The 67,249-nt window shown below is 38.4% G+C and overlaps 1 protein-coding gene across 2 annotated transcripts; it reads right to left on the bottom strand.

Moving 5' to 3' along the window:
• Positions 1-26,575: 26,575 nt before the first annotated feature.
• Positions 26,576-64,656, bottom strand: kcnj5 (potassium inwardly rectifying channel subfamily J member 5). Of its 2 annotated transcripts, none has more exons than XM_057348550.1 (4): positions 64,516-64,656; positions 46,426-46,508; positions 40,845-41,721; positions 26,576-28,534 (listed from the first exon to the last, which is right to left on the bottom strand). In XM_057348550.1, the coding sequence occupies exons 2-4, from the start codon at positions 46,486-46,488 to the stop codon at positions 28,188-28,190; spliced, it is 1,287 nt and encodes a 428-aa protein (XP_057204533.1). In that variant the 5' UTR covers positions 46,489-46,508; positions 64,516-64,656; the 3' UTR covers positions 26,576-28,187. The 2 variants fall into 2 exon arrangements, with proteins under 2 accessions (XP_057204533.1, XP_057204534.1); XM_057348551.1 differs by having other exon boundaries at positions 40,845-41,718.
• Positions 64,657-67,249: the final 2,593 nt, after the last annotated feature.

Below are 67,249 nucleotides of genomic sequence, written 5' to 3'. Positions count from 1 at the left end.
GTTGTAGTATATTAAAATAAAAGGTGTTTGAAAAAAGTAAAAAAAGTGTGTAAGATGCGATTTTATGTTTCAAACTGAAATGACGCCAGAAAAAAAAGTTAAGGATTGCAACTTAAATTACAAAAAAATACTGATCAAATGTATTAATACAAGTAGGCTTGTAGTAGTATTTAAGGGCAATAAGAATATTTAGAGAGGACGTAGGCTACTGTAAAAGACTGATATTGCTTTTATACCTTATATGTGTCTTTAAACAATATGTGAATGTCTATTTAGAAAAGACAACGTCATTTGGTCACACTGACTTCACATTCATTTTCTGTGTAGCCGGAAACTGCAGCTGTAATTTCTCTCTATATGGATAGTCGACCACGTGTAAAGCAGCTAGTTTATAGCGAAACAAAGTTGTGTGCGTGCGTCACTGCCATCTTCACAGGCTGGACGTTTGTGAACAGTGGCGGTTTCATTACCCCTACAGAATCAGCGCGCGAGCTAAATGATTTGTTTTGTCATACCGGATAGGTCATCCTAGCTTCTGTTATGCAACACGGTGTGTTACGCAATCGAAGAAGACGTGTTTACATGACAACCTAAAACTAGGTCGGTGCAAGTTGTCAATGGGACTCCGTGTTCACATACGTCTGTAGGTGTAGGCCTATAGGTGCGCGTATACATTTCGTGTGCGTACTGTATGCCAAAGATTCAATACACGGATTGCTGGCTTCTGCAGAAAACCCCCTTCTATCAATGTCTGTCTTTCATCAATAATGCACGAATGTGAGAGATCATTGTTAAATCAGGGGAAGTGTAGTTAATAGTCAATATTTTAACTGTACAGTATGTCGCAGTTTTGCTGGATCATCATGATTCACACGTGTTATTTTTGACTCAGATGCAGAAGATTTCTGTGCGGTGGATTCAACAGCAGCTCTCTGCCTTCTTTACACAGCTGAACTTTAAAATCTGAATCTGATCAAAATCAAATCTGTCCAAACACTATTTTGCCCTTTAATTCTTTGATAACTTGCAAAGAGCTCTTGAATTCTTAAGCCATCCTTTGTATGCAAAGACATTGTTGAGCAGAAATAATGAAATGTCATGCTGAGATCAGATCACCCACACTCTTGAGCTAATCCTGAAACGCTCTTTCCTTTCTCTCTGTGATGAACCTTCCCACCGACTGCAGATATTCTGCAGGGAAGATCACAGAGTTTGAACTTTTGGTGAAGAGGTAAATGAAAGTCAATGCTTCGTGTTGACATACTGCTCCTGATATCAGCCAGACCTATTTTTGATGTTGCATGTTATCATTAAAATGGAGATTCATGAGAGATTATAAAAAAACAGAGAACGTCAAAGTTCCTACCTTAAGGATTCACAGACAGTTTAACTAACACTAGTAGCAAACTAGCTGAGACCACTTACAGAACCTTTTCTAGCAACACGCCTATGTCAGCACGCTTATCTTGTCCTAAATACATTGTGTACATTGTTCATTATGACACGTCTCATGCTGGTAGGTTTGCACAGGGCTTTCCCTGCTCCACAGACTACATGATTACAGTCAGACACACTGTGTCCATGTGTCAGCATTCAACAATGTCCTCAGATGGTGGTGTTCTGTTAGGTCTGTTTATCTCAGACCTCAATCGCATATCTCAGTCATGCAGGCTGCACGGGTGTCCACAACAAACAGATTTTGAAATCGCTGCTTTGATTAGAGCAAGCGGGCCCCTCCCACTTGATGACACGTCTCCTCTCAGCCCCTCATTGGTTTGTTTGTCATTATTTAGTGTGACTTCACTGGCTGTGCTGAGACGCAGAACCCAGCCTTTCAGATGGATTGCCCTCATGTCTTTGTTCAGTACACGGCATTTAAATGACAATCCACAATTACAAAGAATCGCCACTGTCCACACGCAGACAAACATAAACACACGTATTTCTTGTGCTTACTGGACATTATGTGCTACGGGGCGTTATTGTGCATTAAAATTCAAACCTCATCATGTTTTGTAGGTAGTATTTATTTTGAATGTATTTACATATTAAAATAACATATTGTCATTTCTCCATTCAAGTTTTGAAATTGTAATAACCTTTATGTTGTTTTTATGTTTCCAGTTTGGGGCGTTTGATCTGGAACCTGGCAAGTTTTCTCCCTTAGTTTGTGAATATATGAACACGACAACCGCCATCAGGGCAGAAAAAATAGTTCTGAGATTGACTGAACGAGGTGGTCTCGCCCCCCTTGTAAATCAACTCTGAAGTGTATTTCTTAAGGTTTGAAAGCAATCCGACCCAAAAGACCAATGCACCAGTTTGTATGATGGTTAATGATGTACAGTACATTGGGTGAAAAACAGCAGTGTGTGTTTTGAAAATATGGTCAAACAAACATATTTCATTGCATCAGTCCAAAACACATCATATTGCAGACGTTTACACAGTATTTAGTGCACATGTCTCAAAGATCAGTGAAACAATGCAACGCTCAAAATGATGAAACAATATCACAACAGCCACAAAAAAGTAACATTACAAGTTCAAAAATAAAAATTCTGTCATATTTACTCACCCAGAAGTTATTCCAAAGCTATATACATTTCGTATGGTGCTGAACACAAAGAAAGATGTTTGGAAGAATGTTTGTTACCAAACAGTTATGGGGCACTATGACTACTATAAAGAAAGAAAAACTACTATGGTAGTCAATGGTGCCCCAGAACTGATGGTCCGTTTTGAAATGTAACCATGTGAAAGCGAACAGAACCATTAAAAAAAATTCAACATTGTAACAATTTTGATTCCAAAATGATTCCAGATTCCGATGTTTCTGCACATAAATTCGTCAAATGTCCTTCATACTGTAAATGTGTTTGTAGTGGTATTCTTAAAATGCAGTTTTTCACGTATACACTTTAGTAGTAACTCCACCCTACCGTCAAATTGACCCCAAACAGAAACAACTACACTATTTTGCATAAAAGCCACATTTATCTAAAGTGCATGCCTGCTTTGTAGTCCAACAAAGTAGTGAAGTCTCAATAATATCTGCTTTGCTTTTCAGGTCAGGGGGGCATATTAAAAAGGTAGAGGCAGAGGATACATAAGGAAGTCAGAGATGTAAATACAGTTGGTTCTCTTCAGCGTGTGATCTGTAACAGGTACCTTGAAGCTCCTTGTGTGTGGCCAAACACGGTAGCCTCATCAAGAAATATTTACAGTAAATGGATTGGTGCTGATGATGCCAAGCTCGCTGTGAAGCGTCTCTGTCATGGCACTGCCAATGCTTTGCTGCAATGCTGCACTTGTGACTGCGTGTACCGCGAGCGAACAGCGGGTCACGGGTTATCCCATAACAAGACAGATGTCCTATTGCAAAACACATGCTGCAAGTGCACATGAGTTCAATGAATATGTAATTAAGAGAGTTTCGTAAGATCATTGTGCTAACACAAATGCACTAAAAAAGTACCATAGTATTACTGTGTCTTTATTAGACAGCACCATTGTAATACTACAGTGTACTCTGAAGCACCTTGGAGTACCTTTGGTAGATTATCATGGTATTACCATTTGAAACTGTTACTGTTTATAATATTCCTGTATTGTTATGATGTGACTTTTGGATAAAAACGTATGGCAAAGGCGTAAATCATACTTTATGCAAGGGTTGTTTGTTGATCTTGTTTTAATGAGTACATTGGTAATGCAAAGCTCTTTTTAGCTTTCTGACAGGTATAATTTTACAGGTCGTGTTGTCATTTCAGCATTGTGATTCTGCCTAGATGGTCCATGTGATTGAGTTGATAAATGCTTATGCATTTTCTGGATCACTGAATGTTCCCACAAAGTCTTTGTGCCAATGTGATTTTAGAGTGAATTATGATTTCTTCATTGGTTCGCATTGAACCAGATCTAAGCGTGATGGATAGGTCAGATTTAAAGTATAAGAGAGAAGGTTTCAGAACCTGTATCTAAATATAGTGTGACAAGTCACTGTCTGTTTTTTGGTTGGGACAATTTACTGGAGATATAATAATATAACTACATGTTCAGAGGTGTATAAAGACCTTACATAATGAAGCGTTATGTTTTTATTACCTTAGAATGAGTTATTTCTATCTACATACACCGCGGGTCCCCTTACATGGAATTCACCATGTTGTTTCTACAGTAGCCCTAAACGGACAAACTGCTCTACAGAGCATGTTTCGTTTGTCCTGTGTCAGCCACCGTAGTGCTTCGATGGTTGCAGTTCACAAAGATCGAAGCTCGAAAAGGACTTTTGCATGAGTGCATCAACTTTTTCTGTGTTGCATATTCTACCAAAATTTGACTGGTTTAACAAAGAAAAAATAGAATTGGATTTTATCTGAGAAACAGGTCGCTGTCAGTAAACCAAGACTTCTGTCAGAACTCAATGTAGGTGAACTGAAAAATAACTTTACAGATCTCAGTTTCTCGTAATGTACTTCATAGTGTTGGACTCAACTAGAACAAAAGAAAAAATGAGCAAAAGTCACAGAGGACATAATGTGTACTCGGTAGGACATGACATTACATTTAATATTGAACCAAATACAGAAACTTCAGTGATGGCCTATCTGTCTGTCTATCTACAGCATCCATCCCTTTCGATAAAGATTCAGTAATTCATTTACTTTGGGATTGGAGTTCCAGGAATAAGAGCCCAGGAGGTTTGCTGGATAGCAGAGAGGACAGTGAGAGCATCAGGGCCTCTCAGGGCATGAAGATGACCCTGGGGAGAAGATACACAGAGAAACAGCTGCATTTACAGCCCCTAAGCTCCTGGTCTAATTTACACACAAATATATAGACAGACGCTCACTGTCCAACACACAAGTGCCATCTATTATGAAAATCCACCTCTCACTAAGAGATTCCAGGATATTGATTTAGAAAGATCAACATCCTTTTGAATTCCACTCCATTGTAACCGAGCAGACACGGCTGCAGGCCTTATCCATTCTGCAAGGCTGAATAATAAATGACGTATGTGATATTTTCTAGGTGTTCAGGAAGGGAATGCAAATGAAGGCTTGTGAACTCATATAGCATTTGGTATAGATTCTGTTGCTAGTATGGATGTACCAGAATAATACAAGCCTGTGGCTTACTGTCTATGTTGACCTCGCTGTTTGATGCATCAGTACAAATATTGGATTTTCTCAAAGCTGTTCCTTACTGAAACTTTGTCTACGGTCTGAAGTATTTGACTTTCAGCTACATGTATTCCACCTACTTGTTTTATAGTTCTCTGTAACCGTTTTCTTTTTAGAGGAGAAATGTAGAGATTTTAGCGGCATCTAGTGGTGAGGTTGCAAATTGCAACCAACGGCTCACTCCACCCCTCCCTTTCGAAGCACTACGGTAGCTGACACAGGGCTAAGATGTCGTCACGTCTTCACTTCTTTGCCGAAGTAGATAACATATTTACGAAATACGCTCTGCAGAGCAGTCTGTTCGTTTAGGGCTACTGTAGAAACAACATGGTGAATTCCATGTAAGGGGACCCGCGGTGTATGTACGTAGATAGAAATAGCTCATTCTAATGTAATAAAAACATAACACTTCATTATGTAAGGTCTGTATACAACTCCGAAAACATAGTTATGTATATTATATTTAATTTCTGTCAATCCTCCTAAATATAACACACAGCACCTTTAAATAGTTCTGTGACAAGTTTGAAAATAAACCATGTGAAGAAACTTGATCTGCATGCAGAACGGTGTTAATTTTAAATCACATCCTGTTATTGATGAAAGTGATGAAAAAGTTGTGTATTTCATGACTGATACACAACATATTCTGCCGAGTGTTAGAAAAGTGAATTATTGGACAGGAAGAGAAATGGAACATATGACTGTGGAAAACAGAATATTGTGAATCTGCAGAATATTCAGACCCGGCTGGCAGAGAGGGATAGTCCCGCCTGTGACAACTTAATTCCCCAGCCGCAGACGCAGGCCAGGTTTTTCAACATAACGCTGACGCATTTTTTGGTTTCTTCCCTTTTAAGATGCCGTCTTTGCATGTGAAATGAGATACAGTGCTTTGCTACAGTACTTACAGATTTGCATATACAGTTTGTACTGCCCCATCCTTCCGTCTATTTTTTAAAGTTAGCATTACATTGTGGTAGGTTCTCAGAGATTGGACCATTGTTGTGGTATAATGTAATGAGAATGCAGCAACGACACACAGATTCCTTTTGGAGGCTGTCTCCACTTATCATTTGAAAACAAGAAAACTATAACAATCTAAACTTGAATAAAAAATTATGAAAGATTTACAAGAGTTAAGGATGAAAAAAGGTTGAAAAGATGTGATTATTTACAATATGTAGCTCTTTCCCAACACCACAGACACAGGTAGTTCTTTCGAACGGGCGTTTATTCCTTTCCTTTGTAGCGTCTTTTCGTTATGCATTTACGCCGTAAGAACTGCAATGAACACATAAATGCATCTGCCGATAGTACAACATCATACAACAGACAAAATACAAAATGACACATTGAGCATGTTGAATATACATAACAAATACCTCGTTGGCTGCTTGTTGTGAAAGAGAACTTTAGTCTGTTGTTTAGGTAGCAATAATAATCTTATACCGTCAATATTAGCAGAGCCTTACGAGGCATCCGCTCTTCCTCAGTCCATAGCGCCAACTCTAAAGTTCGTCACTTCCGCTCAATGCGACACACTGTCGCGTCATGCATTTAAAGTAAACAACATAACAAACATGTGGTTTTAACATATTAATATTCGTATCATGAATGCATTAAATGAAATAGACAAATCATTAACAATTAATTATTAAACAAATCATATAATTATTAAACAGATTACACAGCAGCACTTACACAATATATGGGTGGAAATCAAAAGAAAAGACAAAAGTATGGGAATATTTACAAGAGCTAAACATAAAGGACATAAACAGCACAGGATATAATAAACAAAAACTATTCAGTCGGTTGCCACGGGACTGCTCCCTCTGAAAAGTGAACCATGAAGCTGTCCCTGACACGGATGGCCTCTCTGGCAGAATTATTGGCTGTAACCCGACCGAGACTCAGCAGCGAGTCCTCTGCACCTTGCACCGCCCCCCTTACAGCAGGTGCCTCTGCAGATCTCCTCATAAAGTTGTGGAGGACACACGTAATCTTCACACACCTCTCCACAACATCAGGCTGAACCTCTATGAGGCGGCGATACATCCTCCACTGTGAGGACAGGATCCCGAAGGCGTTCTCCACCACCAGCCGGGCTCTGGAGAGATGGTAATTAAAGACCCGTCTTTGGCCAGAGTCCCACCATCGCTCGTCCGCCCATATCCCCCGACATCAATCATCCGGAAGCAATACATTGCATCCACAACAGCAAGGAGAACTAAGGAAAAAGTTCCCTTGTAGTTGTGGAACTGGGATCCGGTGCTCCACAGCAGAGCGGGAAGTTCCACCTCTCCTCGAAACCCTCTGCAATGGACCTCCATTCATCTGTGGAGGGCACAGCCATGAACTCCTCCACTATGCAGTCCCAGATTGCAGTCACCACGTCTGGGACAACCTTGCAGAAGATGGTCCGGAAGGAGTCTCCAGTGGCAAGATATCTGAAAGAGAGAGAAAATAAAATAAACATTGTTATAAATGCAGATTGCAATTCCATATTAGCAAATATAAATTTAGAATACTGGTGTTTGTGACATCTTAATTTCTCTTCAGTCTTTTACAGTTAAACAACAACAAGCTTGAAAAAATGCCCTTAATACTTTACCTTTATTTAGCATTTGCTCTGATTTGCTTGCTACATAGCAAAAACAGACTATTATTCAATATTATAATAGCAGTTACCTGCACAATTCAAAACCCACTTTGACTGTTGTAGACGAAAATTAATTACCATTTCATTAAAGTGCTGTATTGATAACTGTGTGTTCAGAAGAGTGAGAAGACTATACTGTATGTCTGTGGAGGTTCTCAGTCATTAATTACTTGTAATCACACAGAATATTAAATTATTTACTGACTGGAGACAGATGGATAGGCACTCTGCAGGTGGAATAGAGCACCTGTAGTTGGTGTACTGGAGGGAAATCCTCCCACCAACACGGGACAACAGTTCATCAAACTGGGACCGGCTCAGTCGGAAGTACCACTGATAGCGGCCATCATCCAGGCGCAGCACCTGTAGGAGTTGGTGAAACTCACCAAGCTGGGTGCGCCTCCGAAGGATCTGATGGACCCAGACACAGCGCTGAACGAGTCTACACGAATGAGTCTTTTTCAGCCTTCCATAGCACATAAAGCGCAGCTATCCTCTCAACAAAATCCATGTCAGCCATTTCACAACAAGACTGGAGCCGTCTGGCAGAAGCCCCTCCCATGACGCGAATTCGCGTCTGTTGTGAAGTGAATTTCACCCGCGAATGAAGCGAGTAAACTCAAAATATTCAAGCGTCCAACTATGCGCGATTCAAAGTTGCGTCTGGTGTGAACTATCTATTAGTAATCTAATGAATGGGAAACACACATCCCTTCACGATCATGTTCAGGGCAGGGGTAGTAGCCTATGATCACGCTCTAATGAAGGGAAAAACGGGGAGTTAAATTTCCCTTATTGTAATCCGTCAAAATGATGGACGGCCTTCAGATTTTTGTGTCACTGGTAAAAAAATCCTCCAATTAATTTTCGGTTAACGCGACCTCTGCGTCAATGTCCTCCGGTTCAAAGACATGATAGCACAGAGCTGATCATTTATGCTGTAGGGACACAAATAAAAGCTTATTGTATTGTTTTGTATTTTCTTAAATAAATGGCATGGCCTAGTCATTGTGCCAGTAAACACTTTTTGCAGTTCACTAAGTTGAAAGCAGTCAAAAACAGCACGCACTCTCAGTGTTACCGGTAAAATGGTTCTAATTAAGCAACCTGCTCTGAGTGGGATTCGAACCCTAAAAACAGGCAGTTAGTCCAGAATGGGTAGCAGGCACTTTAAACACAAGGCCACAATCTCAAATAAGTTATGGGTGTATTTCTTGAAGTTGTGGGGTAAAGTTTCTCTGCACAGACCACACTAGCTGGTCTCCATTACACATGCATAATTAATGTGTTAAGATTATCAATCATAGTTAATCATAATTGCGTCATCATGCAAGAAGCTGTTCACATGTCACGATTTTGTGCTCTCGTCTGGCGCCTCTCTGGTGATTTTGCACCCTAGGCCAGTGTTTCCCAACCCTGGTCCTCGGGGCACACCTTCCAGAATGTTTTAGTTCTCTCCCTATATGAAACACCTGATTGATGAGTTGAATCAGGTGTTTTATATAGGGAGAGATCTAAAACATTCTGGAAAGTGTGCCCCGAGGACCAGGGTTGGGAAACACTGCCCTAGGCAACTGCCTATGTCGCCTATGCCACGGGCTGGCCCTGCATCCGGGAAATATGTCAGTAAATTTGAGTAAAATCACAGGCTTCATTTATCCCGTGCGAATGCGCCACATGAAATACAGATGTGGGGAGGTAATTTATAAATCACACGAGGTCCCCAGATAAAGGATTAAAACCGAGCGTTTGTCAAGCTGGCCTCAAAACCCGGATAGAAAATAGCCTATTACTTATTGATTTTGATGTTTTTGAATGTAAAAACCACGCAAATGTCATAAGTAGACCTCATACAGCAGTATAAAACAATATACAACCCCAGTTCATGACACCTTTAAATACTAAATCTTACTAATCTTAGTCATTTTGTCTGCCTAGCTAGCTGTAGCTGTAGTAAACTTGCTGTGTATGCTTGAACTGGACTAGTAGCTGTTTGTTAACAAAGGACTATTGCACATCTTGCACTGCTTTTAAGTTAACTGTTGTTTGTTAAGTAGCTGTTGTTAGCATCTAGCCATCTAGCTTGAGTCACTTTTCACCTAGCACTTTTAGTCACTTTGAAGCCTTGAGCTGTTAATTGAGTAAGTGGGCTCAGCTGTGAAGCAATAACTGACCCATTAAGCAATCAGAGAGCCTGTATTATATTAGCACTGATTTCTGATGCGGTAGCGGAAGCGGCAGCCCTCCTCGTGTGAAGACGTGCAACTCTACCTGCGCGACTCTAAGGGCGTTTTCACACCTGTGTATCGATTGCTTTGTTCCGAAACCGGGGGTTAAATCGTTACAATATTGAAATTTATTTTAGTTTGGTTCGCATTCACAAGGCAATATTTCCAAACGGACCAAACTTTGTTAATAAAAGTCACGTGCGAGAAAACTCTCCTTCGATTGGTCAGAGTGCATCTGTTTATTTTTCGGCCTGTAACGCGAGTGATAATGAGCGTCAGCTGCGCGTTGTCACGCGTATCTCACGGCGGAGCTCAGGAAGCATAAAAGGAGGAGAAGGATGAGAGAGAACCAGGCCTGGATTTTATGTTATGTTTTATTGTGTTTGTGTGGCCGGCAGTCGACTGTGAGGGAGCTGTCAGCACTTTACTTTCGTTTTGTTGTTTGTTTATTTTATTAAAAGTTTGGTTAAACGTTCGCCGGTTCCCGCCTCCTTCCTTCCTTACTTTGAACATTGTTACAGGGAGCCATTAGCAAAACAATCCCTTTTGCGTCACGCAACTTTATATAATAATTACCCATCATACATTGTGATACAGTCTGGTTCGTTGGTCCGTTGGGTCGGATGGCTTTCACACGTCTAGCGAACCGCTCCAGAGTTCGTTTGCAATCGGGCCGAGACCACCTTGTTCAGGCGGTCTCGGAGCGATTGTTTTGGGGCGGATCCTAGCGCGATTGCCGTGTTCACATATGCCTAAACGAAACGAACCAAGACAGAAAACGCACCAGGTTCCGAAACAAACCCTTATGTGTGAAAACGCCCTAAGACAGACGAGATAAAGACCTGCGACTCTACTTGCGTGACTCTAAGACCAACGAGGTAAAGACCTACGACTCTACCTGCGCAACTCCACCGGCAGACTAGCCCTCCACAGTCTGCTTGTCTGGCTGTAGGGCTCTGGAACTGCCAGTCATCTGTCAACAAGGCAGACTTCATCCCGGCCTTCACCAGTCAGTCTAATCTCAATGTTCTGGCACTGATTGAAACATGGATCTGTAAAGAGAACACTGCTACTCCATCGGCCCTCTTCAACAACTTCAACCCACACTCCTCGTCCTTCTGGGTGAGGAGAGGGAATAGGTTTGCTTGTTTCCAACACCTGGAAATTCACTCCTCTGTCTTTTCCTTGCAGCAACTCCTCATTCGAATACCATACAATCACCATCACTTATCCATCAAAAATACTGTACATTGTGTTGTCATCTATTGCCCTCCAGGTCATCTGGGAAACTTCTTAGAAGAGCTTGACATGCTGCTGTCCTCTATCCCTGAAGACGGCACTCCACTGGTAATGCAAGGTGACTTCAACATCCACCTAGACAAACAACAAGCAGCCGACTTCTTAGCTCTCCTCTCCTCGTTTGACCTTCACAGGGCCAACACGCCTCCCACCCACAGATGAGGACAACAGCTAGATCTTGTTCTGACTCGTAACTGCACCGCTAATAATATTCTATTTACATGTAGAATATTATGCATGTCTCTGACCATTTCTTTATAAAGTTCACTGTAACACTCCCTGTAATCTCACGTCCACCCCTAACCCTGTTTCTTTCCGTCGTAATCTTCGTTCCCTCTCTCCCACTTGCTTTTCGTCGATGGTGTCTTCCTCCCTACCCACCACAACCCTTTACTCATCTCTCAACGTTGAGGAAGCTACTGATAAGCTCTGTACAACCTTAACATCCTGTCTTGACAGTGTCTGCCCCCTTATCTCTAGGCCTGCACGTGCTACACCCTCTTTCCCCTAGCTTTCTGAGACTCTTTGCGACCATCGGACCAAGGAAGTGGTGCAAGTCTAGAGACCCTGCTGATCTCTCCAAGTATCAACATCTTCTTAAAACTTTCGCTACTGATTTATCTGCAGCCAAAACCAAGTACTTTCTAAACAAAATCCAAACTGCATCTAACCCGCGTCAACTTTTCTCAACCTTCTCCTCTCTTGTCTGTCCCCCTCAACCTCCCGCCAATACCTCGCTGACTGCTGATGACTTTGCCAACTACTTCACTGATAAAGTGGAGACCATCAGAAGGCAATTCTCTGCTCAACGCATCCCTGATCTCTCTCTTACCCCTTGCTATCCTCAACTCCCTTCTTTCTCTCCCCTCTTGGAGACTGATGTCTCCAAAATTCTCCTTTCCACCCGGCCTACTACCTGTCCCCTCAACCCGATCCCTTCCCACCTCCTACAGGCTATCTCTACTGCCTCAACTCGCACACATTATAAACACCTCCATCACCACTGGCACTGTCCCCACCTCATTTAAACAAGCCCTGGTAACACCTTTACTCAAGAAACCAACACTCGACCTCTCAGTGGTCAACAACTACAGACCAATCTCACTCCTGCCTTTCCTTTCCAAGGCCCTCGAAAGGGTAGTATTTAACCAACTCTCTGCCTATCTCTCACAGCACGACCTTCTGGACAGTCAGCAATCAGGCTTCAAGAAAGGACATTCTAAAGAGACCGCTCTCCTGTAGGTCGTCGAAAACCTACGACAGGCAAGGGTTAAATCCTTGTCATCTGTTCTTATTCTGCTTGATCTCTCTGCTGCTTTTGACACTGTAAACCACCAGATCCTGCTGTCCACTCTCTCCAAACTGGGCATCTCTGGAACTGCACTCAACCGGTTTAACTCTAATCTCACAGGCAAATCCTTTGAGGTATCCTGGACAGGTGAGACATCCAGATCTCACCAGCTGACAACTGGCGTTCCTCAGGGATCAGTTCTTGCTCCTCTCCTCTTTTCTATATATACCACCTCCTTGGGTCCAATTATTAAGGCACATGGGTTCTCGTACCATTTTTATGCAGATGACACACAGCTTTATTTCTCTTTTTAAACAAAATGACCCCACCATCTCTGCCCGTGTCTCTGCTTGCCTTCTGGACATCTCTTCTTGGATGAAAGAGCATCACCTACAACTCAACCTCTCCACGACAGAACTCCTGGTTATATTCTGTCTTCCGAGTTCTGACCTTGCGTTTGAATAGAGTGTGAGGGAGAGAGACAGTTCAGAAACCGACGTGTTTGACTTCATTAAGCGCTGTGCAGAAGCGTTAATGTTCCGTGAGAGCGTTTTAAAAGCATATGGAGCAGTCTGTCCCGCGATGCTTTTATGCCATTCGGTCTGCGCAACACCGGATGAAGTCAAACACACTTTAGTTTGGAGACAGAGGGAGTTCACGAGCTCTCTGCTCTTTCCTGCACTTATCACAAGCGCGTCATTCACCACTCATAAATCAGATTAAATTTTTAAATCTTTCGTGGGTCAAAAATTAGTTTTACGCACTCGCACCAATGCGACCCTGTGAAATTTTACCTCGCACGTTATAAAAAACGATTGCATTTGCGACCATTTTGGTCGCAGTCTAGAGCCCTGGATTGAATTCATTTGTAGCCAATTGGATGTCATCTTTAGTTGTTTCAAATGTTTTATTAAAAACATTGAAATTATTCGTTTTTTAGTTCTTCAGAATTGAATAAATTTGTTGGTGCTGTCTGGAGCCCATCTGTATGATCTGAACATAATTCACATGTATTACTGAAAAATATTTTACAAACACCAGTGAAAATCATTCATATGCATGCTAAAAAGCCTCTTATAAACACTAGTGCACTACTGAGGCAACATAATTCAGGTATAGTTGATAAAAGATTTCAGTGCAGTTGATGAGAGCTTATTTCACTTGAAAAGGAAGCTGCACCCGCACTTCCGTTTAATTTGATTTGATCCCAGGCAAACCTTTGTAATACATCTGTTGTTGTGTTGCAAAATGTAGTTTTAAGAGTTCGTTAAAGCACAATGTGGTTGTTTAAACTGACAATCTGAGGTCGAATTATAAAGGCGTGACTGTTTAAAAATGTGTTCCGTCGTTTTCGGAGGTGCAAAGTTCGGGCTGTCAGTGGCCACGAGTCACGGCCCGGTGAGAACAGTGATATCTGGCAGCACATGTAATTTGTCACTGGTTGTGATGTTTCGACAGATTACTACATATATATCTTTCGTTTTATGTGTAACAGTGTCTTTTTAGCATGCATATGAATGAATTTCATTAAGTTCGATAGATGTTTATATTTCACTGGTGTTTGTAAGAGGTTTTTCAGTAATACATATGAATGAATTTCATTAAGTTCGATATATGTTTTTATTTCACTAGTGTTTGTAAGAGGTTTTTCTGTAATACATATGAATGAATTTCACTAAGTTCAATAGATGTTTTTATTTCACTAGTGTTTGTAAGAGGTTTTTCAGTAATACATATGAATGGATTTCATTAAGTTTCATAAATGTTTATATTTCACTAGTGTTTGAGGTTTTTCAGTAATACATATTTATGAATTTCATTAAGTTCGATAGATGTTTTTATTTCACAAGTGTTTGTAAAAGGTTGTTTTCAGTTGGCAGGGAGAGTTTTGCGCGCTGCTTATGCGCGCCAGGCGCCTCGCGTTTCTGCCGCCTGCAGCGCCTCGCGTTTTAGGCGGAGCGCTCTGAGCGCCCGAAGTTGAAAAAAGTCAACTCTGAGCAGAAAATCGCTTGACGTCGTTGTGCTTTTTTCCATTGTCCAATCGAATGAGTGGAGAGGCGGGCCTTCCGATACGGTGACGGAACTTTACAGTTGATTGAAACGTCCGGAGACTGCAATGTTGAAGGAGAAACTTGTGCTGGCTGATACTGGTTAACCGAGAAAGGTCCGAGCAAACGCCCTCTGCTTGTACCTTTTTAAAGTTTCTGATAATAAGACAGTTAACAGGAACTAGAGCGCTCGTGCTATAATCCTTGACTGACAGGACAGCTGTTTCGGTGATTATCTACCAACATAAATAAACGCTGCGCGCTGCTCTTTTCAAAGAGTCACCAAAAGAGCAGCGCGGCGCGCCTCGCGTTTTCGAACATGAAAAGCGCGTTCTGTCTGATCGCACCCTAACCGTGCTGTACTGCCCTTTCAGGTTGTTTTTCATGGGAGAGAGGGTTTTGCTTACCTCCACATGACCGACAACGCACAACAATGTTCTTGCCTTTGACAGAAATAAACTCAAAATAATGATTGTTTTCCAGCTACAGAACGCATACCATACGGCTCTCTCTCCATGCTGAGTTTGTTTTCGCTGGTAGTACCAAAGAGTGTGTTGTGATAGGGAGATGTATGGGTCTGTAATACTTACAATTGGAGCATAAAGGCTAACATCGATCAGGAGAGGCACCTCAGCCAATCATATCCGGTGTCTAGTCTCCTTGCAGAGACTTCTTTTTTCTTTGCATCTTCCTCTAGTTAGCAGATAGCTTGGTTTTAATCTTTTAATTCTTGGTGAGCTTTTGTGAGTTCAGTGATGGAGGTTGGAGTTGATGTTTAATATCTTGTATGTAAGTGTTCGTGTTGTTTATGAGAGTTTGATTTGGACGTGTTCTTTAAATTCGGTCCAGTATAAATAAAGTCCAGTTCTTCTAGGCTAAAGTGTCTCTCAGTCGGTGATCAGAATGGGAAGCATAATGTGGGAAAATCCCTTCGTTGCCTTGCAGAAGGAAAGTGCCTTTAGTGTAGTAGGTTATGGTAAGAACGGGGTTGTCTGTGTCCAGCATTTCATCTTCACATGTTATTAATCTTCCACCTCTGCCAATTCCTTCTTTACAAATATGTGTGTATTCTTCACAAATTGCAGATTTCCATGCATTAATCCGAGCAATGTAGAAGTTATTTTTTATTTTTTTCCCATTGAATTGAATGTAGTCCGCATAGAGAACACCAGGATTTTCTCTGAGAGTTTTGTCTTTGTGCTTTTTTTCTGGCCTGCACACTTTTACAGTTCTCTGGGTAACACACTGTACTCTGACTGCCAGGGTTGCCATGGTGACCAGACTGCTGCTGCTTTTAGCTGTTAGCTTGTAATGATGGATTTAATCTAATATACAGTTTGTGTTAATGTTCTAAGCCAAATAGAGCTCAATGTACTGTTCAGAAGTCGAAGATCAACAATTGTGTGATTGTGTGATGATTTTTAGCTGTAGTTCCTTGAAAAAATCCATAATATAATCCTTTAGTGTTTTGGAGGGAAATATTCAGATAGCCGACTGCTAATCCACAGATTCTGGTCTTCTTTTCTTGTATCAAAAAAGTATTTTCTTTAAGTAAGTCTTTACATGAATCCAAGTTGTTTCTTACTTGTTTTTCCTTGTTTGCTGTTGTTATCTCTCATTTTGTCTTACTTTTTGGCGTAATCTTTCATAGTTTTTTCAGGAGCTTTTTTTCTGACAGTGACTGATCTCTCTCTCTCTCTCTCTCTCTCTCTCTCTCTCTCTCTCTCTCTTATCTCAGTCTTATCTCAGTCTTGTCTTGGCTTTGTGTCTCGTGTGGGTGTGTGTTTGTTTTGTCGAAGACGTGGAGTGCTGTTTTGACAGCTCTACACGTGTCCGGTGTCTGCGTCACTCGCCCCGCCCCCGTGTCCCCTCACCGGGTTTCCATCACCTCATCACCCTCACTCCTGTAGCTCGTTCCCCATCAGTAGTCTCCCCTGGTTCCTCATTATGTTTCACCTGTAATTCATTCCCGTCTTTAGGTCCCCTCTATTTAATCCCTTTTGTCCTCTTGCCAAAGACAAGTCAGACCGTTGTTCATTGTTCATGTCCCTGGTCGTTCCTAGTCTGGTTATCCTAGTCGTTATCATAGATAGTTATTGTTATAGTCTTGATTTATTTTTTTTATTTTTTTCCTCTTAGTGCGGACTTTGTTGCCCTTAGTTGCTCTCTTGGACATTCCCCTTGTTTTAGTCTCCAGTGCCTACACCCGTTGCTCTCAAGTTTTCTGTTCACTTCCCCCTTAGTTCTCGTTGGCGTCCCGGACCTCCCAGGTCTTCTCACCCCGGCATCTCTTCTCCTGCGGTCGCCCGATCTCGTATCAGGTCGGCCGGCGGGTCGAGGCTTCTCCCCGCTGTACGCGTTCCCTTCGTGGGTCAGGAACTCCCAGACTGTGTCTACTGCCTCTCCCCGCGGACTCGAGGGCCATACTGGTCCGGATCTCACAAGGTGATTTGGCTCTTTTGTAAGTCCCGGTGGGTTGAGTCCCCCTCCCCCCCGGGCTTACGAGGTTCCTGTGTTCGAGGCCGCTGTCACCTGGTGGAATTACTGGACTCTGTTTGTAAATAAAGATCTCTCTTTGTACCCGCATCTGAGTCTCCGCATCCTCTGTTCCTCCCGCAGTCATGACACTCTCTCTCTCCCTGTGTAAAACTGACAGCAACTGAAAATGCACTAAAATTGTTGGGTATATGAGGTCAAGTAAGGGCAATTTTGTGGTAGGTTTGCGACTACGTAGATATTTAATTTTAAAATATGTTCTTGCCTTAACTTGTCAAGCAAAAACGCTAAATAAATAATATAGAATTGATTAACCTCGAACTCTTAGAAAACTATAGTCTCAATATCACATGAAACTTTTTCTGAAAGGGACAGTTCACCCAAAAATGAAAATTCTGTTTTCAGTTACTCACCCTCGAGTTGTTTCAAATCTGTATACATTTCTATGTTCCGATAAACAGAGACATTTGGAAGAATGCTTGTAACCAAACAGTTATTGGCCGCCATTGACTACCATAGTAGGAAAAATGACAATGGTAAGTGTCTCATAACTATTGTTTTTCCTACTATGGTAGTCAATAGTGGCCATGAACTGTTACATGCATTCTTCCAAATATCTTTCTCTGTGTTCATCAGATTTTTATTTTTTGTTTTTGTTGTTGTTTGTACTTAATTGTCTCTAAATGTCTTTCAGTGTATGTAACTGAATCTTGGGATTGGAGCAGCAGATGCTGGAGACAAATTAATGTGTTCAGAATAAACAGTCCCAAGGCATTGTTCTTATGCCACAACAGAGTCATTTTTGGGTGAACTAATTCTTTAACAATCCTAGGAACATCTTGTGTGTTTAGTATTTTTGTAAGCACAAAGCAAATTGGGGAATGCATCAGATCTGCGCAGAGTGTCAGCTCTTAAAAGGGCCGCATTCTTAAACTTGCTGCTGTGACTCCTGTCAATAATGATAATCTAAGAACAAAAGAAAAGAAGAAATGAATGTGTTTTTTGTAGCTTTCATGAGTATTCTTCTGTATTTAATTTTGAATTTAGCAGTAAAGACTGTAAAATGTTTGAGAACTTCATTCAATTTCTATATATTTTCTACCTGTTAGACAGTGAGTAAATCTAAAGCGTTTGAGACTATTATTTTGTTTGATTTAATTTGTCATACAGATGTGACAAATAAAGGGGGGGGGGGGGTTGTGGTGTCCTTCTTCAGTTTCAGCACATGCCCCTCAAAAGTTCTGTGCACGGGCCTGGTCAAAGGTTCAAGTATCTTATTTGCTATGTGTAAAAGTCCTTCACCATACAACACACATGTTATTGTAACAAGCCCACTACCATCAAATATGATTATGCATTCAATTGTAAGACTCGAGTATTGTATAATTGACCTTTATTATACAATTGAAATGGGTAAAAGGTTCATCATATGGCCAGGGGCACAACTGCACATTTTCTGAGGGCTATGCGAAATCAGTTTTGACAACTTTTTTCGATTAATTGGATAAAAGGCTAAACAATTTTTAGCTTGATCTTTTGCTTTAACAATCGAGTTGTAGAGATGTGCTGGTGAGGAAATGTTCCCAGTGAATAATAAACTTATTAATCGGGGTAACCGATTTCCGAATTACACTTTACACGGCTGAGTCGGGCCGAGTACCAAAACAACCTTGTAGCCAATCAGCAGTAAGGTGCACAGGACGGACATTAGCCGAGCAGAGCGCTGACGACAGTGAAAGATGGGGGTAGGGGTGTGTTTGTTTTGTTGATTTGAACATCAACAACGGCTAAGAGAACGTAGCTTCTCTTTAGCGGAAAGGTGCAGTCTACCCAGCTGCATGGGATCCGATTCGTCCGGGGAGCCTGGCATTCTAAGAGAGGGGAAACCTGCAGTCTGCATGAGATCTTGATGAAGCCTTGATTCGGCGATGCAAGTCCATTCTTGCGTCAAGTCGGATGGCTATATCAATGAGGTCGTCGAGTTTGTCAGGGGAATCTCGAGCATAAATTTTATCTTTGAAGTCACTTGCCAGACCCTCTAGGAAGCATGCCACAAGTGCTTCGGGATTCCAGTGGCAGGTGGCTGCTAAGGTGTAAAGCAAGACAGCCAAACACACTTGCAACAGAAAGGAGAGCAGAGGGGAATATAAAGGGAAGGAAATAATGAGGGAAAAGGGAACAGGTGCGCGAGAGAGCGTAATGGGTGAGTGAGAGCAGCTGTGTGAGAACGCACATGGAAGTTACAACCACCCCAAAACAAAAGAAAAAGAGAGAGACTGAGCTAGGATCAAACCCGAGTCCTGACACAAAGAGCAATTTTTCCAGTTTTGGTTAATTCATTTTTGCAAAAGAGCCATTGCAAAACTACTATTGTATATATACAGTATATATATATATATATATTACATAATATATATATATATATATATATATATATTAGTGCTGTCAATCGATTAAAAAAATTAATCGGATTAATCACACATTTTTCTGTGATTAATCACGATTAATCGCACAAACAATTATATTTTAAAATATACTTTTACATTTTAATAATTTCACATTTAATCTTCAAATTGATGTAGAAACAACATATTTCTTTAACAGCATCATTTTATGAAAGCTAACATTTTGATATTAGTATTGTAACTGATGTCTCTATTAAATTGATTATTTTAACATATTAATTATAGCCATTCAACAGTATAATTGAGAGCTTCATGTAGGAAATATAAGAAATTGAAGGACACTTTACAGTCTTTAATGCTAAATTATAAATTAAATGCAGAAGAATTCTCATTAAAGCTACAAAATCACATTGATTTCTTCTTTTATTTTGTTCTTTGATTAACATTAGTGACAGGAGTCACAGCAGCACGTTTAAAGAACGTGGCCCCTTTAAGAGCTGTCTCATACGCAGATCTGACCGTCACCGCACTCCCATTTTCACAACTCTTTGCATTCATTTAAGATTTTATTTTACACTTTGAAGTCTTGCTTAAGAAAATGCTAGACAAAACGGGCTTTCTGACATAATCTGTGTGGTTTTATCCATTCAAGCACGAAAGAGAACTTAACACGGATGCGCTGTCTGACAGAGATTCACCGACGCAGCCTTCAGCCCTGACTGTTTACACCAGACTGGACCTCGCGTTGCGTTTTGCCGCGTCCCACAGTTTAGAAGCTGTCTATCTTCATTGAACGCGTCAAAGCAACTGTTTAAATCGCGCTTAAGTGGTTTAAAAGCCTGTACACGAATAAGAGCGTGATTACATAATGTAACGCTAGACAAAGGATGTCAAAACAAACGGATGCTGCGTTAATTGCGATAAATATTTTCTCACGCGTTAATTTGAAAAAATTAATCGCATGCGTTAACGCGTTAACGTTGACAGCCCTAATATATATAATATATATATATATATATATACTGTATATATACTGTATATATCATATTTCAATGACTTCAATACTAATAACTTGATTTATGTTCACAGACCAAAGTCTCACTTATGGTCCCTGTGGGGATCAACTGTTCTTTTCCTTCGATAAGAGAACATGTCCACAGACAACTCAAATCAGTGAAACAAACGAAACAGTGCATACATCTGGGGCTCAAACAATTATTTCCATTACTTATAAACAACTTACAGGTTATTAGGCCTCCATTCAAACTTCATTATATCTAACATATAGCCTACAAATTTAAAAAGTGCACGTTCCTAGTATTGATACTCACCAAGTACTGCATATGTGTCTCCTGACTTTGCATTAGGTATGTTCGACTTCTTGAAATGCTGCAGACCGATCGGCGAATGTCTGAGATCAGAGTACCGCAAGAATGTTTCGAGAGCACCTGGAGCTCTGCTCTCGCGTCACTTTGATGTCAGATGCTGACCGGTCTGTGCAACACCTCATGAAAGCGAACATAACTAGCGTCTTGCTAATTGCTTTTTAGTTCGGGTTGTGTTTTCTAAATAGGTAATCTTCTTCGGCAAAGAAGTGAAAACGTGACGATATCTTAGTCCTGTGTCAGCCACAGTAGTACTTCGAAAGGGAGGGGTGGATTGAGCCATTGGTTGCAATTTGCAACCTCACCACTAGATGCCACTAAATTTCATACACTGGACCTTTAATGTCAGCTAAAACAAATGCAATTTATCATTATTTATAGGTGTTAGTTCAGTGGGCATTAACTAATGTTAACAGATACAACAATTGATTTTATATTTGCAAAGTGTTGAAATTTTAATGAAAGATTACTAATGCAGTGCATTACTAATAATACGTTTAATTCATGCTATAGACCACTTCAGAAGACGTAAACAACACTGGTCCAGAAGAACTTACTGTTTCAGTTTTGTTAACACTACACACACATTTGAACATTTATAACCAAATCAAAATGTTAAACAAATATCTTTATGATTTAATGCTGTATGTAAGATTTACAAATAAAATAAATATAAAATCGGAAGTGCCTCTGGACCATTGTTAACATCTTGCAAAGTGGTCTTTAGAAATATTGCTAATTATCAGTTCATGTTAACTATTGAAGTTAACTAATGTTTCATACTGAAACACTGAGACAGTAAAATGTTACATTTTTTTCTGTGTAATAATGACTGTACTTGTTTTGTCGACATACCAATAGTGATCCTAATGGGAAGCGCTCAAGCAGCCTACTGTTTCTATGGTAACCTCCTTAAGGAACTTCTGTTCTGACAGCTTCAGCTGCTACTGTAACTTCCATTACTGTGGGGGGCAGCTATGATATGCTGCTGTGTTAGTTTACAGCTCAGAGCGCCCCTTACAAACCATCATAAACTGGTGTAAAGTTTCTTTCAAGCAAGGTTACAGCTCTGGAGATGCTTTGTATGCAATGTGAAGCATAAATCCCATATCGTCCAATGTCAACGGAACCCCATAAGTAATAATAATGCTGGATCATTGCCTCAGTTAAGAACATCTTGTATCTCCTCATCATTTCAGCGTTTGTGCGGTAGCAGTCAAGACAGGGATACCTTGTGTTCTGTAATGCTTATCTTGGATAAAGCATATGGTATTGCATAATTCAGACGAGATTATATCACCCTGAATAAGAAAATGTGGAAACAGACCAAAGGTTTGGCAGCACAACAGAACAGTCTATTAATAACAAGGTCTCTTCCGTTTTCCTTTTCATTTTTCAGTCTACTAAATATAAAAACATAAGGTGTTCATTAGCAGAGACAAAAAAGTCTGCCGTTTTAAAACAGCTGTGATCTGTAGATCTACAAGAGAAGCTGAAGAGAAGATAATGAGTGAATGAGCACAGATGTGAATTTCACGCTCAGTCCTGACAATGAAGATCTCGGATGAATTTTATCTCTTACTGTCGATGAATATAAGGACAACCGTAAGGCTTGAAGAGCTTTTATGGTCTTGCAAGAATTCACATATTTTTTAGAGACCTGTGCTCAGCTGTATTGTCTGGGTTGTATGTAGTACTTCCTTCAGGCGGCCAATTAAAGAAACCATAAAACATTTTTTCTTACCATGAGAATTGCATTTGTAAACTGTTAGAAACTCTCTATTGACTTTATAAAACAAATTGTTGGTTCAACTTTGGTTGCCTTAAAATTTTGAGATAATTCAACTTAAAAATAATAGTCAACTCAACGAGAAATTCATTGAGTTAACTTTGTATTTTTAACTTAAATTAACTTAAAATTTTAAGGCAACGAGGTCACTTATTATTTTAAATTGAACCAACAAAAACAAAAAATGTATAGTGTTGCAAGCATATGTGTGAATGGCTTTTTGACCAATAAATGTTATTTGCACATACAACATAATAATTCATGTTAAAGTTGCAGTTCACCAAAAATATTCTGTCATCATTAATCATCATTCACCCGCATGCTTCTCCATACCCCCATTGCTTTGTCACAAACATCTTTTTGCAACCAATGCAAGATTGAGTAAACAATGATGTTTTTGCAATGGGGTTGAACTTTAAACATTTAACACTGTCTTTTAACATATCCTGAAACATCTTGACATTTTACATCTTCCGCACTAGCATAAAATATGATCATGCATAAAATTGAAACATTCAAGTACCTTGTTAAAATCTTTGGAGTGACTTTGTCCTTCACCATCTCACAAGCATGTTATCCTTACAAGCCCGCTACTATCAAATATGATTAAATATTTAATTCTCAAGTATCTTTATTCTTTAAAATGTCCTAAATGTACCTTAATTATACAATTGTATGGTTAAAATGTTCATCGTACGGCAGTGATCATTTATAAATGTCACTCTGTTCCTCTGAGATTCAGGTTGTTCGGGGGTACTTATTTATGATAGAGAGAAAATGAGGGACCACTCCATATGAGAGGCCTTTCAGAGAGATATTTTTATTCACAAATGTTGCTCTTAGTCCCCCTAGCTTAGCTGTACAGGTCTGCCTAACCCCCTCCCACATATACTCCAAAACAACTTTCACAATATACTCACAGTGCCTTTGCACCTTTGTCAAACAATCACGCGCAGATGCACACACGTAAACAGTCTGACTCTCTGGGCAAGAAAATTAGTATAAAAACACATGAATATTATTTGTGGTTATGACTAAATAATGTAAGACAAACATTATGAAATGTTAATAACCTAAATACACGTATTGGGGTTGGTACTGGGGGGATAAGACATTAGAGACCCCCTATAAGAAGTAAAAAGACTTAAGGGGATCCCTCAGATAAATTTATTTTAGAAATAAAATTATAATGACAAATATGAAATTTCTGCAGATAAAATACAATAAATATTGGGAACAATAATTTACAATAAGAAGTCGTTTTTTAGGTTCATCTTTAAAAATGTAAGCGTGTGATGTTGTGTACTGGTTCTTTGGCGCCTCTCCGTTAAAGCGAAGAAATGTATGCTAAGAAATCCCTAGTTGCCATTAAAAATATAAAGTTTCATACTCACGTTTAAGGTTGTTATTATTTGGATAGTTGGTAAAAAAGTTTTTACATTTGATTCTGTTGCATAGAACTGAATGAATAATATTTATTTAGTATTGTCATACAATTCCTCCATCTTTTACATTTCTGTACCAAGAGGTCACGCTGTGACGTTTTGATCCTCTATTGGTCTCACGCACGTGACGCAAATTCGCAGGTCAGATTTCACCAAACTTGAACTTTGCTATGAGGCGAAATGCAAAAATTTTTCTGACGGGCTTGCGTTTCGAGTCTGTCGCATTCGCATGCGTATGAATAGAGGTCAATGGGGGAAAAAGTCAAGTGTGACCGCGGCATGAGTCATTTTTGGTTCCCCCCATAAAAAAACATCTTTTGGTGGGGACCCCCCATAAGACGTGATTCAATTTGAGCACAAAGTTTAAGGATCAGGTCTTATAGAAATAAAGGAATAGTTAATTAATAAACTGAAAAACATGTTCCTCAAACTCATCCAAACCGTGTGTGACTGTCTTTTGTAACACAAAATAAGATATTTTGAAGAATGCCATTATTTTGAAGAACAAAAGTCATGTGGGTTTAAATAACGGAAATAAATTATTTCTGAATTCTTATAATTGAGTCAACTGCCCCTTAAGGCAACAACTGCTCATTTACAGTATACAAAACACACACAAATAATTATGTATAATTGATATATAGCTTAATCTTATGTTAAGCGGTTTATCATACAAATGAGTTAAGAATGAGGAAATCCATTATATTTATACTAGTATGCTGTGGTATCCACTAAAATTCAATAAAATCCTAGTAAGTAACCCCCTCCCACTGAGAACACATCTTCATCTCAGTCATCAGGTCTGCACAGATGGAGGGGCTTTGTTTGGGCTTTAGGCTCCACTCTTTGATCCATAGCATGTTCTCTGTCTAACCCCTTCTAGCCATGTACCATCAGCTTCAAATCATCTTATTGAGCTTCTCTCTCTTTCTTCTCACATTCTTTTGGTCTATATAACAAGAATCTTCAGAGATATACAGCATAATGTACAAGACCCCTCCCCCATGCTCATTTCCTTGATTGATCAGTTTTTTGTTTATAGATTATTGAATGTAATCTTCTCAGCCATATGTTCTTGTTCAAAGATTGATGAAGCTGCAAAATTAGACCAGAAAAGCATTTGAATTTTCTGTTTAGTGTATCAATTTTCCACGTCTCCTTAAGTTCTCTACACAGTGTGAACAATCTTGGGACGTCAAATAAGAAGTGTTTGTAAATTCGGTCCTCCAAATCTACAAAAGTTTACAGTATACAAAACACACAAAAATAAGACACATCTGATATATTATATGTATAATTAATGATTAGCTTAATCGTACACTGTAAAACATTGCTATAGTTTTGCAGCAGGTTTGACAGTAACTTACTGTAGATTTAATTTATAATTTAGTTGTAAACATAAACTTAACAAGTTCTTATATTTTCTTTCATGAAACAAGACTAAATATATTGGGTCACTTTTATTGTTTTGTAAATGTATCGTACTTTAAGAAGTTTTAATTTTTTTTAATAGAAAACAAGACAAAAATGCTTACGAAGAATGTCATTTTTTGCAGTGTAATGCCAGTAATGAGACCAGTCCCTTCTTGCTCATTTTGTATCTCAAAAGTCAAAGTGTTTTAATTCTGGTTAGAGTGAAGTTGAACTTAATTTGAAAACAGTACTAACAGGAAAGTAATTAAATCTACAGGAAGTTACTGGCAAACCTGCTGAAAAACTACAGCAAAGACAAATAGTGTACGGTCACCTGGGACCTTATATTTATTATCTAACTTTTACTGAATATATTGTCTTGAAACTGAGGAAAAGAGAAAGAAAGACCAACATGTTCATATGAACTGTAACTTAGCCATGTATACAAATCCATATTGATTGTATAAATATGTACATTTTGACACCTGTGGACAGTGTGTTTTCATATAAATATACTGAAGACTAGAGAACATGACATATGTATGTACACATGTAGCTTACAATTGAATTTTTTGCATGCATTGCTAACATGCATTGTATATATTTTTACCCTGACTACATTTTTATGGTATCTTGAATAATTGTTTTATGGCATAAACACCAAATTCTGATTGGATAAACCACATTCAAATGATTTATCCGTATTCAAATTCCTACGGCATATTGCTTCATTAAATAATGATTCTATTAAAGGCTTGTATTAATGTTGAATTTTCTATTTCCCTAATTATTCTTATCTCTGATGTACTATAAATAAGAATAACAAAAAAAGACAACATAATCCATTTGATTTTCCTTAGAGCATTTTTTTTTTGCCCAGCACCCTCACACACACAAAAACAGTATTCAGATATTTGTTTCTTTATTTTTTATTTATGTAAATAGCCTGCATATAATATTATTCTGTGAAAATGACTTGTCAGGTAAGTTCCATCTAAAATGCAAATAAACTCTCCCCTAATCACAACTGATCACTCTTTTTCACTCAGTTTTTTGTAGAAAGTGTTTGTGTTTTTGAAGTCTGCATGCCTTACAAAATACCCTGTTTAGAAAGTGTACAGAACGTCAGGTTCATGCTTGCTTTAAACACAGTTCTTCGGGCTGGTCGTGAAAGGGAATGACATTCTTACAGTATGTTTGTGGGCTCAAACCGGCACACAAAACTCAGACGTGACAGACAAAAAAATCCTGGAGTCGAGGTGTGAACTCGATCTAACAATGTTCCATACACAGCAAAAAAATTCAACATTTTGGCTTGTTTAAAATATCTTCAAAGCAACATTGCATAGAAATCATGCTATATATCGCAGCTGTCCTTCTGAAACCTCGTATCTCCATATTTCGAGATTATTATTCAGCCTTTATGCTTGTCACTGGGATTTGCAAATATCTAACCAATATAAAGTATTTAAAATTGCTTGTTAACTTTGACAACACAGTATTTATTCATTTTAAAGGTACAGTGTTTTTTCCTGAAAATCAGCTAATTTGAACATTCAAGGTTTCAGAAGGACAGCGACGATATCCTTAATCGAGTTTTAAATTTATTCTAAGCATAAAACTGATTAAATTTGTTGATTTATTTTTAATTTTTTTCTCAATATTGCAAACATAAATATATGTAAATCCAAGAGAACTTGGAGTCTTGAAATCAATGCAACTTTGCTTCTCTTGTTTTAAAGATCTTAGGACATTTTTTTACTGCAAAACCAAGACAAACATAATGACAGGCAACATTTCTAAAACCAGATCTGCTGACTCTCCCTCATCACCAGTATTTTACAGTACTTACTGCAGGTTAACGTCGACCGCTGCAGTGGTTGTGCTTTTATCTGGTGCATTGGCAAACATTTCGCACACATTCTGCAAGCCTTATCACATGCAGCGATGATGTTATGAGTTAGAGGACTCGATATCATAAATACAATACAGAGAAAACATACAAGAGAATAGGATAAAGAAACAAGACACCGCAGCCCACGACTGTGGCCTCCATCGTGGTTAAACACACAAGCATTAGTGTAACTTTGACATTGGCTCCGTATTTCTCCTATGAGTCATTGCATTGGAATTCTAATAAAGCTGATTTTCTATGGTTACATTAAGGTGTATGACCTCCCAACAAAGCCCTCTATGTCATTAATTTGCTGGAGGATTGAAGTGCATATGGCTACTCTTTTATCGTTGAGGTACAGGGCATTGATAGCATGAAAAATTGCATGGCGGAGTTTTAAAAGCTAAAAGAGAGTATACAGTAGGCATGTAGTTTCATGAGTGTGTAGGCATGTGCAGTATAAATATACGGATTCTCATCTGGTTGTGCGTCTAACCTTGCTCTACGCATATGCTCGGCTCTCTAGAGAAATCTGGAATCGTATTGCATGGCTATTGCAAGGAAATCTCTCCATGCGAGGGAAAAAGAAGCTGGCCAATCACTACGCAGTCCTCGAGTCCGTCTGGAGAGGGGTTTTCCATCATGGATTCACCTCCAAACGGTTGGCGGAGCCATTGTTTGTCTCTGTACCATTCTCTCCATCCTTCTCCTCTTGCAAGGTCAGGGGGTCTTGGATGGAGAAGGGGTCCGGTGTGTGCTGCCTGAGGTCAGGGCTGAGGAGAGGGAGGTGGGGAAGGAGCGGGCTTTCTTTTAATTTGGCAGCCAGTTCCTTAGCGCTACAAGTGGGTGTGTTGGTCTCGTATATGTCGTGAAAGTTGTTGTAGTCGACTTCGTAGAAGCCCTTTTCCAGGGAAAGCACCGGGGTGAAGCGGTAGCCCCACAGCACTTCCGAGTCCAGGTATGAACTGCGAGCCTGACAGGTCATGCCTAGATACATGCAGGGAAATATGGGCGCACACACAAATACAGTTACATACAAAACACATGCAAGCATGTGCAGTTAGCATTCACACAGTTATTTACACACATACAAAGATGATGAAGAAGGGGAGAGAAAAACAGAAAGAAAAATTCATTATTTTGAGACAGGATCTCAGTGGTTGCCGACAGAAGTACAAGTGGGACGATATTTGACTTTTAGAGATGCACAGTTTGTCAGCTGAATTTTACAATCCTAAGGTCATATTTTTAAAACGATTAAAAAAAAAAACATTCTCATTGACTGACATTTTTTTCTTAAATTAAAATGAAATATTTTCAATTCCTAAAAAAATCAAAAGTTATCCGCAAGTTTCCTACGCCCCATGACGCTTTGCGCGAAAGATGGGAGAAACTTCCGGTTCAATGTAAACAAACGCATTTCAAGTCATTCGTTTATAGCAGAATGTAAACTTACAAACTGACAGCACTTGCACTACATCAGCATTCTGTCCACTACTTACAGGGGAATGGGATGATGAATTTAATACTTGACGGCAGATATTTAGCAACTTTACTGATTCAGTTCCTGTGACAGTAAACCTATGAGCAATTTGAAAATTATAAAGGGTTTTCAATTTCTTTACATTATGTCGATTGTGTGCCATTTAAACATGTGGTTAATATATTTTAAAAGCGAACTGCAAAGGGTAGAACGGCCGCATGCACATATCATAAAGCTGCTGTATCGTCAGCTGGCCATTAATCTGATAAACATTATACTAAAGATCATGTGCAAAAGCTGCCTTTTTACATTTTTAAACATTCTCTCGTTTTGTTTGTAAGACGATAAGTGGAAAAATACCTACTTTACATCAAGCATATCAGTTGAGAAATGTAGTCCACACGATGTGATATATTTCAACAGATTATTGACCAAAATGACAGTAAAGAATTATTTTAAATCCAGATTACTGTCTCGCGTTTTTGTTGAAGACCTTACAGTATGTTGATGAACTTTTTTCAAATATGAGCACATTAAGTCTAAGTGATGTTTAATGTTCGTTATCTATTTTTTCATTCGTTTTTCTCTAAATCGACATTTTCTCTGGTTTGATTTACTGATAAAACGTCATTTTATGGATGTTAAAATAAAAAGGCGGATATGATCTGCAAAGAATCAATAAATGTTGAGTAGTTTTAATGTAATTAAATAGAATTAATATATAATAAAATATTAATATTAATTCATATTAATTAAATATTAAATTAGTTTTTAAATTTATTAAATTTAAATTGATTTATTTGATTAGTTTTAGTTTTATAAACACAGACCAGAAGTCAACTTCGGGCCAGGCACGTGTGTCTGATGAAACCACCTTTAATTACTGGCTGATATTCAATTCACGTTTACTTATATGCCATTTTATTACAACGCTGCATTGTTTCAACTCAGCTTTAACAGAAAACACAGACAGATGAAAATTATTACATGTATATAATAAATACAGAGAAGAATACAATTCATGGTATCATTGCAAAAATTTAATCTCAACAGGCCAATCCTACCTCACATGGAAAGAAGCGTATGCAGGAGAAAGAATGATGCAATGATGTAGAACCTACATGCAAAGAGAATTTACAATAATACCATAAAATGTGTCTTAGCAGTTAGCGATATTATTGATCGTAGCACGCACCCATCGACACTACACTGTAAAACTTTGCTGTAGTTTTGCAGCAGGTTTGCCAGTAACTTACTGTAGATTGAATTACTGCTTAATACTACTTTCCTATTAGTACCGTTTTCAATTACTTTAATCAAAATTAAAACACTTTGACTTTTGAGATTTAAAATGAGCAAGAAGAGACTGGCATTAGCACAGCAACACTGCAGAATTTTTTTTGTCTTGTTTTCTAGTAAAAATACTTTAAAATACTTTTAAATTACAATACATTTACATAACAAGAAAGTAAGTGACCCAAAATATTTAATCTTGTTTTATGAAAGAAAAATATGTAAACTAGGTAAGTTTATGCTTAAAACAAAATTGTAAATTAAGTCTACAGTAACTGTAGAAGTTACTGGCAAACCTGCTGCGAAATTACAGCAAAGTTTTACAGTGTACAAAAACATGGACACTTATATAAAAGATGTAAGAAAATTCAGCAGTAAATGCATCAGTGAGTGACAAATTTCGTGTTGTGACAGCTCACTGTTCTCAGACTCCACATCAGTTTGTACCAGAAGGAGGTGTTTGTAAGACCGGATTTTATATCTCGCTTCTGCGTGTTTCATTTGTTTGCTGCACTTTTTTAAGGTTATTTGAACACAGCTTGATACAGATTTGTTGCCCCATGACTCCAAGTTGTCGTGTAAACTGAGTTAATGTGCTGTGCGCTGCCTCTTTCACATCCGTCGCCTTTGTTTTTTATGCTCAAAAGACAGTAACATCAAGTTCATTATCTTTTCACATGACACAATTACACAAACTAGAACTCCTAGAAGGAAATGCCCCCAATTTGTGTTTGTGTGTTAAAATACTTATACATGTGCATACTACATGTGCATACTATGTAGTGCATCTTTGTAAATGTTTATACAGATTTCAACACCGTGTTTGGTTTGCTACTTGATTTTTGGTTCTGAGGCAAAACCAGTTCTGTCATATATTTGGGCACAAACTAATTACAGATGACAGGGAGTAAAAGAGCTTTAAAGCCACACGTGTAATATTCTACACTGCAACACTGATGGAAAATGAAATTAACTGAACGCTCTCGGAGTCTTTCGACTCCCCCCGGTTTGCTTCACAGGTTTTAGAGCAGTTAGAGTGTGTGGGAGCCAGATGGATCACATTTAGTATTGTACTTCATTCTGTGTGTGTGTGTGTGTGTGTGTGTGTGTGTGTGTGTGTGTGTAGTGATGGAGAGGGTATGTTGATCTCAATAACCTGGCAATGGCCGGTTTCATGCAAGCATGCTTTCTGAATCTATAAATGAGGGCACAGCACCTCAAGGCCAGAGGGTCCTAAGTCTATTTGTGGAGAACAAAAGTGACACTTTAAGCTGCTGACACAGATGAGCACCGTCATTCTGGGCTGTTCCTCCTGTGATAAGACGTGCCATTAGAATAACTGGTGCATATATGTGCTAGGAAACTCAATTCACTGTTCAATTCTCTGTTCATTTATGTGGGGTTAAAAATCAAACATCACCATTAAGGAACAGTTCACCCAAAATATTCATTCTCTCATCGTTTCTTCAGCTCATGTCTTTTAAAACCTGTATATGAGTCGTTCTTCTGTAAAACACGAAAGAAGATATTTTGAGAATTATCTTATGGTTTTGTGCCCATAGATTGGAAGTCAACGAGGGCCGATGTGGTTTGGCAACCAACATTCTTCAAAATATCTTCTTTCGTGTTTTACGGATAAAAACACAGGTTTGATCAAAGCATTTTAATTTTAGGGTGAACTAATCCTTTACTTGTGATATATATTGTGATATAATTGTAAATATTCATTGCACATGATATCTAGAGCAGTACATGTTCTTGCGGTGGTGCAAAGTAACACACAAAACATTTGCCAGTGGCCTTTCTATTTCTATAGTATATTCATAATTTAGCTATAATTACCCATTTTGGCCAAGTTATATTCTGTGGATGGATTAAAAATAAAACTTAGTAAGTTTATAAATAAATACATGAAATACACCTGGGTAATACACAAACACTTATGTAATGAATCATAAGACAACTGACAGTCACAGCCTTCAGAGGACACCAGAGCACTCCACAGGCTTGTGTGAACTTTAAATAAAACCCCAGCACTAACAGTTAGTGTTCAAATTTAAACTGCCCGAGTACACATCAATAACCTTCAAACTGCCTCCTCAGTTCCTCCTTTCATCATCACACCCACTCATAAAACCAACCTTTTAAAATCTATATTAGTGATAGAACATTAATTCAAGGCAAGTTCTTATCTGTGGGTTTCAGAGACTCATTAATAGCTAAATGAATGGAAAGTTAATGGGCTTTACTTAAAAAAAAACACAGATACTTATCTCAACGCCACCGGACATACTTAGTAGACGCCATTGGTTATGAGTGCTCAACGGTCTGTTGTGTTTCTGGTATTCATCAAGTTGATGAGAAGACAGGCATTCAAACTTTGACAGGTCCTTTTTCTCTACTGAAGTAATGATGGAGCGTTATGATTGCTGCCTTCAATTGATTTTAAATTCATAATGTTAGATTTCATGACCTGTTTTAAAATACTATTCAAAAGTAATGCAGAGTTAAACCTATATACAGTAACTCACAGAAGTGAGTACACCCCTCACATTTTTGTAAATATTTTATTATATCTTTTCATGTGACACCACTGAAGAAATGAAACTTTGCTACAATGGAAAATAGTGAGTGTACAGCTTGTGTAACAGTGTAAATTTGCTGTCCCCTCAAAATAACTCAACACACAGCCATTAATGTCTAAACCACTTGCAACAAAAGTGAGTACACCCCTAAGTGAAAATGTCAAAATTGGGCCCAATTAGCCATTTTCCCTCCCCGGTGTCATGTGTTTCGTTAGTGTTACAAGGTCTCAGGTGTGAATGGGGAGCAGGTGTGTTAAATTTGGTTTTATCGCTCTCACTCTCTCATACTGGTCACTGGAAGTTCAACATGGCACCTCATGGCAAAGAACTCTGAGGGTCTGAAAAAAAGAATTGTTGCTCTACATAAAGATGGCCTAGGCTATAAGAAGATTGCCAAGACCCTGAAACTGAGCTGCAGCACAGTGGCCAAGACCATACAGTGGTTCAACAGGACAGGTTCCACTCATATGTCATATCCAGAGGTTGTGTTTGGGAAACAGACGTATGAGTGCTGCCAGCATTGCCTGTCAGCCTGTCAGTGCTCAGACCATACGCTGCACACTGCATCAAATTGGTCTGCATGGCTGTCGTCCCAGAAGGACGCCTCTTCTAAAGATGATGCACAAGAAAGCCCGCATACAGTTTGCTGAAGACAAGCAGACTAAGGACATGGATTACTGGAACCATGTCCTGTGGTCTGATGAGACCAAGATAAACTTAATTGGTTCAGATGGTGTCAAGCGTGTGTGGTGGCAACCAGGTGAGGAGTACAAAGACAAGTGTGTCTTGCCTACAGTCAAGCATGGTGGTGGGAGTGTCATGGTCTGGGGCTGCATGAGTGCTGCCGCCACTGGTGAGCTACAGTTCATTGAGGGAACCATGAATGCCAACATGCACTGTGACATACTGAAGCAGATCATGATCCCCTCCCTTCGGCGACTGGGCCGCAGGGCAGTATTCCAACATGATAACGACCCCAAAAGAAGCTGAGGGCAAAGGTGATGGATTGGCCAAGCATGTCTCCAGACCTAAACCCTATTGAGCATCTGTGGGGCATCCTCAAACGGAAAGTGGAGGAGCGCAAGGTATTCATTTTCACTTAGGGGTGTACTCACTTTTGTTGCCAGAGGTTTAGACATTAATGACTGTGTGTTGAGTTATTTTGAGGGGACAGCAAATTTATACTGGTATACAAGCTGTACACTCACTATTTTCCATTGTAGCAAAGTTTCATTTCTTCAGTGGTGTCAAATGAAAAGATATAATAAAAAAATTTGAGGGGTGTACTCACTTCTGTGAGATACTGTATATAGTGAGCTGCCTCGCTGTCTTTGTATGATGTTCATGTTTTTGTTACTCCGCCAATATGTTTGCAGGTCTAGTAGATTCCCATAAAAATTAAGTAAACATTTATTTAAAAAGTCATAAAAATGTATGCGAGTATACTTATTACATTTCATACTACGGTATAAATACTATACTTTATGTTTTTGTCATTTACCTCTGTCAAATCATATTTAAGAGAAAGGTGCTATTCTTTTTTTGCACTAATAAAAAATCTTTGATATGGATAAAAACATGTTTAACTTGAATAAATAAAAACGTCTGAGGTTGAAAAAAATGAATCATATCTATTGTTTATGTAAACATTGAAATTGGGTCCCTCTGACCTAAACATCACAGAAGGGTTAAAATACTGATTCTTGAGAAATGGGACAAAACACGTCTAGCGATTATAACTGCTATTAGGTTTAAAAATGAAAACATTTTCAATTGTAAATGTTATGAGGGATTAATAATAGAATGTATTTAACACAATTATCCCCTTCAATTTAATCGTATTATTATTATATGAAATCTATGACTCGTTGTCTTCTCACTACATCTAAAACAGTGTGTCTCAGAGAACGGTTCAATCATTCATATTCCAAAAAATATTTAAAAATTCTAATGATGAAAAACAGCTTGTTTCATCAAAAGCTACATTTAATAATATCTCATATCAAAGCAAGGTTGTTTTTCAATGACATATGCGTGTTTCATAAACTTTCAAAGTTGTGTCCCCACTTTTCGTCAGCACCGTCAGACATTCAATAAAATGTAATAAAATCAGTGAATATCAGGGGCAGCTTTCACTCTTAAGGACCTCCTTGCCACATTCCACCTCTGCAAAGGACATCAATGTCAGACAGGCTCTGGTAAGTTTAATAGTTTTGGAATATTTTAAATCCTGATTATAATATTTCCTATGTCAGAACCATGATATGTTAACACCATCTTCCAACTTCTGAGAAAATTATTGTAAATATTTAGATCAGTTTATTCTCCTGAAGCAAGTTCTATTAGCATCTAGCACTAACAGAGAAAACAAAAGGGCTACTACATGAACTCCATTTGTTTTGTGAAAGAAATGCCTTGTGTGTCAACACTGTGCACCATAAGATTTTCTGTCTGACGGTGGTGACGTAATCAGATTTTTGTGAAATTCATTTTTAATTTTATTATATATAAAATAGCGTTTAATTTTGTATAAATTCTAAAATGTGACTGGCAGCATAATTAGTTTTTGTGGATTTATTGCAATAATTTCTAGCAGAGTTAGGGTTGAGGAATTCAGGGATAAGATTCAGGGAACATAAGGCTGAGGGAACATAGTAAGGAACATTGCATAGTATAGGCAAACATGATAAAGATGGTCTTGTGCTCTTTTTAAGAGCACAGCTCAAGGGCACCTCAGACGTTACCCGCCGGCCATGAGAATCAAACCGGCAACCTTCTGTTCACTAGTCCAACTCTCTAACCACTAGGCCACGACTAGGTGTTGACACAAAACAAGTGATGGCAAGGTGAAAAAGCACGTTTTGATAAAAGGGAGAAAATTGGGGAGGTTGTATCAAAACAAAGCTCAGCTATGTACATGTACGATACATTAATGTAGTTTAATTTGTCTGAGTACAAGGTTTTATTTTTTCAATACTGAACCCTGTTTTGTCCCACTTCTCAAGAATCAGGTATTACAATATAACGGGATCGCCATTAACCATAATACAAAAAACAACAATTATTAATGTCGTTTTGAGTTTATTCATATGATAACATTGGGCACCTGTTTAAAATTTTTACCTTAAGAGCCGCAGTGGTTATAAACTCTCTCTCTCTGCATCCATTCACTTACAAATTCTGAAAATGAATCACTGGCCCCAAAATAATTAACGATGAATTTGACTTGATTTCAATAGATATTAGGATAATACCGCTATCAAGACCCCTTTGTCCACGATAACCGTGTGACGAAAACCGAATATCGTGCAGCCCTAGGCACTCTTTAGTTGGTCCACTAAGTTTATTACAATGCATTGTGGGATTGCCTTTTCCTAAAAGGCTACATGCAACATTTCATTAGAATTTGGCTGAAAAAAGTAATCTTTATGAAGCCTTAAAATGCTGCTCACTAGGTTGTGAAGGGTTCAGTTATTGCATAATGTGACATAATGTGTAGTTTCATGATACCATTACTAAAGAAAAGCTGTTGTTCATGATCACCGCATTCCAGATTAAGCCAATTCCTAAAATAAAAATCGCCAGTGTTGCAGTGTGTATATTATGCAAGATACATCTGAAAGGTTGTGTTTGTGCCTGGGGGGTTGGCGGTGGGTGAGGGATGAGCCGAGATTGGGGATGTGAGAAGATTTGTAATGCACTGTTATGCACGAGTTACATAACTCGGGCATCGATGCCCAGCTCATGGGCTGTTAGTTAACATACAGTACAGCCAGAACCCCTCATAAGACTCATCATCTAACAACCGCTGCAGTCTCATCACGTTCGAGCGAGTTGCCGGCAATACCCCTGAGACTTTCCACAGAACTCCTGACCCTCGCTATTGGACAAATAATAGACTGGGGCAAATGGGCTATCCGTCATCCATGACACACGCCGGAGCTAAACTAAAGCATTGCTATATTTGACAAATCAGACGTCGGGTTGTTTGTGACCTTAGTGCTCTCACTAGGTCGTAAGCTTTCTATGGGACATCAAAAGAAAGCCATCATCCCTCATTAGCAAGTGGTAGATTTCGATCTACGGAGGCTTGCATGCCAGCAGATCTATTTGTAGGTTTGTCCTGGCCAATAGCATCCTGATCTATACTTGGTCATCTGTCAAAGGCCAAGCTGAGTGTAATTTACACACAGCTCTCTTTAGATCGATGGCGTCATAGCCTATAGCTGTTGACATACTATTAGACACCGAAGACATCTCCACACTGGGAGGTGGAGGACGGGATTACCAAGTCACAGGAATGTTGCTTTCAAGGAGGCGAGTGCTGAAGTATCTTTAGGCTTGTGCAAGATTACACAGTAAATACAAAAAGATGCCGAGACGTCTCAATGTAAAAATTACAAATATTTTTAAAATGTCTGATCAAGCTTAACGTAATTAGTTTGAACTAGTCATATTCTCACTAACTGTCTGATGAATATTGCATACAAAACCGGAAAGCAAGGTGTAATGTGACTGGCTAATCTGATTTGACAATGTTTGCAAAGTAAGTTGCATTTAAACTAGTGTCATTTTTCGAACAAAAGCCCACAGGCAGAACTGTATATTTAGCCAAATAATGACTGTAAAGGAACCACAATAAATACTTAAATTCACTCATATAGTCATAAGCTATAAAACAGCTCGACCTGATTTTGCCAAGTGGTTGATGTCCTCAACATATTTTGTTGACCTAAAGACAACATTTTTATAAATAAAACCTAAACCTAAACCCACACCAAACCCCAACCCTAACCATAACTTACCCCTAAAATCAGAGGGAAATGATAAGTGAAAAAACAATGGTCTAGAAGGACCTAATCCTGGTTGGAAGATTAAACTTAAAATAAACTGTAAACTTATTTCTGAAATCTGATTGGTTGATTTAAATGTTGTCCCAGGGTAAACATGATGTTGCCCTAAGGATATCCACTTGGCAAAAACAGGAAAGCCTATAAAACATGTTTTCCTGCCTTAAGTTTAAGTACAATCAAATTGGTTTTGACTATTCATTTTGACTCACAATTTAAAATTTTGTCTTTAAATTACTAAAACTCATCAAAATAAAATAAAAACATTTCAACTTGTAAAGCCAATCTGAAAAACTTAAAGGGATTGTTCACCCCAAAACAAAAAGTCGTTCATCATTTATTCACACGTCATTTCAAATCTGTCTGACTTTCTTCTGCAGAACACAAAAGATATTTTGAAGAATGCCAGTAACCGAACTACAGCCATTGACGCATTGGTTTTGTGTCCATACAATAGAAGTGAATGGGTATCGCTGTTTTTTGGTTACCAACTTTCTTCAAAATATAAAAGGGATCCCTTTAAAGGGATACGTCACTACCAAATCAAAATTTCCCATGTTTTACTCACCCTCAAGGTATCCTAACTGAATATGGTTTTCTGCTGGAAGACTAATCCAGTCAGAGTTATAATACCACATATCATTTTGCTTCCAAGTGGTAGAATGGGAGTGAACGGGTGTTGATGTTTTGAAGCTCCAAAAGGTGCATCCATTGATCAAATTACTGCTTCACACGGCTCCGTGGTCTTAAGACAGGTCTTCTGAAGCGAATCGATGCGTTTGTTTAAGAGAAATATCCATATTGACAGCGCTATTAACATTGATGTCTAGCTTTTCTTCCAGAAGAAAACCATATTCGGTTAGAATACCTTGAGGGGGAGAAAAACATGGGGAAGTTTTGATTTGGTAGTGAAATATCCCTTTAAGGCAGCAAAAAAATGTTTTACAGTGTATATGTGTACTGTTTGTAACTGTCTGTGCTGACTATTTCATCGTTATTTAAAACGCTATTCTGTTCTTCATGCCAGTATACTGTATTATTGTGGTATAATACATTTCACATAAACCTGCCATTATGCCATTAGTCTGAAGTTGGTTTGCTCCTATACCTCAACTAGTAGTGCATTGCATTATATTACTGCAGAAGTTTTGAACACACACGTGCTGATAAAAAAACTGTATACCCTTGAATTCACTGTTAAGTCGCTTTGGAAATGCATCTGCTACACAGTCACACCTACCAATGTTATTTTAAAGGGTCAAGTCAGGTGGAAATAGATCTTAAAGAGCTGAATTCTTTATAGTATTAAGAATACATTCTATGCATTAGGTTCCTGGATTCCTAAGCCAACAATAATTGCAGCATGGTGATATAGAAACCTCTAAACAAGCAAATTTCCCCGTTTATAAATGTATGAAATGTTATTTTATTATCATACAGCACTGTTCACCATCCCTTTTTGTGTGCTCTCATTGGTATTCACTGCAAAACAAGCACAAAAAAGGTGCCATCAGACAGCAGCATGTATAATGAATTGGATTTAGAGCAGCGCGGTTTACGCTATCTGTGGACAAAGGCCTAATAAACAGTTTCAATTGCAAACATTCACCTGAGATATCTGATAATCTAAGGGAAATGTTTCAGTATAGAAATGAATTCGAATTAGACAATAGAGACCTCTTTATTCCCCCAAACAGCCCAGAGAATGAGATCTACTCAAATCAATATTCCACACAGTGTTCTGCAAGGTCAACCAGCCGAGAATGAGATCTCCGGTTAAATACATCCACTTGCATCTATTCAGCTCTTTGAGTCAGTCACCAGATCACAAACTGTTCATGTTGTCTAAATAGTTAATTTAGGAAAAAACTGTGCTGAGTTTGATTATGTTGAGTTGATGATTATGTTGAAGTTAATACTAAAAAGACATCTAATGCTAAAAAAATCCCCACAGCAATTCCACACGAACAGCATGACTAATTATAATACATTTTAATATTATTATCATTATTGTTGTTTTAATAATAATAATGGCAATAATAATATTTCAAATATTCAATTATTATTATTCTCATTGTTATTATTATTAATATTAATATTATTAAAATTATTATGATTAATACTGTCAATGCAGAATTGCTGTGGTCATTTTTATGTCACAACATATTATTTATTTATTTTTAAATGTTGAATGCCAACAATTTATCTTCCTCATTAAACAGGCTGTCCGTCATTGAGTTTCACTGACCTGAGAACTGGAAAAACAATGCTAATGAAAATGAAGAGTGGAAAAAGAAACGTCTTTTTGCTCCAATAAACTTTCCAAAGGATCACCTGGGGCAGGGTGGAACATACCCAGAGTACCTCGGTCACCTTTCACCTCTTTCCACAACTCCAGTCTGGACAGGTTTACAAGGACATGGGCAGTCAAAAAATAGGAGCCTCTTGACACACCCCCACTCATGTAAAAGGAAATATAGCCTTAGCATCAATATTCTAACATTTATCTTCCTGCCAGTTCTTGAATGTTATTTTCTGTAGTCAGCATGCTTTCTGGAGGGATGACTCAGCACCATCAGTGAAGAAAAATGAATAATGCCAGTGCGGTTTTGTAAATTTAAATAACTGACCTCTAAAGTCTTTAACTTGCCACAAAACATTTTGTGGAAAAATCGTTGAGGTCAACTGGTCTGCAGAGCCTGGCAGTTAATGCACAACTTGCTCCTTGAAGCCATACTGAAAGCCTGAGATTTACAGAGTTTAATGCAAATCTTCACGCTGTCTCTTTTCTCTTATGGACAATGTTACACTTTCAAGTCTGGAGTTTAACTGTTTGATGTCAAAGTGAACTGAAAAAGAAAAGCTTAAATATTAAGCCTAGCTGGTTTGGTGGACTTAGCTGGTCTTATCTAGTCTCTACACCTGTAATGTGGACGGCTTGAGGAGGGATCGTGATAGAGATTGGCACTAGTTTGAACACCAGGGCAAACCATGTCTGTCAGCTGTTGAGACCATCTTAAACCAGCTAAGACTATTAAACTATCTTAGGCTGGCTTTATCATACACACAAACTGTGAAAATCCTACCTGTAGCTTCAACCATGCCCTCCAAAATAACTACAATCTCGAACTCTTCTTTCTCCATCTGCGCCCGGGACATCTCCCAGAAAGGACTCTTCTCGTTGATCTCATGCGAGATAATAAGGGGTGACACCAGGAAGAGCCGATCGTCTCCTGTGTCAAAGCCAACATTAATGTCCGTCTGGTTGAGCGGGATAAACTCGCCCTCCTTGGTCTGCTGCGAACGAATCAGTTTGGCGCGAATGGACGCTTCCACAATGTGAGAATTACGTAGGTCGCCCACTCTGAACATCAGGCACATCTTGTTGTCCCTCACAGAGATCACAGCCTTGTGGGAGAACATCAGCGTCTCTGCTCGGTTCTTGGGCTGTGAGATCTTTACAAACATGCAACCCACCATCATGGCGTTCACAATGGATCCCAGGATGGCTTGCACCAGCAGTAGGATGATCCCTTCTGGACATTTCTCTGTGATGACACGGTAGCCGTAGCCAATGGTGGTCTCCGTTTCGATGGAGAAGAGGAACGCTGAGACGAAACTGTTGAGGTTTTCCACACAAGGGGTCCAGCCCTCCTCATCGGAGTGTAGAAGATCTCCTCGTATGAGCGCAATTAGCCACCACAGGAATCCAAAGAACAACCAGTTGATCACATAGACTAGAGTGAAGATGAAGAAACTGAGGCGCCAACGCAAGTCAACCAGTGTTGTGAAGAGGTCGCTGAGATACCGGTACGTCTCTTGAACGTTTCCGTGATGAACGTTGCACTTGCCATCTTTCTGTACGTAGCGCTGACGGGGTTTTTTGACGGGGTCGGAGATGAGGTGAGTACGATCTGTAGGGATTTGCGGTTCTCTCAGGTGCTTGGGGAGTTTCTTCACCTGCTGTTAGGAGATGTGAGAAGAAGAAAAAATACTCTATGGATCATTCTACAAAATGGGTGCCACCTATGTTATTCATCCATTCCTAAACACTTTAACAAAAATACTAACTTATTTTTTCTGTTTTTACTTTTTTGGCTTGTCAACTGTGTCAGTTTGATACATTTGCAAGTATGATTTTTAAGCATTCTCTGAGTTAAACTTTTGTAAACATGTTCAACCTCACCCTGTTATTTTTTAAGTGTTTATGCATAAATTATTTTACCATCACATTTTTCATTGAAAAGCAATGAAACATTCCATAAAAAGATGTTATTATCCTTTCAAAAAGTAAAATATTCATGGACAAGGATAATCCCCTTGTTGTATTTTGCTGGCGTTTTAAGAAAGTAAAAATATTGAAAAGGTCAATCATGTTTCCATAATTTTGTATATTAAATAACTGACATCAGAAAATGGATATTTGTAGAAATATTATAATTAAATGTATTTTCTAAGGAGCACATAGTAATGGTCTAGAGTACATGTAGTGTCATAAAAAGTAAAGCAGTCATAAAGTTATTGTCAACCCTGTTACCCTTTGGAAAAATATATGCTAATATATTGTATTCATTAATTTAACTGAAATAATTTAGCTACACCTAAACTTAGAACAAAGTTACCTGGTGGCCTTACAATTTTTTGTTAATTCAACTTAAAAACACAACAACTAAAAAACACAACAAGTTTGCATCAAATTCGTTGAGTTAACTAACGTTTTTAAGTTGAACTAACTCAAAATTTTAAGGCAACCAGGTAACTATTTTTTTTAAGTTGAACCAACAATTGTTTACATTGTAGAGATGTAAGAGATAATCCTAAACATAGCTTTATTTGTCAGACACGATGCTCAAAATCCTTGAAAGGGCACTTGTGTCATGCAATGTCCCATATAGTAAAAGGATCATACACATACACATATTTGCTGAGTTATTTTTGAAAAATAGATAAAATGAAACAGGCTACAATATTTGCAAGTCTGAACCTGTAGGCCTATATTAAGCATCTGTGTTTGACAAAACTGTGCCTGTTACAGAGAGCCAGCAGAATACATATGGGATGTCATGTTTTCTCAAAGTCTAATCGCATCAAAATCACAGGGCATCTTTTCCAAAACAGCTCCCATTCACCTCTTTTCCAGGCAATGACAGCCGTGGATGTACCAGCATCAAGATGTATGTTCATGCTGTTACTTTCAGAAGAAATGCTCTGATAGCTGCACTTTGATGATGATATAGTTACGTACAGCACATGCAAATGTTTTTTGTTTGCAGTAAAACTTTTCAGGTTATCCCTGTCCCTATTTCTTCCAAATCGTTCCTTCCTCTTCATGACACTGGCAAGCCCAGATAAGAATCGTTGTCCCTTTACCAACTCTAGAACACCGTGCCCTCCATGAGACAGGGAGGTGTTGGCACATTGTCTCTCCATATGTTGAAGGTTGTTGTTAATTGAAATGTGTGATCACGCTACAGTAGTGGCAGTGAATTAGAACGAAGCTTTAAAGCGCTCATTGACACAGAGACCTCCTGCTGCATTCAAACCTGTGGCCCTCTGTTTCCTGCCTAATAAAGCCAGATTTTGTGCAAAACACCATTAAAAGGCTCAACAACTGGGATCAATTTTAATTGTGTCTCCAACCATATGTGAAATAACAATTACTAGAGATTCACTGATACTACATTTCTTCACCGATAGCCGATTATTCGGAGTGATATCTGCAGATACCGATTCTGAAGATTAAATTAATATTTCTTAACTTTTCTATTTTATTAATTCATATAATGATTATAATTATTGAACATCAAACTGGTGCTGTTTCTTAACATTTACTATATACAGAGCACATTCATTCCATTTCCTGTCCTCTTTTGATTGACAGAATATACGGCCCTGCTCATTGCCTGTTCTTAAACCACCGGCCGATAGCCGTTAGTGTGAAAAATTGCTTTTATTAACCGACACCGATTATTGGCCAATATATCTGTGCATCTCTAATAATTACATTTACTACTTAATTCAACATTCTGCAGTCAATACTTTCATCTAATGAATGCTTAACTGAGAACATTTTTTACATTGTTCTAGTTTCCAACTCTTAGCCCCGGTTTCACAGACAAGCAGAGTCTGCGCCAGGGTGCACAAAGTGAGGGGGGTGCTATGTTTAGGATGGGGGGTTTGGGGGCAGGGTTTAGGGGTTTAGAATGGGCTGGTGTCCCGAAATTTCATCCTACCCGTCAGATTATCCTACTAGGCATGCGCACATCAGTGTTACGTCATTTTCTTGCGCTATAAAATCATCCTACTTGTTTATTTTATACTGCTAAGGGAATCTGATTGTGTATTTTCGTTGTAACATCGTTCTAGGCCTACATATTTATTTAGTACTGGTAGTACAATTATAGGGTATTGCGCTGTAAATTAATCATACGTGTTTCTTTTTTGCTGGTAGGATAATCTGACAGTGTATTTATGATGTAAATTTATTTAATGTGTTCATTTTAAACTGGTAGGACTATCTGACAGGATATTTTGTATTGTAAAATCATACTACCTGTTTATTTTGTCGATGTGGTTTAGATTATAACCTAAATTTTGCGCTGCGGTAGGAAAATCTGACAGGTTGGACAATTCGAGGTTGAGACACGGCACAGGCTGAGGTCTCGCTCTGTTCTGTTTCAGTGTGCGGCTCTCCTGGTGTTAAGAAGCGGCACTCCGCCATACCCCAGTTTTCTCCTCAAGTTTAAGTTTTAACAATTTACTTTTTTATCAGAGATAATCGCGGAAAACCTGATCTATATGCAACGTGGTAGGCTAACAAAATAACACTTGTAAAAGCGGCACATTCGCACATAAGGAGTGCACGAAGAAATCCATGTCCGCACACATCAGCCGCGTACTGCCTTTTTCATTGAGAGCCAGACATTTTTAACTATAACACAATAAAAAATCTAGTTAAATCCTGCCTATGGGTGCGCAATACCTGTGAGTTGTAGATACAAAGCTTTTCATCCAGTGCACGCTGCCGTTTTGAAGTTTAACAATTCTAAATGTCCATTTCGAGGACAGTATTACATATTTCGCATAGCTTTTTCAAAGCTAATAAACTGAACTGAACTAAAAGACATGAAAGACACTGTATGAAAGACACTGAAACTGAAAGGCTTTTTTTATATCAACTTGGAGGAGAGCAAATGTTGTATGACATTTTGACAAAAAGAACTGGAAATACACCGATCATAGCCTACATAAATTCAGCGGAAATTAATAAATGAAGATTATTCATTTAGATGCATAGGCTATATAGAAAAAAAAAATAGAAAAATGTCAAAAGCAGGCTTTAAAGAAAAAGTGACAGAAAAAGTATACAGGGGACTGTTCCCCAGGAGAGCTTTATGTCTAACAAAACGATCGCATCAATATAACAACACTAGCGAGCTCTTGCTTTCTGATAGACGGCCTGTATCTTCACTTGCCACCGTCTGCATAATAGTAATGCCGTTTCTTGTTAAGCAATGCATACAGAAACGTTGCCGCTGGACGCAAGCAGCCCCTTGTTGTTTCTTTAATAAATATAAACCAAATTCATTCTCCAAATGTTTTTTTTAAATGATTTTGTCTTTCATCATTTTACAAAGTGAGGGGGCACAGTGACTGAAGTGGCCGGGCCATGCCCCCAAGGCCCCCTCGTGGCGCCGACGCTGCAGACAAGGCTTAAGGCTAGTCCCAGACTAAAGGAAAGGAAAATTTTGAGCTGTCTTAAATGAAAATAACTTGCCCTGACATATCTTAAAATATTTTAGTGTCATTGTTTTGTCTCAAGATGCACATCGGTAATGTTGTTTCTAAGGCATTTTAATAAAAACGACCTAAATTAGCCAGGCATAGTCCTGATTTAGGCTAAGCCTTGTCTATGAAACCGGGCCTTAGTCTTTTTGTTCTCACATAATGAAATAATAAACAAACTTAAATCAATATTTCATGTTTATTTATTTGGTAAGCAGCCACGCGATAAGTGGGATAATACACAATGAGTTGATCGTTAACACAAAATAAATGCCTCCAGTGAAATTTAACCCGATCACCCTGTCAAGGATTATTTTGTGGTAATGACCAGCTGGATGTACATTTTTCCTCACTTAAGGGATTGGCATTTATTTTCTTGGCCAAAGAGAATATGCTTATGGGTGCTGTGATACTTAGATGTAACAAATGGCAAAAGATCAAACGTAAAGTAATTGGCAAAATAAAGTGCACAACCGATCCCCATCCGTGATGACTGGACCTTATAGCAGTCGAAATTTTAATCTAAGGAGTCCTTGTACCCATTGTTTTTTGGCTTGTTCTTTGAATACGTTGCATCTGATCATTACAGAAAAGTACTGCTACAGTATATGAGGTTTCTACTTCTCATATTATGAGGTGAAACAATATTATTTATTTGAGGGCCACTGCAGTAAAATATTCTTTCTTTCACACAATGAAAAATATATTTTTAAATAGAATGCTGCTTGTTTTGAAATGGGGTATTTCATTTGACATTTTTTACATTTAAAAAATAAAAAATGAAAACATCTAGATGTCATCTATAGTGTAGGCTACATTGAACAGAAACACTAAAGCTGTATGTTCCATGGGAGGAACTTTAAAAGGTTATTGACAGCTGACCTCTTTTGGCGTCACTCCTATCTCCATGTCGTGGTCCATGTAGACACGAGAGTCTCCTGCCATCCTCAGCTTCGACTGCAAACCTGGAACAGAAGGAAACAAATCTGGTTTTAGAAAAAACAGAAATCACATTTGCTTATGGTAATTATTACAATGTGTTCCTGTAGCACTGCGCTACTGTAGCAATGCAAGACAAAAAATATGTGAAATGCATTGTAAATGTATGCTACACCCAATATATAAAAATGTTTTTGCATGCTCGAGCTGTTTGTTAGCCCTTGACATATTGTGTCATCTCATTTCCCCTTTCAAAACTCTAATAGACATCTATTTAAATCAACATAATTTGCCGTTCGCAACCTATTTTACTTTTATACTTTTCTATGTACTATGGACGCAGATTTACGTTTCTGCCATTGGGTGTTCATGCCTCAATTTGCTTTTTGGTTCACCTTATCCACTTCAGGGCAAAAAAAGGCATTACATTGATTAAAAACAATTATGATCAAAAACATTTTCTTCATGCACTGATAACAAAACAGGAAAAGTGTATTATGAAAAGCAAATTCTATAGGGTCAACTCAGATTTCTGATTGATTTACAAATATTTTGCTTGTGAATGGTTTATGAATGCTAAGTACCATTTGGATATGAATTTGTGTCATAATGATATATTGAAAGATTTTACCACCATTATATTCACAAGAGCAAACCAGGTGGATGGAAATAAGGGTTAATCTGAGCTGCTAATGTCTCACTCCATGTCTCAACCTCTCTCAATTAGGTGAGTAAACAAATTAATCATGATGAACACCACCGGGAAGCTGTTCAACCATGGCTGTCTAACTCTCTAATAGGCAAACCGATAAACTTAACCTGACTGCTCAGACTCGCACATTAAGTGGGGTCTATTAAATGCCACGTGGACGCGTGATGAAACCAGCCCCATGTTCCTTTGTAGGAACATCTCAGGTGGTTACTTGAAGGATTAAATCACAACTCGCAGGGGAAATGTGAGGCTTTCTGACTGTCTGTGAGGATTGAGTTTGTTAATTTGCGCCTAAAACATGCCGGCGGTCTCAGCTGTTCCCCGTTCCCCAAAGAATATCCGCGTCAGCACCATCACGCCATGAAAGCTGCTGCTGTCTCTCGTATACGCACAGAGAGTGATGCCAACCGGGATGAGTGCCTCTGTGTGCTCCTCGCCGCTTTGGCAGCTCAGTATCTCCGTTTTGACAGTTGTAATGTTCACCTGTCAAATATCAAAAACTGGATTGTGAGCAGATAGGGCCTGGACAGAGGGGATTGGTCTAGTGTATGATGTCCTGGCCGCAAAGGATAAGTGCAATGCTGGTTAAATGAAGATTAACCCCAAAATAAACATTCAGTCATCATTTATTTACCTTCATGTTGTCTCTTTCTTCTGTGGAACACACAAGATATTTAAAAAAAATGTCTCAAGAGTTTTAATACAATGGAAGTCAATGGAGGGGTGCAGGGATTTTTTGACCGAAAGCCGATGCATTTTTCCCATAGACTTTTGGAAGATTGCAAAAAATAAGATCTGTGATTAACAAAGGTTTATCATGTTTACACATTTTGCCTATAAGATAATCTTTACAAATTGACATTAACAAATTAACATTTGTTACTTTTGAAACCTAAATACAATCGCCAGAAGTAAAATGCTGACAGAGACTACACTTGCTCGATAACAATGTCAAACTTTATTAAAGATGTGTTCCCTTGTAAGTAATTACTTCTGAATGAATCCCCATCCATGTTTTTAGAGATTTGTGTCCCTGTTGCAAAAAATCTTGAGCGGGTTATAACTGGTGTGTTTTATGTTGTCAGGATAAAACATGAAAATATTTAAAGAGTTTGTTAACCACAAATCTTATTTCAAACGATTCACCAAAAACCCATTCAAAAACCCATTGACTATGGGGTGATGGAACCGGAATTGCTAAAATGCTAACTCGCTTCCGGGGTTTGCATACAAAAATACGTCATCTCTAAGGTACTCTATGTGGTCCAATGTTATTTGGTTACCAACATTCTTCTTTAGTGTTTTTCAGTAGAAAGTCATAAAGATTTATAATGAGATAAGGGAGAGTAAATGATGACAAAGTTTTTGGGTCAACTCTTACTTTACAAAAGCATGATGTTTTCCTCATATACTGTATAAACGCCGTAAGACAGCTATAAATGCCAATATTTTCTTTAAAATTATGTCTACATAAATGTACCTATTAAACTGACCAAAATCTACATTAAGACATTTTTAGTGCACAAGATATTGATTTAGGTACAAAAAGTTATTTTAAAATAAAATATGAATCTCTCACAATAATATTTAACTTGATTTGAAATGACAAAAGTATTTTAATTAAGATATACATCATTAAACACAAAAAGTCTGGGTGTGTTTAATGGGTACATTTATGTACCCTTTAAGCACACCCCGTTCCGATTAAGCTCACATAATGTTTTATTAAAAATATATTGTTTAGTTTAAACAACATTTTTCAGGAAAAAATGTAATGGATTTTTTTTAAAGTACTGTGTCAATCTAAAAAAATAGACCACTAATATAATTTATATTTTAATATTAATGTTATATTTTCACAAAATGTTCTTTACATTATGTACAATATGATTTTATAGAAAATAGAAAATCACAAAAGATGACTTTAGCTGGGTTTACAGTACAAAGACAGTGCAGCCTCTTATTAAATGGATGTGAACTTATTTACATCTTATGTGAACATATTTATATTTTCTTGGACAAACATAACATATGAGATTTCTGATGGCTCCATCTTTGAACAGACTTTCTGTGGACAAACTAGTTCCATCTCGATTTTGTCATCTTAATGTTGTGAAATAATTTATAAAATCATTCATTTATTAATCATTTTATAAAGATTAACTAAGTGACAACCATCAGTGAATATTTAAAGTCTGTTTATGAATTATTAAAATAGACTTCCAATGTGAATAAACTTAAATGGAGCACACACTGAACTTAATAGGAACTTAATTATTACACTTACTTACCTTAAATTTAAAGTACAAGATTTTACTAAATAAATATACTGGAACATTTTAACATATAAATATGAACAACTAATATTGATAATACATATTAAATTATATTTTTTATAGTTTCATATAAAGTTGACATCACACTGAAGATCTGAGATTTTCATAGTAGTGTACCCTTTAAACTCACCTTAAAATAATATAAAATCTTGAAAAATTACAGCAGTGTGAAACCAAATACTGTTAATAAACTGTAAATGTATAATATTCCGAAGTGTAAGCTACACTCCAATAACGCTTGTGAAGTAATATATTAGTGTAGCAAACAATCTTATACAGCTAGTGAGCTGACTATGTTTTAGCAACATGGTGCAGAAGCTACAGAACATTTTTTTGATTTGATTGTAATTTTTTTCCCACATGCATCTTCCAGGTTATAATACATACAATTTTAAACATTAATCACTTAATTTTGCTGTAAAAAGTGATATTTACTCATAAGAAAGGTCTTAATGTAAAAAACGGCACATTTAAGGGCTGTAATCTTTTGGTGACACCAGTCAGTGTGAACACATGGACACTCATATCTCAGTGTGTAACAGTCTGATTGATTTAAAATTACAGGAGGTATTTAATAACAAACATATCAATTGATTAAGACATCAGGTAGGATAATACATTATTTTTCCTTTTTATAATCTGAGCTCAAAGATGGAAGTGTGCTTAATGGATCCGTGAGCTTAATATAGACGTTTACCCTACAGTAAAAGCAGCTCACTAGGTTTTGCAATGCTAAGCTTTTACTTTTTTGTATCCAATAATGGGTTTTTGTTGTGAATGTGGCTGAACTTTGGTCGGTTTATTTTCAGGCGTTATGACATGGTGCATTAAGCAATGATTCAGCTCCATAAACCGGTCACTCCCACACTGCACCTGTGCTCCTGTCTGTAATGTCATGCAGCTTTGTCTATGCTAATCAGTTACATAAGGTGCCTAATGACAGTGGAAAATTCCCATGTTCCCCAGCGGCCCAGCTGCAAGTCATCCTAGTCATTTCACCTAATTGAGTAAGTGTCCTGAAAGATGTTTAGTTATTAGTTAAATCATCTTCAAAGACTGATGCTGTACTTTCATCTGAATTAAAAAATGATGTTTGTGAGAGAATATAGTCAGAAGCAGAGAGCGAGAGAGAGCGAGAGAGAATTCAGCCGATTTTAGGAGCATATTTTACAATCCCTCTTTACTTTTTCTTCCAAAAACCCTTGAAATAAGTATTGATCTGCTAGGAAAGTAAATCAATGTAGAGTAATCAGATGAACCGGTGAACCCGATGAGCAAATGACCAAAGCGTTCTGCTGGATATTTTCCTTTCCATGCCTGGTAATGACCACACACAAATGCAAGGGAAAACAGTTATCACTGTCAGGGGCAAAAGAGACAATCGGCACACATCCCCGGCATTGTGTTGTCCAACAAATAATCTCTGATTTATAAATGCACCCTTGAAAGAACTCCTCTAGAAAAAATCAACAGTGTAACTACGTTCAATTTGTACTTGAGAACAGTAGAAAATCACTCGCAGGACCGAACTCATAACAGATTACAGTCCTCGGTTTTTGCCCCTAGTTCTTATTTGTCTAATTCCACTCTACCGCATTGACATCATTCATCCCTATTTGCACGGCCCCTCTCGCGCGCAGATGGCACGTCAGAGCCTCCATCCACTCAGGAATACAGTATTGACTGACAGGTCTGCAGCGAAAGGGCACACTGACGTGACCCGCATCCCAGATGCACATGATGAATACATCACAGACAGACAGCAGACCTCCGCAGCAGACCTCCGCAACGTCCCCTCCTCTGCCATTTCCACATTTTGTAACGCGGCAGTCTCATGGCCCCATGTGCATCTCCATGTGACTTTGATGGCTTGACGCCGGTGAGGTGAGCCAGAGCAGAGTCTGTTCCCTCCTGCTTATCGGCCTGTTCTGAGGAGGTAACAAGCTCCTTATCAAGCTTTTAGTCTAACACGCTTTTTGTGCTTTTGGTGTCTGCGTTCGAAACAGATGTGCAGAGAGAAACTGGACAGAAGCTTATGTTCCCACGGGGTAAAATTATGTTTAAATATCTATAAAACAAGATGAATTTACTTCATTAGGAAAACTGTGTAAGGCATTAACTTGCTTTCAGAATTGTAAATTACAGTTATTTTTCTTATCAGTAAATTATATTTTTCGGTAACACTTTACAATAAGGTGCTATTAGTTAACATTAGCTAACAATGAACGATTTAGTTTTTCAGCATTTATTAATTGTTAATGTTCATGTCAATACAGTTATTCATGTTAGTTCATGGTGCATTAACTTATGTTAACAGTGGCAATGTTTGATTTTAATAATGTATTAGTAAATGCTGAAGTTAACAAATTAATTTGAATAAACGCTGAAGTATTGTTCATTGTTAGTTCATGTTAGCTAATGTATTAACTAATTGTTAACAAATAGCACCTTATTGTAAAGTCTTACCGATTTCTCCTGTTGTAAGCATACATTTTGTGAAATTTACGTCTAAACCAAGCAAAAAAAAGGTAACACTTCATTTTACAGTGCCCTTGTTACGTGTATTTACTATAGTATTTACAATAAATTATGCATAATTACATGTAACTAACCCTAAACCATAACCTAACACTATAGTAAGTACATGTAGTTAATTTTATTACTCAGTACTTAAATGTATAATTACACTGTAACAGGGACAATGTAAAATAAAGTGTAACCCAAAAAAGATTAGAAAATATCTGAAAGCAAATATCTGATGCCATTCTTTAATCATGCCTGTTTAAGGAGTCTTTGGTATTTTTGACTGGAAAATAGGACAAGCATTAATTAATACAATAATTTTGGAGGCAAAACACAGTGGACACAACTTCTTTTGAAACTTTTTTTCGATATTTTCATATCATGCACTCCTAAAAAAAAGATGCTTCACGATGCCATAGAAGAACCTTTTTTGTCTAAAGGGTTCCATGAAGGACCTTTCTTTTTCACAAAAGGTTCTCTGTGGAACCAAAACTGGTTCTCCTGTGGAATTGCTGTTAAGATCCTTTTAAGCACCTCTATTTGTAAGAGTGTAGTTGGGTAAAATATAGACAGAACTATTGGGTTATAAATTAACCTGTGCTGGGATATTTAACCCACAAATGCTGAGTAAAATGGGGTAGATTATTTATGAATTGTAATCACTGACTGATTACATAACATAATATCTTAGATTACATATTTTTGGTAACGTAATCTGACTACTTTTGGAATACATTTAGATTACTTTTGATTTAAATCTTATATGATGTTACATGTATTGAAGCAGGATAATTTTGTACTATTTTGACAGATACAACGAGGAAAAATATTCCATTCTTTATCAAGAACAAGAGCCTCAACATCTTTTTAAAGTATAGTACGGACAAAATACTAACACTAATATTTGTTGTTAGTGTTTACTGATAGTAACAGTGAATAGTTTTCCCATGAGTTTCCTTAAAAATCAAAGGGTGTCTATTAGGGGTGTGACAAGATCAAGTGCCACAAGATCTCGCAAGATTAAAATATGACAAGAATTCTTGTCAAGGTCTCGTGATATCAGCATAATGGAGTTTGATGGTGAAATTATTATTGAAGATGCCCTGCCACTTTTAAACCATATTATAATTAATAAAATAAAAAATAGATGTAAAATTACATGAATGTAAGATAAACGTTTAGCATTTGTGCACCTATTTTGCATTTTGTGATTTTCACTATAAACGACTTTATATATTTCATCATTTAGGATTACTTAAAAATAGCGTGTCTTGTTATTGTGAACCCAATCTCGTGTCTTGTTGGTCATGATTCTGCCTCATCATGTCATGTCTTTCTTGGTCTTGTGGCAGAATCATGGCAGAGCCTCGTGTTTTGTGTGGAGAGAAACATATTATTGTCGGTCACAACATAATGTGCGTTTTCTCTGGTCTCGTCTTTGGCACCGCCCCTCTCATTTCCTCGTTTAGCTTACCCACACCTGCCTATTGTTATCTTCTTTGTTAGTTCCCTTATTTAATGCCCTTGTGTCTGCTGTCCTGTGCTCGTTTGTTTTTTACAATTCGCTTGTCTTGCCCCATCTCTCATGTGACGTTGCGTCTTGTTCCTGCCTGTGAGTTATTCAAGTCTAGAATAGTGTATGTTTTGTCAAGTTTTGTTTCAGTCCAGTGTTAGTTTACGTTCCTGAGTTATCTGTGTATTATCCCCTTGTTATAGTTGTTTTAACCCCCCGTGGGTCTTTGTTTTGTGTCTTGTATGATAAATTTTGTTTTTTGTTACCCCTTAAACCGCTGCCTGCAATTGGGTTCTTTCACTGAGATTCCTGACATTGTCTCATCTCATGGGATAAGTGTCTCGTCACACCCCTAGTGTCTATATATCCAGCCATCAAATGCTAAGTGCCGCTCTATTTTGCATCTCTGTGCGATTCCAAAACCCCTCCCCCTCTCTGCCGGAAAAAGCTTGAAAAATCACAAACATATATAAGTGTTAGGTATGTTTATTATAAAAAAGATTAGAAAACAATTAGAAAGAAAAATGAAGGGAAATCACTGAACTCTAAACAACATAATGCCATTTTGTGAATAATATGTAATCATGTAATCCATAAAGAAGTAACTGTAGTCTGATTACGAGTATTTTAAAATGTAGTTTACTCTAATTACAAGTACTTGATTTTTGGAATCTGATTATGTAATTCAGATGTAAGCCGTTACTACCCAGCTCTTAACCCAGCATAGGTTTATTCATAAACCAACAGTTTGTTCTCTCTAAATTTTACCCAAATATGGGTTAAAACAACTCATGAATGAAGCGTTGAGTTTATGTCAAACATGCAAACATCTGTATGTGGCTGAAATGATGCCCTTGTGCTGAGTGATTTAATTGCACTGGGAAAAAAACGGTGTAATTTGTCAACATCACCTTCTTTTCACACTCAGTGAAGGCTGAACTCGTGCCTGTAAGACAGTTCAGGCGTGCACTCGTATCAATACTAATTACTCTTTCAATGAGATAATTTGAATGGTGGATTCCTCTGTTGTCAGATGTGTTTCTTCTGCACCCTGACACTGTTCCATTCAACTGTAAAATCTGGAACTTCAAACTCTGTAACAGTGTATGTAACTCAGATTTAGCCAAGACACAGGTATTTTATAACATTAACTGAATTACTCTCATAGAGATACAAATGATAAATGATCACTTGTAAGCAAATTAAATGCACCGATAAGTAAAAGTCATCTTTTTTTTCCCCGTACATCACCTCCTGATCATCTGACAAAATCGCTTCAATTTATGGTTTAACTATTTTATGAGATGTCTAATTCACATGAATTTTTAGGATTTTGCACTCTCTGCAATGATGGTTTGGTTTAGGGGTGTAAAAAGTCAAGGTTGACACTATTTTTTTACAGTTAGTGTTACTAATATACACACACTTACTAGCACTATGAATATAACAGTCTGCTTACGAACACAGGGACAGTTCACCCAAATATGACAATTATTTGATCATTTACTCACCCTCTTGTCATTTCAAACCTGTATGACTTTCTTTCTTCTGCAGAACACAAAATAAGATATTTTGAAGAATGTTGGTTAGCAAACAACATTGCACCCCATTGACTTCCATTTTACAAACACAAAACCACCAATACATTTCTCAAAATATCTTCTTTCGTGTTTCACAGAATAAATAGTCACATACAGGTTTTGAACCGCATTAAGAATGAATAAGTGATGACAGAATTTTTATTTTTGGGTGAACTATCCCTTCAAGTTCCGTCACTGCACGGCAAAATCGCCAGTGTTAAAAAGGGTCAAAATAACTCGTTTATATAATCCACACTTTGAGAGTGTGGATTATATATACACTGTGCGTGTTAATTTGACCTTTTTTAACACTGGCGATTTTACTGAGTGTGTACTGATTGCAATAAAGCCATGTATTCTAATACATGTATTATCTGTTTTCTATATTTTTCATAATAACATCTCTTAACTTCGGTCTATATTATTTATTAAGATGCTTTGCAGCAATGAAAAATCGTGAAAAGTGCTACAGAAATAAATCTGAATGGAATTGAATTCTTGCTTTTTTTCCAATAACCATACACTGTACAGTTCACATCTTAGTAATTCATACGAAATTTCCACCTTGTAAATCATACATTGGCCCATGAGAACATGTTGGATGATCAGGCAAAGAAAAAGCGGAGGTCAGAGAAATCAACTAGGTATATCCCACATCTGACTTAAAATAGAAAGCAACATTACATCACTGCTTCCCACAGCAGATCAGTGTTGTGAGCGTGGAAACACTTAATTTGCAACACCTGCAGTTTTCTCATCAGACTGCAAGGCTACTAAAACGGCTGTGAATAAACAGGACCAGCTGGTAGCACCTCGAAAAGAAAAGACATTTCCAGCAACGTCTGGGGAAGAAGCGGCATGTTTTGTCAACACACTGCAGTACCTCAATAATGTCCAACAACCGGATCACATGGGATAGTGATGAGTGGTGAGGGAATAAAAGAGCTCGTGCTGCAGCAATGCAGTTTACTACCAGATACCAGTCCATTCATCCATGTCTTGCAGTCAGGGTTTGCAGTTTTATGCATTTCTTTCTCTTCTCCTCTTCTCTCTGTTTGTCATCAAAACAAAAAGAGCTAACCAGACTTTGGTAAATGACGAAGACCTTGTGTTTCTCCTAAGAGTCTCTGTCATACTAAGGTACTTTCTGAAGCAGTGCTCAAATTCACAGGGTTTAGTGTTCACTGCTCCCTACGCACTAAGCAGGGGATATTAATATAAGTTTATTTTACTCAAATACATTTGTTCATTTGAAACACCATGTAATGTCAACAAACACAGAGAGGTTAGCTAATAACGTGCCTCATAATGGCATTGTACTGTAACGGTCACATCTCAAGCACTTTTAATCTGCAATTGTACAGAAATACTTAATGCAAATGTGGTTAATTAATCTGAATAAACACTTATTTTGAGCACAATTTTAGCTAAATTTAGTTTCGTACTCAGGTGGTGCTCAATTGGTAAAGGGTACTTATGGGTCAGTTTTGCGCTTTCTGTTCCGTTGTTTGTGGACTCATTATATATAACAGGGTTTTTAAATATTTGTATAAACACACCCTACACATTTATATTTTATTTAAATGGACAGTTCAGCTAAAAATAAAATGTATGTCATTTACTAATTAATGTAATCATTTACTTCTCCAAGTTAACGTCTCTGTTAAGAAGATCATGAGAGACAATAGGCAGGTTTCCATCCAAACATGATGTCAGTGTTTTCTAAATTCACAACAACAGAAAACAAACAAATGCAAAATAGGTGCGTTTCCATCAAGTTCCTCGAGCGGTATTGGTAACCTTGTAACCAACAGACTAAATACAAGAATAAAACAAGACTCAGAAACCAGAAAGAGACCATCAGCTGAAACAGATGCTTAGTAAGTGGGTAACCAACTTTTTTTCCACACAAAATAAATTTAAGTGAGATGTAAAACTGTTTGATATTTGGTGTTTCTATTATACGTATCTGATGCAAAACTTCAAAGTGTGCATAACACCAAGGTGATGGAAACATAGCTACAGTACAGTCAGTCTCCATTCACATTCTTGAAAATGTCTACTTCTAGTAAATGACGACAGAATTTACATTTTTGGCTGAACAAACCTCTTAAGCCGAATACTCTGTGAAGTCCTCTATTGGATTGGAACAGACACTGCGTTCAGGCTCTTCGTCAATGTCATCATCGTGACGGGATGTTTTCGCTGTGACTGTTAATGTGTATGTGTGCGTGTACACACGCACAATGGAGAGAGCAGGATGATGGCTTGGCTGTCTATATCTGAAACGGTTATGACACTTTGAGGTTAGTCAGGGCAAATGAGTTAAAATGCCCCTGGAACGAACTCCATCCAGCGCGGCGCACTGCCAGCGGTGCGTTCGCTCGCCTGTGTGTGTGCTCGGGCATGCAAGTGCGCGTGAGTGTCCCTATCGCTCTGAATGACACCGAGCCTTCAAGCAGACATCCTGTCCACACTAAGGACAATTAGCTTAATGAAAGGAGTGTGCATGAGAGATTGTCCTATCAGTGACAGGAATAGCAGCGGCTGAAACTAAGCCGTCCCATCTCCGCCCTGTCTTTGGAACACTGGCACCATGACAACGAGCTTCCTCACAGTGCCACACTGACACAAGTGATGCCGCAGGAAGTTCAGATGGGCGACCCAATCGCACCCACTCAAAAACGCTCTACGGGGTGTCTGTGAATGCATACATGCCTGGTCCAATGACACGTACTACACTCCAGAATGGTGTACGTGAACGTGTGTGTTCGTTGGGGGTGGGTTGCGTTAAGTAGAGAACATGCTCCTCAACACTCTCTCCTGTGTTTATCAGATGGCCTGTCAACTCCCTCAAGTGATTTACACCGTGCGCTTCGGAGCGCCCGTGTGCCAATGTGAGCGCAGCGTTGAACTGCCCTTATTAGCATTCCGGAAGGTCTTGAATCTCTGCCCCGACACGACAGCTCGTAACACCTTGCATCAAATTCTGTCGATAAAAGAGCAAAAACAGACGTCGCTAAATCCTCTTCTGTTGGGAACGCTTATAATCCAGTGATAATGGAATCTGATCTCTGGGGAATGTGAAAAATAATCTAAATGTGAGACAACAGGAAATGGCTGGCTCAGGTGAAGTAAGTACACAATCCTTAAAAGCAGGTGCGCACAATTATGTTCAATCCGTCCTGCACATACACTAAAAAACAGCTATAAGAAAATTCTTGTTTTATCATTCACTTAAAATGTCATTTCGTTTCTGTATATAGGCACGCAATCGGAAGAAATACAGAGTGAACATTGAAATTTGCTGGTCAAATTATTGACATTATTCACAGTAATATTGTCATGGTTCTGCCACAAGACCAAGAAAGACATGTCGAGAAGAGGCAGAGCCATGACAGAACCCCATGTTTCATGTGATGGGAGAGTGTTGGCCCTGTTGGCCTTCCATACCCTCTCTCTCCGGTCTCGTCTCTGTTCCCGCCCTTTCGCTGCCTCATTATTGCTTGTAATGATTCCATGCCCCACACCTGTTCCCTCTTGATTTGTCCCCTTATTTAATGCCCCTGTGCCCTCTGTCTTGTGCTGGTTCATTGTGTGTGTGACTGTTTGGTGAGTACCTGTGCTTTGTCAGTCTAGTCTAGTCCAGTTTTGTTATTTGTAAATTATTTCATGTGTTAATTTTAGTCTTGTGTAGGTGTAGTCAGTTTTAGTCCAGTCCTGTCGTGTTTTTGTACTCCTCTGTTATGTTATGTTATGTTATGATATGTTATGTTATGTTACCCCCACGTGGGTCTTTGTTTTGTATTTTTATTAATAAATGTCTTGTTAACCCCTTACCCACTGTCTGCACTTGGGTCCTCTGTTTGTGTCTCACCGAATCCGTGACAAATATGACAATTCTACATGATCTCAGTTGTACTTCGTAAATTAATTTCTGTTTTTTGGGGTTATACGACAGTAGTCAGTAGTAACATGACTTTTTCTTGAGACATATGAGCATGAATTGTGCAAATATTGCCAAGTCCCTTATTCACAGTAGTTGTCCCATGTTTCATTTATTCTGCAACCTAAAGTGTCCATTCATAGGTGTGTTAACAAAATTAATGGGCTGGTCAAGAAAAATCAACACATTGTGTAGCAGAGTATAAAAGCTGCTGATATAGGCGATTTCACAAGACATATTGTACTATTCCTTAGTACAAAAGTGCCATTTCTTCAGGTAATAGACCCCTGAAAGTAGAAAAGCATCTTCAAGTAATTTCAAAGGCCTGGCGGTAGGACGCTACACTTCAAATCATGACAGAAAAAAGTGTGACATTTCTACTGTTGGAGGAGCGCACCGAGTATATAACGCTTCATTGATCTGAAATTGATCACCTCCTTGACTTCAGAATGACGGTCACATTCTCACACACACACTTTTAGTAAAGACTTTAATGCCCTTCCTTGTTGCCGGCCAAAACTGTCCTATTTATTTATAGTAGCATGAGAGCTTTTCATCGTTTTTTATTATTATTTCTCATTTTATGCTTATAAATCAATACATGCTAAATTTGGAAAGTGCTTGTTTGTTTTTCTGCCTGAAAAACGTTAGATGCGTCTTTGATTCCGATCTCTTCTCAAACGTGTGAAAACGTTACAGTGTGGAGACAGCGCGTGTGCATGTCAATATAAAAAACAAGTAATCTACAGATACAAATCTGACATTTAACCATGGCCCTCCTCCTTTCCTTTTCACTATTTCTTGTGTTGGATTTTATTACTCAGTTTCACAACTCTCACGCACCCACAAGCGGAAAGGCCTGCTGTGTTTATGGGGTTGAAGGTGAAGGACTGTATCTCCGTTACGGTGTGGATCTGAGCGTTTGTTTTACGATCGCTGGTTGTAAAGCTGTGTCAGTATAGCTCCCTGTTGTATTGCCTGCGTCAGCTCTATACGCTACAGATCTGAATGGATAGAGTTGGGTGTCAGACTGGGGTGTAAAGACAAGATCTACATTCAGATGCTGTGCTCACGACATTTCTGAATTATCGTAATTACATGAGTCCTTGAACCCAGAAATTATATGTTTCCATGGCAACCCTTAAAATGCTGTAATGGCTTCATGTGCGGCTTTGATCTTGGTGACAACAGATACTTTTTCGCAAATGAACAACTAACATTAACGTCTAAATTAAACTAAATCTTGCAAGAATGTTTTTTTTGGGGGGGGGGGTGAATTACACGCAAGATGTTTTATCTCACTCATTTACTCACTTATTACTCAAATAAGACTGTCTATTTTACAATTGCAAAGAATTGTTATAATATGAAAGTTGGTAAAGTTGGAGAAAAGTTGACAAAAACAACCCTACAAGGTTAAAATAGTTAATTAAAACTATAAAAGTTAGGTTTATTGAAAAACATTAAATATAATATAATATGACATAGGCCTAAAAGTAAAACGTTGGCCTTAATGTTATTTTAAAAACTTTTTGTTTATTTTAAGTTGAGGCACTAAAACTATTAACTGAAAATAAATAAAAACGAACTAAAACCACATCCTGTTATAAATGATCAAATCTTCATTGACGAAATGTTCCTAAGCTCATTCAGAGCACATTTCTGAAAAGTAGATATACACTTTAATGAAAAATGCAACACAAAAGTTGTGAAGTTTGCAAGGTACTACATAATGTCCTGCAATACGATTTAATCTCACACCTGTCCTTTCAGTCACAAGAAACACAATACTTTCAAAGTCTACAGATCAATGCAGAGGGAAATTGAATTCTTCTGAAACTACAGCTGACATGACAAAACTGAATGTATTTGACTTAATTTATATCTCATTACAAACAAACAGACTGTTTGATTGTGCTCTCCAACTTTGCTGCTTAGATCTTAACTAACACAATACAAGCGTAAAACATGCTTTGGAAACAGATGACGGCGTAACTTTCTTACATCCTTACACATCAAGCATGTCTGCAAGTTATGTGCTCACTTCTTACAAAATCTATTTCTTTCAAGGTAATTCAATCTCTAGTGATGTAAGGGCACTTACCACAAATGTGAAGTCTAACATCATTCTGATTTTTCCGCAACAATTTCCCTACAAAAGGATTTTTCATGCCGGACCGTGATTTCAAACAACCGTGCTCCTGCTGTGTGCCCAATCTATCTGTTTTCCCTTTGAAGGAAGGTTGTCTTTGCTTAATGTACTAAGCATAAATAATTCACACTGATATATAATTTAATTAATTCTATTCCTCAAGGTGACAGAATTGGCAGGACGCAATAGAGGAAGGGCTGTTTTGAGATGCTGTATTTTTTGCTCATGAGGGAATTTTCATGAAGTTAATGGGGTTAAAGGTCATTCCATAAGATGAAATTGTGTCATGGCGATTAGAGACTTTAAAGAAAGTTTTTTTTAATTATACTGTATATGATAATTGTATAAAATGATTAGATTTACTTTCCTACCAATCAATAAGCTTTGTCCCCAGCACTTTGAAAAAAAATATATAGTCAAATACTAGTATGTTATATATATGTGTTATGTGTATTGATCACTGATCTATATAAATGACGGAATTGCTCACGACATCATTACACTGAAGCTACCGTGCCGCCGTGTTGGTAAGCCCAAACGTTCTATTAAATCAAAAGGGAGTTATCACATATAAATGAAACTTACCAGTCCCAGTTTTTATATCTAAAGTCTCACAGTACATTCTTACAACGCAAATGTCTTAAGCATGTAAATGGTTAATTATTTAAAGAGTTACGTTCATTTTCATTACAGTAGCATACATATCAGATCACCAGACTAACAAGACATATGACAAATGTGCTTATTCTGAAATCTAAATACAGATAAATACAGGCTGCATATGTTCTTTAAGTCATGAAGCTTTATTTCTAAACATTTACACATGTGCCATTAGAACAGTGTGCAATACACACTCACCTGAAATACATTGATTTCTATACGTTGCTATTCTAGACAAAATAAACATGAACATTGAAAAAAAACATTAGAAGTAACAATTAATTTAAACACATATGTGAACTGAAAACTTATAGTGCACCTAATGAGCTGAAAAACGGGTTATCATTTTGACAAAGTCAATGGCGCTGTCTGTCAGTTGGGCATACCAAGATGGCAGCGCGATCGCTTCCGGTGGCTTCACCTCCTGCCATTGGTTTAGCATTCTAGGCGCAATCCAGTCATTTATATAGATCAGTGGTATAGATAAATGTGTATATATGTGCTGTATATGTTGAATACTTTGTTAAGAATCACAAAAATGTTAAAAGCAGCCCCAAAAGTCTTGCATTTAGTTCTAAAGTCAGGTGGAGTCTGATGATTTTGTTACCCAATGACAATCATTCTTGTATCTCTTTTTAAGCTCAGTTTGTTTACATGAATTCACCTTAGCAAGCCAAATTTGTTTACTTTTTTGTTTTAAGACTGTATGGCCAAATGAACTTGTGAGCTGACATTTGGTTGCTGATCTATGCATGTGTTCATTGGCCTTTCAAAACATGGGACATACAGTACGGTGTCAGATATGATCAAATAAATAATCAACACATCCATTTAACTACTCTTATTGGTATTCATCTATCAAGAATGATCTCCTTCAAATCACTGTGCACTTAGTGTTATATAAAAATTGTATTGTTGTTTAGGATTTTGTTTTGACCTAAAAAGAGCGGATACTTTACTACTAACCTGACCAGTGGAACACTTTATCTATTCAAGCAGTAACGATCAAGTTAAATAATCTGTGTACCCGTAATAGGGTTGTTCAATGAATAATCGGATCCAGAATTTTTGATTTGTTTACAAAATAATGTCATTGCACTGTTCATATTATATTTTGTATATACTGTATTTAAGAAAAATATAAAAATGAATACATGTTTATATATATATAATTTGAATTATATATATATATATATATATATATATATATATAAATATGCATGCAAATATTTTCTAAATGTATGTGTACGTGTATGCGTTTATAAATACAAAACAAAATGCACAGTGCACAGACATATTATGTAAATAGAAACTTTTCGCGATTATTCGTTGAACAGCCCTAACACGTAATTAATATTCATGACTACAGCTTTTGCATTTTCGTGATGTAAGCCTGCACCCCTCCACGTTTGTGTCAAACATTTCTCCAAACATGCCTATTTAAATGTGAAACCTTACAGCACTTCATATTTGCCAGCAGTTTGCAAGCTTGAGGCAAACTGTTAGACACTGAAAAATTCACACATTCCTTCTATTTGCAGCTCCGATTGGACTGCCATTCATTATCTTCCCCTTTATCGAGCCCTCGTGCTTTTGTTCCCTGATTCCCAGAGCTGGCATGCAAGAGTGTGTGTTGAGTTATCTGGAGACTTTAAGTGACAAGACCAGAGAGGCTACACGCAGGAAAATCTCTCTATGCGAGCAGTTTGGAGCTGCAGCCCCAGGCGAGAAGACTAATATCCCTGTAACGAAGAATCAAAGAGAATCAATACAACTCCCTTTGACTGTTCTACACGACTACTGGAGCTTTACAACTAGACTTCCTCTCTCGCTTTGTTGAAGCGTGTCCCCATATGCCACAGTCAGTCTTCCTGTAACACTGCAGTGAACCCACACGTGAACACATGCGCACACGTGTTCCTCTTCACACGCACAAACACATGTAGGAAAGAAAAAATAGTTTAATAATTTGATTGTTTCTCAATCAGTGAACAGTGAAGTCTGACAGACAGTGTCTTGAGATACCAACATCTGTATGCAAAACTTATTTCTTCAAATCATCCGAGCAAATAGCTCTGCCTCAATTTTATAGCTGTATACTGAATGCAGAGAAAGTTTCCCAAATGAGAGTCTGAAATGACCTCTAACCAATCATATTTCACAGGGTGAGACCCATGCAATCACCACTCACACATGCATCGCTCAGCTGCAACTTCTGCAACATCACTGACGCGCTCGCAAACTCCTGCAATGCACTAAAACAAGTACACGTGCACCTCGCACGCTTACTCACACAGAGCTTCGCGTCCACCACAATATCGCACAACCTCACAACCGCTATGCTGATTAAATCCTAAACATGCATTTAAAATGCATTTCAGATCCAAAGCAGGGTGGATAACTAGCAGATGAGTGCAGTCTCCGTGGGACAGGGGTCATTGATGGGTAATCCTTTTACCCCCTTGTTTCGGCTCTCTCTGCTTCTCAGCATGCAGCATGGATCTCCTCTCGCAGCAACGGCCCATCTCAAGGGGGTCAGATGACATTAAGACCATTCAATGATGACTGCATGCAGGACCATTAAGAAACGCTCGAATCGGTTCAGACTTACCTTCATCTGAGTGCAGAGGTAGCTTTGCTATGTCAGGGGAGGCATGTTACGACATCTGCGCTCTGCTCCGACTCCAGCTCTGATGTGCTCATCTCAACAGCCTCATGGATTCTGTTCACACAGCGCCTCACCACCTCCTTACCTCGCTCTCCTGGAGGATGAGAGAGAGAGAGAGAGAGAGAGAGAGAGAGATGGGACAATATGCAGGAGAGGATGTTTCCTCCCCCACCGCCCCTTGTTCCTCTGTCTACCCTCAAAGGATTTGTCCTTTTTGTGTGTGAATGCATCTTAACACACCGAGTTTTAATCTTCAAGCTGTGGTTTACGGAACTGTGTAAAGAGACACAAAAGCATGCAAACGAGAGGAGAGGGAGAGAATGGAGCGAGATATGCCAGATAATCAATTTCTCTAATATTTCAGCATAAGAACAGCCTGGGGGAAGACAGATCACAGCGCAATAAAAGAAAACTGAAGAATACTGTGGGAGGTATTTCGCTAGGAATATTTGCCACCGCTGGCAGCAGCGTTTTTTGCACTTGCTTTCTGATGTGTTCTAGAATTATGCAAATCAGGTGTAGTGCAAACGCCTCCTACAGATTCAGGGCTGAATTGAATTTGCGCGCGGAAATTCTTGATCTTGTGGATCAGAACGCAAGGTGGTGGAGGATGAAGCAGTCTACCTTAATATGGCATTCTGTGCCGGGATCGTACAGCATTGCTCCATCACTGCGTGTCTGGATATATGCCCCGTCAAAATACACTTCTCCATCATTTGATGATTTACTGCTGCCAATAGAAAAAGTAAACAAACATCTCTTTTAAATTAAATTTCGTTGACATAATAAATTAACGTTAATTGCATTAGGAAAATAACATGGACTTGTTTGAATATAACTTAATTTAATATTCTCATATAACAATAATAGTCCTAATTTATTCCTTCATAGTCATTTTATAAGAAACATCTTTATTGAGACTCCTAAATTAACTATACAAAATTTCCTGAGTTTTGGAAGAGCGACATCTGAGCAATCCCATTTAATAAAAATCATAATTATCATTATTATTATTAATTGTGTTTTTTATTACTATGATTAAATAATTAATCAAATAAGTATTTTTATGCACATTTACCATCTTTTTAAATTAGAATGAGGGAAATCAACACTGGTTGAAATAGCGATACTATGTTTAGTAATACTGCATGTGTTGTAATTTCATCCCAGAAGAAAACATGGAGAGAGTGCACTGGAATTGACTGAGAGAGTGTGATAGAGACAGACAGACAGACACAGACAGAGTGAGAGAGATAATGTTGGCTGTTTGCTTCTCTTCCCTCTGCAAGGTCATTCGAATGGTGAGCAGCTGTTTTGGGGTGGCAGGGAAAACGACGGCAAGGTTAAACATGAGGTCACTTCCCCACACACCTCTTTCATGGCAAAGGACTCAGATTTATGACTCTGCAGTCTGCACATACTGCACACACACACACACACACACACACACACGCACACGCACACACACACACACACACACACACACACACGCACACACGCACACACACACAGGGTGTCACACACGTGACTCTCCTCATATCTTGTCCCCACCCAGCGATTAATTGGATTTTGAGTCCAGCAAAAAACCACAGCGGTCCAGTTAATCCAGTTAGGATCCTACTGATGCTACATTTCCGGTGTTTGTAATGTTTTTTACATAGATGAAAATAAATATTAAATATGTCTTCATATATGATATGGCCGCTAATATACAGTATACTATAGCTATTATCTGGTTTTAAAAATTACATGTTTTCATTATAGTTTTTTCTAAACTGACGTAGGCAGTCAAAATGAACGCCTTTGAGCTATAACAGTCATAAAAACGTCTCGGTTACGACTGTAACCTCCGTTCCCTAATGGAGGGAACGAGATGTTGTGTTGAGAGACAGACTGAGGTTTGATCTTGAGAACCTATAATCTCCGAGAGGAATTTTAAAACGCCAATGGGCTTGGCGAATGGCACACGCACACCAGTCCATGCCCCGTGCATAAGGGTATAAAAGGGAGATGGCGGCGGGCATTCACTCATCTTTTGGGCTGAGGAACCTGAGAGGCATCTCCCGGTCACTGCAACGGTTGGGGGAAGCGTTGTGGCATGAAGACACAACGTCTCGCTCCATCCATCAGGGAACGGAGGTTACAGTCGTAACCGAGACGTTCCCCTTCAGTCTGTCTCTCGATGTTGTGTTAAGAGACAGCCTGGGGACCTATCTTTACACGCCACAGCGCTGAGCCGTATCACGACCTCCAGCGGAGAGACACTGACTGGACTAGCAAGTCACAAGTGAGCGCTACTGCGAGACGTAATCTTCTATTGGGATCAGTACTTAGTAGCATACCCTGAGAGGCTCGTACTGACGGCCATCACGGACAGTGGCATTCATCTCTATTAGCGAGAAGCCGCCCGGTGCCATAAGGAACACTGGGGAAACACTGCTCTTCTCGTTGAAGAGTGTGTTACGGAAGCCACATCCTACCACAAGGAAAGGTTACATGTGGAGACACCAACATGGTCTCACCAGTGGGGAGAACAACATGCGAGAAAATTGCCCCAGCCCGAATAAGGGGGACAGAACTCAGGCAGAGTAACCACCAGAGGGGAGGTCACAGGTTCACTGACAGGGGAACCAAGAGTGAGGAATTCATCATACGGGACGAGGAGGCCATACCCAGA

The sequence above is a fragment of the Triplophysa rosa genome, linkage group LG12 (assembly GCF_024868665.1).
Source record: "Triplophysa rosa linkage group LG12, Trosa_1v2, whole genome shotgun sequence".
In the NCBI taxonomy this organism is placed as follows: domain Eukaryota; kingdom Metazoa; phylum Chordata; class Actinopteri; order Cypriniformes; family Nemacheilidae; genus Triplophysa; species Triplophysa rosa.
Note: the sequence above shows the minus strand (reverse complement) of the source record. Positions and strands in the feature narration are given on the sequence as shown.

Bases quoted from the DNA above. Each gene is read 5' to 3' on its own strand.
- kcnj5 (XM_057348550.1), bottom strand. From the start codon at position 46,488: ATGGCAGGAGACTCTCGTGTCTACATGGACCACGACATGGAGATAGGA. The intron at 41,722-46,425 runs GTCAGCTGTCAA...ATCTCCTAACAG, and splicing joins TAGGAGTGACGCCAAAAGAG to CAGGTGAAGAAACTCCCCAA. The intron at 28,535-40,844 runs GTAGGATTTTCA...GCATGTATCTAG, and splicing joins GGGCATGGTTGAAGCTACAG to GCATGACCTGTCAGGCTCGC.